This window comes from Gastrolobium bilobum, unplaced genomic scaffold, assembly GCF_033153095.1.
Source record: "Gastrolobium bilobum isolate Gb01-03AN ecotype WA unplaced genomic scaffold, APGP_CSIRO_Gbil_v1 utg34743, whole genome shotgun sequence".
Taxonomy (NCBI): Eukaryota; Viridiplantae; Streptophyta; class Magnoliopsida; order Fabales; family Fabaceae; genus Gastrolobium; species Gastrolobium bilobum.
In genome coordinates this window covers 116505-188593 of record NW_026897180.1, presented here as the reverse complement: position 1 = coordinate 188593, position 72089 = coordinate 116505, and the positions used below count along the sequence as shown (strand labels likewise).

Here is a 72089-nt window from a genome sequence, read left to right as displayed (position 1 = left end):
TAGGTTTTGTAAAAACCAGTACAAACCCCAAAATTGAGTCTGAATTGGTACGGATCATTGGGTTGAACTAGTCTTTTTATAATATATATATATATATATATATATATATATATATATATATATATATATATATGGGGTAAGATATTGTAACAATTAAGTAAGGTTCGTATCCTTGTAATTGGGAGACAAAAATCAGAAGTTGTAATTGGGACCGGAGACGCAGTAGGTATGATAAATATGGAAAATCCAAACTGTGTGGGTTCGCAAGATTATTGAAATTGTCCGGTGGTAGAAAGAGCGGCGCACAACTCAGAGATTAATGGCGGCAGCGGCGATAGGGAGAAGGGAAGAGAGAGAAGGGAAGAGAAAGGGATTATATAAGGATCAAATCTGGACCGTCGGATCAAAATAACCAATCTAACGGTGGAATTGATTGGTAGTAGCCTTATTTTTTTTTTTGATAACCCATTTAGCCTAAATCTCACATTTATGGTTTCTACCTATCCGAACATGGTTCGGTATTCTGGATACTGCAGAAAATCCACATGTCATGCACCTCTCATCTTTTAGTATGTTATTCTACACTTAATTATCTTTCTAACGAACTATCACACGCTCCAAAAAATTCTCGTTTGCACCGGATATCACCGTTTGAAGATGAACAAGCAAATCTGCCAGCCAACCTCAAACAGGGCTCCAAACAGCCCTTACTCTTTGCAAAATTCCGGACAAACAACTCCACCAATAATTATAAAATTTTTATATAGGAAACTAGACACCTCAAGCTTAAATTTGACATATCATGAACCTAATTTGACCAAGAAACGAAGCGAGAATAAGTTTTCCAAAAACCGACAGTGACAGCCCCATGTGCAGGGGAGTTTTGGGTAGTCTGTGTTCACTGGCTTCTACAGGGCAGCGTGAAACTCCTATGGTTCTCAAATTTTGACACAAGGTAGTTGACATCTCAAGCTTTACAATGGTGTATGGAACTTCCCTATTGGACTTTTGTGGAGGGAGATATGTTCTCCCAAAGCTCACTTAAAATCTGTAAATTTATAGAAATTTCGTCAGAGTCTCCTTTATTTTTCCAACATATCCCACTTTTAAAAGTGTGTTATCTATCCTCAATTTGTACCTAATAAAAATGGGTGGCATTCAAGGACCAGAAATGCCTAGGTGCTCTTACAACCTTTCACAATTTATATCAAAAGCTTACTTTACAACTCATTGCTTTACATTATCAAATCTTAAACCATTTCAATCACAATAATTCCTTTGCATGCATTCTTTTGACATAAAACATAAATCATATCCTAGAATAGGCCTATTGTCCTTTCATCATATAGCATGCTTCAATATTACACAAGGTCTCAATAAAATAAATTACAATGCTTCTTTACAACAAATACAAAATCCTTCAAATATACATAATAAGTCCTCAAAATAAATCATAAGAAGCAATGACTAAACTTAGACAAAATGTGACATGAACAAAGATGAAAGTAAATAATTCCTAAATCACATGCAATGCTCATGTCCTAAGTCTACCCTAGGCCCAATGACCACAAAATGCAAAATAAACTCCAGCTACCATGCTCATCCTACGGGCCTCTTGCCCGCCGCTCCCGTACCACTGCCACTACTTGAAATAAAATCCCCAAAACGGGGTGAGATATACGAATATATCTTAGTAACCCTTAGGTTCTGGAGATTACTCCGCCCAATGGCTTACTCAGATGTATACCAATAATATAATATATAACACCTCACAATTTTAAATTAAGTATTTAAGCCATTAAGTGTGTAATCAAGTGATGGATTAGTGAAAATCCTAAAGATTAGGCCAAAATACAAAGAAAGGGCAAAACGGTAATTAGCCAACACGCAACCCTAGGCAGATAAAAATTGAGTAGAATGTCTCATATGGTAAAAACAACCCTGGAAATGGGTTCAGAACGAAAAATTGAGTGGATAGGCAAGTTTCAGAAAAATCAGTGAATAGTGTTTTTCACGGGTAAAAATACCGCGTTACGATTGCACCGTAAAACGTGCCAGTTGAATTTTGAGCTCTAGGTTTCAAATATGAGTTAAAAATGGTCTAATGAGTTAGGAAATATGATTGTTGATGAAATTTGATGAAAGTAAGTCATTTTGGGGAAACGTGCCAACGGCGCGCGCGATAACTTAAAACAGTGTTTTCTCCGAACGGATGGAGGACTCTGAATTCATCTGATCAAGCCTAATTAAAGTGGAATAGTTAATGTTAAAAATTAGAGTTTCTAAATAGGCTTTGAATTTACGGACGTTTAGTGGGAGTTTTGACGCGTTTTGAATCGCGTGAGATGGCGTGGGACCCACCCCACTTGAAAGTCACTTAAACATCTCATCACTCCACTATTCATCATCACTCTCACTCTCTTGTCTCTCCCCAAACCCGCGCCCCCCTCTCTTTCCCTTCATCTTTATGCAAAAATTTCTTTGGACCATTAATCACTCATTTCTCCACCAAATCCCTTGATTCTTGTGTTGAAATTTGTTGGGAAGAACCTCTAAACCCATTGGTACCCTTCTTGAGCCTTGAAATCGCGTGTGGGAGGAGATCCTGCCCATTTTCAGCCGCGACTTGGAGGGGAATTTTGGTGTTCATAGAGCTTTGGAATGCTCCAATGGTGGAGTATGTGTAGGAGGAGTCATTTGCCTTTTCATTGGTTGATTCATGAGATTGGATATTTAAACCCTAAACTTTGATTTGATGAATTGTGATGTTAGAGAGCTCAATTTGAAAATGTGTATTAGATGATAATGTGTTAGAATGATGTCTTAAAGCTAGAAATGCAATGAAATTTATTGGTGAAAAGTGATGAATTTAACTTAGAAAAATTTGATGATCATGATTTTGGACTTGTGAATTTTGGTGTTGAGACTTGTTGGATGAATTGTGGCATGATGGTATGATGATATAATAGGTTGTGTGAAGGTTGGAATGATTAGAATTGAATGGAAATCCTTTGGAATGCCTTAGGGTAAAACTCGAACCTTTGAGGAAAAATTGAGGAAATTGATGTGAAAAATGATTTGGATGATAATTTGTATAGTTATATGATGCTTAGATGGGTTGTGTTGTGATTGGCAAGTGTTTGAATCAATGGGAAAAGTGAATTGTGTTTAGGGACCTAAATGAGCCCAAAGTGAAATATTTCGCAAAACGATGCGTAAATGTCGTAAAACGGAAAAACGACGATTGAACTAGCCTCTAAACAACCTAAGGGAGTGTTATAAAATGAGAAAGAAAATTTAGAAAAATAAATCCCCAATTAACACATGCTTGGCTGAACCTCCAAGGGAAAAATGAGGGATTTTGCGGTTTTCGCGTTCTGATGTAATCCGACGCGAAAAGGACGAACCGGAACTTGAACTGGCCTGTTGACAACCTTATTAGACGTAACAAAATGAGAAAGAAAATTTAGAAAAATAAATCTCAAAATTACACTTCATTGGCCGAACCATCAAGGGAGGATGGGGAGGATTTTTGTGATTTTGCGTTTTGTTGATATTTGACGCGTACTGATGGATGTACGTAATTGTATAGGTTGCCGTACGTTGATTTGAATCCCGAAACTTGAATCTGAGAGTTACCCTTGGTCTTGGACCAAGTGGATTGAAGTATGTATTTAGTTCAATGCATATATAATTGTAAATTAGCATGTATTGTTTGAATTATAAGAGATTGGGAATGTCCTCTGTGTAGGCATTCCGCTGTGTACCAAGTTGAGGGATAAGCTGCTGCGGAGCTAGTGAGGAAATTACTTAAGGTAACCTCTTGGTACTGGGGCTTGTTCCCCTTTTCTGTTCCACCTTGCCAGTTGATGGCAACGGTAGGAAGTGTGTATGAATAATATAGAACACATGAGCATGCATGCATTATTGCTATGGGTACTGCGGTACCGAGTCTCTGGCCAGTAGACAGTTTTATTAGCCTTCGGGCATTTTCGGACTTCCGCTGGATAGGTCTCTAGGAGGGAGTTCCAGTTGACTGCGTGTCATGGTGTGTGATCCGGGTAGGAGCACACTAGGAATGATTTTGGCGTTTTGGTTGGTTTGGGCATCATGGTTGTGGTTTCTGTGAACACACCTTGGATGATACCTAAGGCTTATATATGCCCAGAGCGTACGTGGAATTGGGGTTACCATCGCGTATCGTCGTAGTTTGTTTCTTTATATTCCCCATTTCTCTAAATCCCTTGCTATATCCCGTTTTCAAAGTGGTTGTTTTATTCTATTGATAAGCATCGAAGTGAACCATTGGGTGGAGTTTTCTCCAGAACCTCTTGGTTACTGAGATATATTCGTATATCTCACCCCGTCTCGGGGCATTTATTTCAGAAGGTAGCAGTGGAGCAGGAGCAGCGGGCAAGAGGCCCGCAGAGTGAGCAGAGGAGTGCTTCATATTTTGCATTTTGTTGGCCGTGTGGCCTAGGCTAGACTTAGGGCATGAATATCTCATATGTATGTACTATGAGCTTCATTAGCATATATGTTCATGCCATTTTGCCTAAGTCTAGTAGTTATGTATTTGGTTATGTTGTCATTTGAATTTAAGTTGTAATATTGGAAGAATGTAAGTTTAAGTTTAAGTTTTAATTTGTAAAGTGTAAAGCAATATTGTAATCATATTTGATGCATGACTATTTATGATGGAAGGGCCTTAGGCCTATTTTAGGGTATGATTACATGTATGATAAAAATATGCATGAAAAAGGTGTTAGTGATTGCAACTACTTAAGAATGATTAATATGAACTATATGCCTAATGACTATAAACTGGATTGGGTTGTAAGTGCTCCAAGGCGTTGTTGGTCCTTGTTTGTGCCACCCATTGGATTATTACTATATTATCATCTGTTTATTAGGTACATTTGAGGTTTAAATGATTTTTACAAATTTGGGTTTATTGGAAAAACAAAGGAAACTCTGGCGAAATTTCTGTAGAATTGGCAGATTTTAGGCGAACTTCGGGAGAGCATATCTCCCTCCATAGAGGTCCAATAGGGACGTTCCATACGCCATTTTGAAGGTTGAGATGTCCTCTACCTTGTGTCAAAATTTGAGGAAATTCTGGGTTGATCTCCGGCCTGAAAAAAATAGAGAAACACGGACTGCTCATGTGCCCCTGCACCTGAGGCAGATTCTGGACCGGTTTTGGAAAATTAATTCCCGCTTCGTTTCTCAGTCAAATTAAGCGTGTGATATATCAAAATGAATTTTGAGATGTCTAGTTTGTAGGATAAAAATTTGAGAGCAAATGGTTGAATGGACTGAGTGCAGTAATTCGAGTAATGTGAGTGGTTTGGAGTCATTTTTGGGGTTGTTTGGCTATTGGCTGATCCAACTTCAAACGGCGATAACCGGAGCAAATGAGCTCCGAATCGAGCGTATGATAGCTTGTTTAAAAGGGAATTAAGTAAGACAAAGATCTAATATGAGAAGAAAGTTTGATTGCGAACGGTTTGGTCGCAGAAAATTTAGAGTGAAACATGTCTGAATTGGTAAAAACGTAAAGTTTGGAAATTGGCTAAGTGAGTTTATGGGAACTCCTTAGTAACTTATAATAAGTAAGGAGTTATAAAAATAGTTTAAATAAGTCTTCCGCAAGAGTTTACAGTTACGGTCACAACTTTTAATTATTACGCCTTTTTATGTTTTAAATGCTCGCGTAATAATCGGAAAAAGTTTATTCGCATTTTTATAATGAACTGCTGTGATTGTAACTACGCTTAATATCATAATTAATGTTAACAATACCGGTGTACAACGAGCTGTTACATTTACAACATTCAAAATGGGATAAAGCAAGGGATTTAGTGAAGTAGGGGGTCAAATGGAAATAAAATACGATGAAGCTGGAATGGTCAATGTCAAAGCCATGCAACATCCGGCCTATTGGCCTCGGCATGTAGCCTACGGGTTCTCATCCAAGGAATTGTTCCCAGAACATCAACCAAGGCACCCTTCATCCATATACACCCGAGACTTCCTAGTGTGCTCCTCTACGGATGACACACCACGACCCTAGGTCAACTGGAACTCCTTCATGGAGACCTATCCAGTGGAAGTCTGTAACGCCCGAAGGCAAACTGTCTACTGGCCATAGACACGATACATCCTATGTACCACTATACATACAAATATGCATAATCATGTTATACTATACTACCAACACACAGCTCCAACTACTACCTTCCAGAGGCATGGTGGAGCACACACGGGGATTAAACCCCAGTACCAAGGGATTACTTGATTAATCCTTCTTGCTTGATAGCTCCAATTCAATACGTCCCCGAGCTTGGTACTTCAAGAAATGCCTACACATAGGCCATTTCCGATACAATTATAATGAACCAAAAGCATACACACGCTCATTAAATATTCATGCATATAATCATGATCACTTACCAAAATCCCTTTGGTCAAGGACCAAAGGCAACCCACCAAGCTCAAAGCTTCGAATTTCCGACTGTGGGAGGCAACTTACAGTGATCACACAAGGATCATCAATACAAGGTGCAGTCATCAAGATTACAAAGCACCAAATTCCCACCTCCCCACAAGCATAGGTTCGGCCATGTAGGCCTAAGTTACCTAACAATTTTCTTAATTATTATTCAAGGTTCCCATGGTTTCCTAAGGTTACAACAACACCACTTTAAGTCCTTAATTTAATTTAAACCATGATAGCACCAATTTTCATTAATTTCCTTCTAATGTCCGAAGCACACTCACACACATCACCTAATAATTTTCTTTCCAATCAATGCATCAACTCAACACACCACCCATCTAAATACCATTTCCAATCACACTGAAAGAAAATGGCCTTGAAGGCCGATGGCATCTGAGGATGAAACCAAATTTTTTTCAAAGCGGAATCACACATGCTAATCAAGATACATGGTTTAAGCCAGTATGATGTACATTGTTCGTGATTCAAAACTCCAAGATGATCAGTGTTAGGTTTAAAGGTTCAAACCCTGTAACGTTGATCCACACCACCCTACGTCAAGATGCAAGAACCCTTCTTGAAAAGCCACCAAGCGAACACCACAAGGAAGGCACTTTAGGCATCCCAATAGGAGAAGAAGGAGGCAAGGTTAATGTATTTAGATGAGTGAATTTTTCAGCATGAAAAACTCACAAACTGGCGCATGGATTCTATGAGAAAAGGCTAGGTAATTTTCGAAAAACCCTAAAGAGAACCTCACAAAAGGAAGCACACTTGGAGATGAGAGAATGATTGAATTGAATCAGATTTTTCTCCCAAAAATTTGACCTATGTAGCGCCCAATGGTGGAGGAATAAGTGGAGTTGTTGTAATTCAAATCTAGCCAACAACCTCCTATCATATCCTCATGAGACTTGGGATTTGTTCCAACAAGATCTTATCTTATCCTTTTGTTATGAAACAACTTTTCATAGCCAATTCAAATTCGAATTCATACATTTAAATTCAAAATTCAAATTCAAAATTTAAATTCTAAATTTAAATATTTGATAATTAATTTAACTAATGAAATTAATTAATAATTTCTTGGACCTTCCAAGCCCATTACATGTACCATGCGCCCTTTCCCACTTAGGTGGGCTTCCAAACTTCTTCTTGGGCTAACAACCTTTATTAGGCCCAATACCTTTAATGCTATATTCATCAAGACAATAAGGTGTTAGTGTGTGACCCATTAGGCCCAACATAGCCACTGACATAAATGGGCTTGGGCCCAACAAGCCCACAACCCATTTAATGACAACACAGAGCAATAGCAATGCTTTGTTGCCCCAGAGCTAGTTAGGTTAATGACATGATCATCCTATTACATATATTTGGTTATCGTATGTATTTCCTTTCGTCTCGGTTACCTTCCCTTTAAACCTAGGGTGAGGAAATGTATCAACCCTTGCGGTTTAGGGTAAGCTTTAATTCGAAATAGGGAATCTTCAATTTACTGACTCTAAAGGCAGATCATCTCATGATCTCTTTTACTATGCATAGATTCCCGAGTCCTGTAAATGTCATCCCAATTTCTCCGGTTTACAGATAACCTAATCCCTTACAGAGATTTGACGAATTCCTTCAGCTTATCACCCTAGGCCTGTGCTTTTTCAGGACATGCCCAAAAGTATACCTATGAGTCTCAATGTTTCAGGAAGACGAGGTATACAATCAAAACATGCCTTCTAGAACACAGTCTAGGTGACAACTTATGGTCTAGGAAAGACATACCCAAATATTAAGAGACTGCTCTAATGATACTTTTGTAAGATTTTCTCATAGAGTCTCTTTGTGGGTCTATTCAGTGCGAGCTATACCCTTATAGGTCCACCCACGACTTTAGCTAAAACATCTCCATATCTGTAGCTCATGAGGTCTTTACCTTGTATCAGAACACAAGTAGATAAGCCGTGCTAGTCTTACCCGAGATTACTGATCCCCATTCTCAGTGTCTCTAGACTAGGAACATAAAATTAGGAATAAACATCCGGTATCCTTGAATCCTCATGATCGTGATCTCATCACAGATACTCAAGAGATACATATTCTATTCCAAGGGATTTATCCAGTTACTCATATAATATTAATAATATCGAGACAAAATATGAAACAGGATAAATAGTGCTTATATTTATTTGTGACAAAATAAAAGGTCCACATATTTCCTAATCTAATCAAAAGATTGTCTCTAGGACATCCATATACTAACACACACAACATCAATTAAACAATTTTTGCATCATCAAGCCCTATATACCCTATAATGACCGAATTCTAGGGGCAAGCATACCAAGGGGTTTCCAATCCAATTCAACACTTCCACACACCTTACAATCCTATAATTAACTCATACAAACACTCAACAACTCAATTACACAATCGTACCACCAAGTCATTTCACAAAGTCATGAAATCCCAACTCAAAATTGCCTAAGTTATCAACCAAATTCATCAATAATTTTTATGGTTTTTATCACTCTAAAACATCATTCTAAGCCACTTTTATCTAATACACAATTTCAATTTGAGCTATCTAACTTCTTCAATCCATGCAATTTAGCTCTACGTCATAAAAATATAAATTCATGATTCAACCAATGAAATGTGTTGAAACTTACTCACAAGCTAGGCCAAGGACTCCTCCAAGTGATACCCAATCAAAAGCTTGAACCTACAACTCAAAAACTCCAAAATCCCAATCTTGGCCGCGGCTTAGATGTGTTTTTTCTCCCAATTTACTGAGTTTCAAGCTTCAATACTACCATGGTTGTGTTTGGAAGGTCCTCTACTTACAGTTTACTGACAAACTTTGTTGGATTTGAGTTAGTATTAAGTGAGTTTGGAGGAGAAAAATTAAAGAAACTTGGCCATGGAGGGGGTAGCCGCGGGTTTGAGAGAGAGAAGAGGGAGGAAGATGAGTGAATAGTGAAATGGAGGTGTTGCATATTGTCACTTAAGCGGGGTGGGTCCCACCGCCACCTCACGCGATTCAAATTAATTCAAATCTCCCGCATATTCCACTAAACGTCTATAATTTCCCAAACTATTTAGAAACTCTAATTTTTAACATTAATCATTGCCTTTTAATTGCCCTTGATCAGATGAATCCGGAGTTTTCTGGTCGTTCAGAGAAATCGCAGTTTTAAGCTGTTACGCGCTGTGTAGGGGTGAAACTAGGCCGGGCCGGCCTACAGAGGCCTACGGCTCGGCCTACGTTAGGCCAGACTTGACTTAGTATATTTCGTAAAATAGGTCGGGCTTGGGCCTTGAAAAAGCTTGTTTCATAAAAAGGCCGTAGGCTCACTTTCACAAGGCCTGCCCTATAAGCTTACAGGTCAGCCTATATTGTACTATTTATTTTGAATAAAATAAAATATAATAAGTATGCCTTGAAGAAAAAATAAAAGTTATAAATTTAATCAATTGTAATTATTTATAACTTAATTATATTTGATTATATTTTAATAGAAATCTGACTTTATTTCTTATGTAGGAGGAACCAACATCTCATCATGTTAGTTTGTATATATAAATATATTAAAAGGTTTTTGGGAGAGATTATACTTACTACAAGTATCATGATGTGTTTGTTGGATTCATGTAGTTAGTTTAATTTACAGAGTATGGATTTATTTGTTGGATCTGATGAAATATATGTTATTTAATTTGAGCATTTTGCTATTGAAAGTGACTTAAATATAGATTGTATGAGTTTTGTTGTGATTCATGATTCTGTTTGGACGTTGAAATTATGATTTTTGGTTTAACAACAAAATTTGAGTATTTTGTAAAGTTACTTCATGGTCCTGCTTGGAAGTTAAAAATTAACAGGCTAACGGGCTAGGCCAGGCCATTTGTTTTTTTAAAAATGGGCCAAGTCAGGCTAACAGTTAGACTCGTCCTAGGCTTGAGCCATGCCAAATTGAAATTTTTTAGCGTAGGCTTGGACTTTTCGGGGCAAAGCTTGTGCCAGCCCAGCCCCACTTTCACCCCTAACGTTGTGGGCACGCTTCCCCAAACACTCTAATTTCCATCAATTTTCATCATAAATCATATTTTCTAGTCCTATGTATCATTTATAACTTATATGCACATCTAGAGCTCAAAATTTATTCGACACGCTTTACGGTGCAACTGTACCGGAGTATTTTTACCCGGTCAAAACACTATTCACCAATTTTCCAGAAACTTGCCTAACCGCTCAATTTTTCGTTCTGAATCCATTTCTAGGTTTAGTTTTCCCATTTGAGACCTCCTACTCAATTTCACTTTCCTAGGGTTACGTGTTTGGCTAATTACCATTTTACCCTTCGTTTGTATTTTAACCCTAATTTCAAGATTTTCACTAATCCTACCCTTTAATCCATATTTAATATATAAATATATGTTTTAGAAATACGAGGTGTTATATTTATCCCATATATATAGGGGTTTGATTTTCTCATGTTGCATGAGAATTGAATTCTCATGTTGTGACTCAACTAGTAGTGGATTCCACATTTATTAAAAAGAGAAAAGAAAAGCTTTGCACACAAATCGAAGGGTCACAACATGAGAATTGAACTGTCATACAACATGAGAAAATGTTTTTCCATAAATTGGAGATAAAATTATCTCCTACAACCGTAAAAATACGCTGTTACGAGTGTTAGAGGAATTAATAAAGGTTATTTTAGTAAAATTTATATAATAAAGAAACAAACAAAATTACTGAAACACCCTTAATTGATTCCCTTAACCCCAAAACAACGTATTTTTGGGGTTGCATGAGATAATTTTATCTCATGTGACAGAATAAACAATAAACTTATATATGGCGAGGGATATTTTGACCCGAGAGTATGACTTACAAATTTTACTTTTCATCTTAACTGTTAATTTTTGTCCATCTAACGATTATAGTTTAGGAAGTCATACTAATTAATTAATTATTAATTACATTATAAATGACAACCGTTGACTTCTGTCCATCGAAGTCTTACTCTGGATTCAAAAGAACCCCCTACACACACACACACACACACACACACACACACACACACACACACACACATACATATGAGAAAAACGTTTCTCCTATCATAAGAGATAAAATTATCTCCTGCAGTATCAAAATGACGTCATTTTGGGGTTAAAGATTAAAAGTAAAAGTTATTTTGGAAATTTTATATTTCTATTTGAATAATGAATCTTACTAAAATACCCATTATTTTTTAATTTTAACTCCAAAATAACTTTATGTCTTGTGACAGGAGAAACATTTATCCCTATATATATGGGCAAGATCAATTTACACCGGTGTAAAATTAATAAGTCTTATTCTAAGAACCTGCACCGTTAATTAAGGAAGTTAATTAGTTAATTATGTGAAATTAAGAAATAATTCCATAATTGACCTTAATAATTATTATGAGCTCTAATAATTATAGTAAGCGATTAAGAATGCTGAAAGTCGCTTTTCGGAAGAAAAGTGCAGATACCGGTTCTGCTAGTCGGTATAAATGTGTACCGATAAAGTATCCCAGAAAATTATGAAAAGTAAGTATATATTACTAGAATAATATATAGGACTTGTAAAACGAGTTTCAAGTTAAAATAATGAGAACTGGTGCCAGAACTAATACTGTCAGCGTGAAAAATGCGTACCGGAAAAGTGTTGCGAAAAATAAAATAAATATATGAAAATTCCTAGAAAAATACCTAGGTTAAGAATCTAAAATTTTAGAGTTAAATGAAGAGCGGAACTAATTAAACTAATATTGCTAGTTTAACTTAAGTGTGACTATATAAATAGAAAAGGGGAGCAAAACCCTAAGTTTTTTTAAAGACTCAGCAGCTGAGTAGTGTGGCAGCATTTGGGAGTTTTCTTGGAGTCTTAGCTTTCTCCTCCAAAGTTTCCATCTTTTCTTCCTCTCTTCCATTGAAACACCACCCATCCATTAAAGCTTTAGTTGTGTTGAAGGAGAACCTATTGTTGAAGATTTGGGTGCTTTCTAAACCTCTCAAGCTTTCATTTTTCTGTTCTAAAAGGAACCAAGGTAAACTTAACTATCCCTTTGTAAATCCATAAATTGATTATACCCCTTGTTATGTGTTACTGTTATATTAGCATGTTTGAAATTTCCTCTGTGTTTCTTGTCTTCAGTTTGTTATATTTTCTATGTTTTCCTTTCTTCGATTAGCGTGATTTAAAATGAAAGTGCAGAATTTCTAAAGCATTTCGGTCATGGGTTATCTATGAGTTCGGTCACTGTCTATCAATTCTATTTACGGTATTTGGTTTAAGTTGATATATATGTATATCAACGTTATTATAACCATGAAGACCGAATTGTTAAAAAGAAACGAATTTTAAAAAGAAAAGCATGCTTACCTTACTGTTAGAATTGGAGACCGAATTGTTAAAATGAAAAGCATGCGTACCTTATTGTTATAATTGTCAACGTATTCAAATATATATATATATATATATATATATATATATATATATATATATATATATATATATATATAGGCAAAATGATTTCTGCAGCTGCTGTACCTACAGCAAGCAAGGATCCGCGTCCGAATCCTAGGATACTGCAAAGGATCCTGAGTTGTTTTTTTTTAAGTCGTGGGGCCCACTTTATCTACAACTTTTTTTTTAAAGTTGTAGATAACACTACCTACGGCTGCTGCAGAAATATTAAGCCCATATATATATTTTGTTACAGGAAGTCGGTAGTTGGAAATTGGAATTTTGATATATATAGTTAACGTAGTTGGAAGTTGACATATATATATATAGATATATATTATATAATTATATATAATATGTATATTCATAATTATATATATTTATAAGATAATAATTATCTTAAATTAAATAAGTTAAAAGGTATGTCTTAAAAAGGATCTCCGGTTCGAAATGAAAAAGAAAATAATATCTGATTGCCTAGGAATTTTAGAATATGTATATTGATACTATGATGGTCATTGAACCAGATCTGTGAGTGCATTGGATTCTATTTGTGGTGTGGACCATTGTGATACCGAGTTCGAGTCGGAGGGGCATACGGGTACAGGTAAGCTTCGTGTCCTCGGGTTAGCCATGTTGTGGTTCCACATGTCCCATGGGGGTATGGTTATATGCATGTTGTGTTACATGCTTTTGATGTTTTAGAAATGCTATTGAGCTGTTATATGCTAGTGCCTTGTTGATATGCATGTGGTGTTCCACCTATACGGTAAGCCTGAGTATGTGGTACATACAATATGGTGAGGCTGTGGGTGAGGTGCAAACTGTATTCCTTGTACTACATGTAGGTGATAGACGTATTCCTACATTTCTCTGGCTAGTAGAATAGTCAAACACACATGGCATGAATATTTGTTGCACTGCATTGAGTTTTGGAACTTGTATTGTATTACTGCTTTTGGAACTTATATTGCACATGTAAGTGAGCTTGGGGTTGAAGATCCTTGAGGACCCCTTGTCTTACTGAGATTTCTGTTTAGAGATCTCACCCCACGTTTGGGGCACCATTTCAGGTTCAGGTAATGTCGGGGTTGAGACCCCAGGCGGCAGGAGGCCGAAGCTGAGTTAGATATTGTTGGTTTTATTTGCTAACTTGTTGGATGCTGGATATGCTTGCTGCTATTATGCTTTTAGCTTCATTTATGTTATGGATTATCTTGTTGAGACGATGTTGGTTATGTTGTTGATTTGGTGAGCATGGGGATTGTCTATGCCACATAAACTTGTTTTATTTGGAGTGGTATTAATGTATCAGGATATTGTCCGGACTACGTGTAGTAGATCCGTGACATAGATACTCACTTTATCTTTATTATGAGGTATTTCAGTTAGATGTCCTTTTGCAATTTACATACATGCGATATTTTTATGAAATTGATTAAGTAATCAACTTGGCTAAGTATAATGACGTCATAAATGAAAAGAAAAAGATATTTCACATTTTTTTAATTAAGCGCAGCTTAATACGATGATATGTTAACAAACCGGGTATACACGGGGTGTTACACTTACACTCAATCTTAACCACTAATTTTCGTCCATCAAACGATTGTAATTAATTGGATTATTCTTATTAATTAATGATTAATTCCTAATTAATTATAACTATCCGATATCAAAAATCAACGGTTTAGATTGAATGTACGATTTATTATCTTTACACCAGTGTAAGAAGATTCTCCCTATATATTGAAAGGTTCGAAAAATCAGCACCATAGTCATACTATGGAGCGCATACATGGGTGGAAAAAACAAAAAATTTTGGGGTGCGTAAGCAAAGACCATCTTTGCACCCCATGTATGAATGCTGTAGGAATCTTTGCGTTGAAACGAGATGGGGTTTCAGAATTACCTTTTCACTTGTAGGCGCAAAATGATCACGCCCTCCAACAGTGATCCACACGGTTATCTGTTTTTTGCAAGCGAGAAATCTTTCTCCTTGATCCCTCCTTATCCTCGGTGGCTGGCTAGGCGCATGCAAGGAAGAGGATATCAAGTGTTTGGATTATTTTACACAAGACTTTAATGGTGTCTTGAGGTTAGGTGATGATGCATGTAAAGGGAGAGAAGAAGAAAGGATGGAAATTTCCCTAAAACCCTAAGAGGAGAGAGGGAGCATCAGTTTTTCTGATTGTGATTGATGGGACGAAAATTTGTTTCCATCTAAGCCCATTTCGATGGAAAAATACCATCTGTTCCCTCATCTGATGAGCAACTTTTGCATTAAAAACACGTGTTTATATCCTTGCAACAAAAACACAGTGGCGAACGGATGATGATGTAATCATTTGAGAAATATAGAAAAAGGGGAACGGAATGAGAACATTAAATACACCTGCTCCACTAACTCAATCTCTCTGTACACTTTGCAGGTAACGTTGAAAATAAGCTTCCATAAAGCATAAGAGGTACAACAATCAAGCAAAAAGAAACGTGTGCAGCAGAGAATAAAGAGTTCCCATTGGCTAAGAGGAAAACAATGCATGGGGCGTGCAAAAGAAAAGGCAAATCTCAACAATAAGTGTCTCATCCAGCAACTTGCGTCCCTCTGGGCACTGTTCACACCGCCCCTTTCATGTAGTCAAGAAAACAACTCAATGGAAATTACAAGTTTTTCCACCCACTCTTCTGCCTATAAATAGGACGTTCCAACACGAAGAAACCATCGAATTCCTTAAGAAGATATCAATTAATTTCATTTGTAGTTTTTACTTTTTAGTTGTATAGTTTTAGCAATCGTTAAGTGACAACACTCTTCCTCTATTCTGTATCACCATTTGAGACTCCTCACGAGCAGTAACTATACTTCTCCACTTTATTTTGTTGTAACCTAACTTGTTTTTATCAATATAAGTTGTTAATTCTTTTCTCTTCCATTCGTTATCTCTGAACTGAATCTCGGGTCTATGGGACTTTCAGTTTGGAATAATTATGTTTATTGTTATAGCTATGGGCAAAGTTATTTGTGGAACGGAAAAGCTGTGAAGTTCTTAAAGAACTATTTTCAAACTTTTGCACTGAAGCTTTTGTATTTCTGTGATTAAGTGCGCTATATTCATTGCGTATAACTGGAAATTAAACTTATACTGAGAAAAGAACTTCCATAAGGAAGAGATTTCAGATAGCTTAATCAGATGAGGAATGTAGTGTTCTGAAAACACCGCTACTGGTTGCCTTAGGAATAAGGAACCACCTCGTTCGCTGAAGTTTCTAAATTTAGTAACTATTGGAGTCAAGTGAGCCATAGGAATATGAAAACTTGTGAGCAATTAAAGTCCATGAGCTGAGGAATCAGAGTTGGCAGTGAAAAGACTTGAACAAATTCAGAAGGGTTAAGTCTTGAGTTGAGAATATAACTATTTAAGAATGGAACAGTGGATCCGTTTCTTGTGTTAAAAACTGTTTTTATCCACCCATATTGTTGTCTCTTAATTATTGTTATGCTATTGTTATTTTCTTTATTAAATCTTGTGACAACAACATCTAATCTCCAATGAATATTGTCGTTCCTTCTCTCATCAAGAAGGATTTCATATATAACGACGTGAGGAGTTGTTTGAAGTCAGACGGAACCTACTATCCTTGAGGAACGTTGTCAAGATTGTAGGGAACGTTCGACCAAACAGTTCAAATATTGTCGTTTCTTTTCATTTTTAATTCTTTATAAAAAAAGTTTAAGTATAATTTAGAGTTTTATCCTCGTGGGAACGATAATCTGGGCCTTAATAGTCCCATTTATTACTTGATGTGTGCACTTGCGTGCTTGGGTTGAAGTCAAGAGAATGAATGTGTTTTCTCTTGATGAACTGAATTAAGGGAACATCCTTTCAAAGAATATATTAAGCAACCAACAAGTTCACACCCAACAGTGATCAACTGATTTTGCTCCCCTATGTGAGGCGCACATATGGAGTGATAAGAGGATCTATCTTTGCTTGATCCTCTCACTCCATAATAGACTAGACTGTTGGGAGCCTTTGGAAACTTCATGACTTGAATTCAAAATTCAAGCATGGATCATTCAAATGCAACAGTATTCATTTGAATTCTGAATTCAAATGAAAGAGCAATTGAGAGAATCTTCATCCAATCTCTATTGGATAATTCTTTCAAATAATTTAAATTATCCTAAGATTATTTAAATTATCTTCAACAACCTAACCTCATAGAATTTAAATTTCAAATTCCAATTTGAAATTTAAACTCAAATATAAATTCAATCTTATCCCAGTTTGTAATTCAAATTCAAAATTTAAAATTTAAAATTTCAAAATTCAAAATTCAAATTTGCCCAAACCTTGTTTTGGTCTAGTCAAATCTTTGACTTACTAGGATTCATGCCTCAAGGCCTCTTTGGCCTACCATCATATTTGGACCCATTAGTTGAGAAATTTTTTTTACTACTAACGACCCAAAAGGGCGCATGCATCAAGTGGGCTTGGAACCCCTACTCCAACCCAACTTGACTCATAGTCTTGACAAAGCCCAATAACTCATTATTGGCCCAAACTTGCTATAACTTGCAATAAGGAATAACCTTTGTGTGTGACCCATTAGGCCCAATTAGTTACTGACATAAATAAACTTGGACCAGTTAAACTCCTTTAAAAGATCCAATCCATTTAATGACTACATGATACACTAGCAATGCTCTGTAGCCCCAGAACTAATTGAGTTGATCAAATGATCTACCTTTCTGATTTGGATACTGTGCCAACATTATCCCTCACATCATCATTCATATTTAGTCGAGAGCAAGGATAGCGTATCATCTCTCTTTATTGACTAAATATAATATTTCACAAGAACTAGGAATCTTCTTCTATTGACTCTAAGACAGATCATGACTCTTCATGATCTCGTACTATGCATAGATTCCCGAGTCAACTAGAAGTCATCCAAACCCTACCGGTCTTTGTGAATGACTAATCCCTTATAGGGGATTGTGAGTCCTTTCGGCATGTCCATCTATACTCATGTATTCGAGTTATACCCAAGAGTACACTGTTCTCCCCATTTTCAGGCGGATAGAGTTGTACAGTCAAAGTATAACTCTAGGACATAGTATTCGATCCGCACTACCAAATGGTGAGACACTTTACAAATCCAATGATACTCTCCATAATGAATCCTTGTGGAGTCTCTAGGCGGGTCAGTTCAGTGCTATCTTTTCTCCAACAGATCCACCCACGACATCAGCTAAGGCATCACCATGCCTGCATTCCATGAGGTACCTACCTTGTATCTCCATACAAGTAGATGATGTCGTACTAGTCTTGTTGAGATCACCAATACCCTTTCTTGGTGATTCAAGACCAGGAATAGATTTTAGGTAATAGACATTCAGCGTCCTCGAGTCCTCATGATCATGATCCCTATCATAGATCCCCGAGTGAACACTCGTTCTATTCCTATGGTCTTTATCTTTAAACGCATATTAACAATAAAATATTGGCGAGACATAAATATGATAAAGATAAAGTTTGCTCAAATTTATTAATCATGAAATACTAAATAGAAAAAGGTGTTTATCTGATAAAACAGATTGTCTCTAGGACACCTATATACTAACAATCTCCCACTTGGCCTAGAGCCAATCAGATTGACGTGTCAAACCTAAAGACTCATAATGACTATCATATTTTCTCTGATAGAGACCCTTCGTCAACGAATCGACCAAATTATCATCAGTGGGGACGTAGTCCATCTTTACCTCCAGTCTTTCAATAATCTCTCGGATGAGGTGATACTTACGGAGCACATGCTTGGACCTTTGATGAGACCGGGGTTCCTTGCCCTGGGCTATAGCACCAGTGTTGTCACAATACAAAGGTATTGGATCAACAATGGTCGGAACCACTCCAAGTTCTACAACGAACTTCTTGATCCAGACTGCCTCCTTAGCCGTTTCTGAAGCCGCTATGTATTCTGCCTACGTAGTAAAGTCTGTCGTGGTCTCTTGCTTGGAACTCTTTCAAGAAATTGCTCCACCATTTAAGGTGTAGATAAAGCCTGACTGAGATTTATAGTCGTCTTTATCACTCTGGAAGCTAGCATCAGTTAACCCCTTCACTTTCAGCTCATTACTGCCACCATAAACCATAAACAAATCCTTAGTCCTTCTCAAGTACTTAAGGATTGTCTTCACGGCTGTCCAATGACTTTCTCCAGGGTCAGACTGGTATCGGCTCGTAATGCTTAAAGCATAAGAGACGTCTGGTCTAGTACATAGCATAGCGTACATGATGGGTCCAATTGCTGATGCATATGGAATCCTCTCCATGCGTTCCCTTTCGGCAGGTGTCTTAGGACACATAGCCTTAGAGAGATGAATGCCATGACCGACAGGAAGAAAACCCTTTTTTGACCCATCCATGCTAAACCTCTTTAGCATCTTGTCTATGTACGTGGATTGAGATAATCCCAGCAACCTCTTGGATCTATCTCTATAGATCTTAATACCTAGTATATAGGTTTCTTCTTCCATATCCTTCATGGTGAAGTTCTCAGACAACCAAACCTTTGTGGACTGTAACATGGGAATGTCATTTCCAATGAGCAATATGTCATCTACATATAGCACAAGGAAAACAACAACACTCTCACTAACCTTCTTATAGACACATGGTTCATTCTCATTCTTGATAAAACTATTATCCTTAACGACTTCATCAAAACAAAGATTCCAGCTCCTGGAAGCTTGCTTATGCCCATATATTGACTTTTTAAGTTTGCATACCATATGCTCTTGGCTCTTGGATTCAAAACCTTCAGGTTGTGTCATATACACTTCCTCCTTCAAGAACCCATTCAAGAAGGCGGTTTTGATATCCATTTGTCAAACTTTATAATCATAATATGCGGCTATCGCTAGCATGATCCTAATAGATTTGATCATGGCAACATGTGAGAAGGTTTCCTCAAAGTCAATTCCTTGTCTTTGACGGTAACCCTTCGCAACCAACCTAGCTTTATAGGTTTGGATGTTGCCATCAGCATCAGTCTTCCTTTTGAAAACCCACTTGCACCTAATAGGAACTATTCCCTCAGGTGGTGGAACCAAGGTCCATACCTTGTTCTGATGCATCAAATCTATTTCGGATTCCATGGCTTCTTGCCATTTTGAGGAGTCAACATCCTTGACTGCCTCAGTGTAGGAAGCAGGGTCGTCATCCTCAACGGTCTGCTGATTCTCAATCAAAAAATTGTACCTCTCAGGTGGATGACTAACCCTACTGCTGGGTGTCTACTGCCTCTAGTTGAGGCATCGCCTGATCAATAGACTCGGGTTCCCCTATCTATTCTTGTAGGTCTTGAATTTCTTCAAGTTCTACCTTACTCCCACTATCTTCTTGAGAAAAAAGGTCTTCCTTAAGAAAAGTAGCATTCTTGGACACAATGAATCTTTGGTCCTCAGGGTAGTAAAAGTAGTATCCCTTAGTTTCTTTGGGATATCCTACAAAGTAGCATAAGGTGCTCCTAGCTTCTAACTTTTCAGGTGCTAGGGTCTTGACATAAGCTGGACAACCCCATACCTTGAGATAACTCAAGTTGGGTTTCCGGCCCCTCTATATCTGATACGAAGTAGTCAGAACAGATTTCGACTGAACCCTATTAAGAAGGTGTAGCGCTTTATGCAGAGCGAGAGCTTCGTACCACTCATCATAGACCGTACCATGTCTAATAAGGTTTGGTTCTTCCTCTCTGACACACCATTCTGATGTGGTGTATAAAGAGTCGTCAACTGTGAGAGAATCTCATTCTCTCTTAGATAATCCTGAAACTCCTGACTCAGATATTCGCCACCCCGATCAGATCGAAGTGTCTTAATCATCTTGCCAAGTTGTTTCTCCACTTCATTCCTAAACTCTTTGAACTTTTCAAAGGCCTCAGATTTGTGTCTCATAAGATACATATATCCGTATCTAGACTTATCATCAGTAAAGGTAATGAAGTAGCAGTATCCTCGTCTAGCCTGAGTAGATAAGGGCCCACAAACATCAGAATGAATGAGTTCTAGTAACTCATTGGCTCTATGACTCGCAAGTTTCTCGACCTTGGTCCTTATCATTTTACCAGCCAAACAAGACTCACAAGGCCTATAGGATTCAAAATCCATGGAATCCAGATAACCATCATGATTGAGTCTAGACAGTCTTGTCTCATTAATGTGTCCCAATCTACAATGCCAAAGATAGGATCGATTACCTAATTCAAGCTTCTTAGTTTGAATACTAAGAATGTCACTATCTGTATTTAAATCCAAAACATACAATACATTCACTCTAGATGCGCAAGCATAAACAAGATCATTCATAATGATGGAAAACTTGTCATCTTTTATTACAAAGTGAAAACCAGATTGTTCCAAACTAGAAATAGAAATAATGTTTCGAAAAATAGACGGACTATAGAAACAATTATTCAAATGTAAAGAAAGGACCGTAGGCAACATAAGATCCACATCCCCAATGGCTAGTGTAGCAACTCTTGCTCCATTCCTGACGCGGAGATTGACCCCATTCTTCTCCAGTTTCCTAGGACTATTTAGTACCTGTAACAAATTACAGATGTGAGATCCACAGCCAGTATCCAATACCCATGAAGCTGAATCAACACTTGAAAAATTAATTTCTATAGTGAACATACCAGAGGCTGAAGCATCATCATGCTTCTTTCTTTTGAGGCTCGCAAGGAATAATGGGTAGTTCCTCTTCCAATGTCCTTCCTTCTGACATTGGAAGCATACATCTTTAGCCTTGTCCTTGGATTTCTCCTTTCCTTTCCCCTTGCCCTTGCCCTTCTTCTTCTTGGGCTGACCTCTGTGCTTGAGCTTGTCTGAGTCTACAGACTTGCCCTTACCCTTGGTCTTGTTAGGCCCGCCAATCAGAAGAGCTTGGGTCCTGTTCCTTTTAACAGCAACCTCAGTAGTGGTCAAGAGGTTCAACAACTCTGGGAGTGTTGTCTCCACCTTATGCATATGGTAGTTGACCACAAAGCCATTATATGAAGGTGGTAAGGATTGCAAGACTAAATCAACACTTAGCTCATGGTCCATGATAAAGCCCAGAGAAGCAAGCTTCTCTATCAGCCCAATCATCTTGAGGATGTGCGGTCCAACCGCCATACCAATCCGTGAAGTTTGGTCCAATTAACTTGTTAGCATCCAAAATAGAGCGTAAATTCAAATTTCTGGCCATAACTCAATTTCTGAAAACAAAGATAAACTTACATAAGTATTTCATGATAATAACCAAATACAGAGACTTTTAAACGTATATGGCCCTCCCACTATTTTATCTAAAATCAATGACCCTCGGTGATTGATTTAGGGTTATCTTTCACAAGGACATCCTTAGTGGGCTAAGAGAACGACTAGGTCCATTAGTCTCCGGCTGAGCCTGCAAAACTAACTTATCTAGTGGGTTGATCTTATCAACAATATCTCTATATCTTCTCTTAGATCATCGGGTTGATAACTCTTTGTCACTTAGTGTTACATCACTATATAACAACCTGGCCCATTGCCCTAGATGCATAGACCTGGCTGAGCTTACAATTTATGTATCTAGTTTAGCACAAACCATCATCCTAAGTGTCATACACTTCAAATGCCACCTTACCCGACTAAATGATAGGTCTTAGCTGAGCTAGAGAGCACTATTATGTAGAAGGGATTTGAATGTCATCGATGATGGAAGGCAATCAAAACATGCTAGATAATTTTACTTGAGGGTTCATTTTAGTCTCATCATTAGTTATTCCTTTTCCTTTATCTTGCATGCATATTATAATAACTATCATATAGTTTTTCTTTTAAACGGTTTGTTTAAACATGCATACTAGTCGAGGAATGATCGCGTTTACTATAAACATGCATACTAGTCGCAAATTCAAAAATTCAAAATTTAAAATTCAAATTTCAATTTTCAAAATTCAAAAAGTAAACAGAATTCATAATTCCGAATAACAACTTTGAACCTTTGAAATTCAAATTTTAAATTTTAAGTTTTTTTTTTAAATTCGAATTTCTATAACAAACTGCATGCATAATTTCAAAAATCATAAATTTGAAATTTAAACGCAAGTGGGTCTCTTTTCTATACCCAAGACTCTTTTGGCCGCCACTTTATCTCCAGAAAGTGATGTCTCTTTTCACATATTCACAAAATTTATTCCTTTCATAAAGAATAAATTTTTAAAGAATCTTGTTCAGAAAGATGAAGATTTCAAAAACAGTTTTTGAAAATTCGATATCAGATTTCTAACCCCATTCGTTTGCAGCAACGAACTAGGCTTTGATACCACAGTTAGGCGGGTTCAGGGAGGAGCCCGTGGCGGGGACCACTACCAATGAGCTAAGCTACATCAACCGTAGCAAGTGGGTCCGACACCACATCTCAACCTATTAGAGTATAAAAGTAACACTTGTTGTAGTAGGGATACTTTAGTAAATAGACTTTTATTATTCAGTAAGGATAGTCTTGTAAATAGGTTATTGCCTTTCAGCTTACGTGTACTTCCATATAAAGCAATATGTTGTACAGTAACTGATTCATTAAAATACAATGACAAAAGCACATTAGTTTCTCTCTCTTCCTTTTCTCTGAACCTCTCTCTCTCTTTTACATTTGTCTTCTTTGATTGTATCAAGAGCCTTCTCTCTCTCTGAGAGCCTGATACAAATCGATTAGCCATGTCTTCCGCTTCAGCATCTATGTCTCCAACTGAGAACGCAACTTCAGCTGAAAACGCGACAATGGAGAAACGTTCTGCTTCGTCTTCTTCTTCTCCGTCGCTGTTCAATCATCGAGTTTCTGTTAAACTAACAGAAAGAAATTTTCTCCTCTGGAATCAGGTTGTAGAACCTGTAATCATCTCTCATCAACTTCATCACTTTCTAGTTAACCCTAAAACTCCGTCTCAGTACAGATCTGAGCAAGATCGTGTTGATGAAGCTGTTAATCCTTTGTATATTGAATGGTTACAACAAGATCAGATGCTTCTCTCGTGGATTCTCTCTACTATTTCAGAAGAAATATTGAATGAAATACTTGGTGTTAGTCATGCACATGAAGCATGGGAGCAGATCCATAGATTTTTTAAAGGAATGATGAAATCCAAGGCTCACCAGCTCAGATCTGAACTTCGCACCATCAAAAAAGGTGGAAGACTTGTTGCAGAATACCTTAGACGTCTCAAATCACTTTGTGATGAACTGAAGGCCATCAAAAGTCCTATTTCAGCTGAAGAACAAACTGAGATCACACTGGATGGTCTTCCTTCAGAGTTCAATGCCTTCGTGACCTCAGTCAGAGCGCGTGAAAATCCTTATTCTCTCACTGACTTGAGAGTTGAACTCATGTCACACGAAATGATGCTTTCAAGACAAAACGAAACTCTCCTTTCAGATTCAATGACTATAAATGTTGTCCAGAAAATGTCTGTTGAGCAGACTACTGGATATGGAGGATCTAGATCTAACAGACCTCCTTTTGATGTCCTACAGCAGAATCAAGAGCTGAATACAAACAATCAAAAGCCTTACGGTTCTCAGAGTAGTGTTGGAAGAGGCAGGGGGAGATCATATGGTCGAAACAATAGAGGAGGAAGAGCTCGTGGTCACAGCAAGATCCAATGCCAACTCTGTTATAAGTTTGGACATAGAGTTCAAACTTGTTGGCGTAGATTTGATGAGAATTTTGTGCCGGAACTTCCTCAACCTGAAGCTCCTCAATACTTCACACCAGTTCAACCTTCCTTTCAAAGATCATATCAGTATATCAGATCTCCAGCAAATGTTATAGGACCACAAGCCCTGCTCACCACAAATCAACCTCACACTGCTGCTCAATAGCACTGCAATGTTGCTTTACAGACTCCAAGACGAGGAATTCTTCCTACTCCATCAAACGTTCAAGCCATTGAGTTGTATCCAGATTCAAGAGCTTCTCATCATGTCACTGCCAATCCCCAGAATCTATTGCAGAGCACACAATTGTCTGGTGTTGATCAGGTTTACATAGGGAATGGACAAGGTCTGCAAGTTAAAGCCACTGGTTATTCTTCCTTTGCCTCTCCACTTCACACACACACACACGTTTACATCTTCACAACTTACTTCTTGTTCCCTCCATCACCAAAAATTTAATCAGTGTGAGTCAGTTTGCCAGAGATAATGGTGTATATTTTGAATTTCATCCTCTCACTTGTGTGAAATCACAGGGATCTCATGAAGTGCTATTGGAGGGCACCTTGGGCTCAGATGGTCTATATAGTTTTCATGGAGTCAACCTTACTCACCACTCAAGTCAGAAATGTGTTCCCAATTCTGTTTCTTGTAACTCAATTTCTCTGAGTACTAGTTCTAGTAATACCTGTTCTGATGTAACCACAAAATGTAGTACAAATTCTGTTTTTAGTTATGAGAAAGTTGTAGGATCCAAATACATGTACTCTCTTTGGCATTATCGCTTAGGACATCCTCATACTGAGGCTATTGCTTCTATTCTAAAGTCTTGTAATATTCCCATTCCTAATAAAACTGATATTGAGTTATGTTCAGCTTGGTGCCTGGGTAAAATTCACAGATTACATTCAACTCCTTCAACCAAAATTCATAAAAATCCTTTTGACTTGGTGTTTAGTGACCTCTGGGGTCCTGCCCCTGTTAAATCCACCATGGGATTTACCTATTATATATCCTTTGTAGATGCTCATTCTCGATACACATGGATTTATCCTTTAAAACAGAAGTCAGAAGCTTTAACAATTTTCACTCAATTTCAAGCTCTGGTTTCAAATCAGTTTCAGTCCTCTATTAAAGCCCTTCAAACTGACTGGGGAGGAGAGTTTCGTCCCTTTCATCAACACCTAAAACAACTTGGTATAACTCATAGAATATCCTGTCCTCACACCCATCACCAAAATGGAGTGGTTGAATGAAAACATAGGCACATTGTAGAGACAAGTCTCACATTACTGGCAAATGCATCTTTACCCATAAAATTTTGGGATCATGCCTTTATTGCTGCAGTTTATCTCGTCGACTACCTTCCTACTGCTGCCTTAAAGTTTGAGGTTCCTTTTACCAATCTTCACAAAACCGTACCACAATATAATTCCTTCAAGGTGTTTGGTTGTGCATGCTTCCTTTTTCTAAGACCCTATAACAGTCACAAATTGGATTTTAGAAGCAGCGAATGCATCTTTTTGGGTTATTCACCTAATCATAGGGGATACAAATGCCTTAATTCTTCTGGGAGACTTTTTATTTCAAAAGATGTTCTTTTCAATGAGTCTAAATTCCCATATCCTTCCTTGTTTAATTTGAGTCCCACAACCACTCCAAACACTACTTACCCACCATTTTCCAATTTAATCCCCTTAGTGTCACCAACATCTCTTATTCCTTGTCCTGCACTTTCTCAATTGTCAAGCTCAGCTGATGCCTCATCTAGTTCAGCAACAATCTCATCAGGCTCTGGTAGTGACTCACCTATACCACAACACAACTCTCCTCTTCCAGTATCCAGCTCATCCTCTTCCAGTGCTACTGCACCTTCAAGTCCCTCCACCAGTCCTGCACTTTCTCAATTGTCAAGCTCAGGTTCTTCCTTTGTCTCTCCCAACAATATTTCTCTTAGTCCTACATCCTTATCTTCTTCTCCCTCTGATTCTGGTTCTGAATATATCCCTTCTGGTCCTTTCATTCTTCTCCAACCTATTCTATCACTACCCGCTCCAAAACTTCTCATTTACCTCAAATACTGCACAATTCCCTTGAACCCACCACCATTAAACAGGCATTAACCAATCCTGCTTGGTTCTCTGCTATGCAATATGAGTTCAATGCCCTCCAAGTTAATGGCACTTGGACCTTAGTTTCCCTTCCTCCACATAGAAAAGCAATTGGGTGTAAGTGGGTCTTTCGGGTAAAGGAGAATGCAGATGGCTCCATTAATATATACAAGGCCAGATTGGTGGCCAAAGGCTTTTTCATCAACAAGCTGGCTTTGATTACACTGAAACATTCTCACCAGTTGTGAAACCCATCACTATTCGAACAATCCTCACCATTGCTATTTCTTTTGGTTAGAAACTCAAACAGCTGGATGTTAATAATGCCTTCCTCAATGGCACTCTTGAGGAAGAGGTATACATGAAGCAACCTCCTAGTTTTGAGGTATCTAACAAATCTCTTGTTTGCAGGCTTCACAAGGCACTTTATGGTTTAAAACAGGCCCCAAGGGCTTGGTTTGACAAGCTTAAAAGCTCATTACTGCAGTTTGGGTTCACAGCTAGCAGATGTGATCCGTCACTGTTCATATACCGAAGATCTGCTCATTGTGTATTTCTTTTGGTCTACGTAGATGATATAATCATCTCTGGTAGTGATTCAACTATCATTCAGTCCTTGGTATAGCAGCTGCATACAATATTTGCACTCAAAGATCTTGGAGATTTGGATTTTTTCCTTGGCATTCAAGTATAGAAAACCTCTTCTAGAGCTCTCATCTTGTCTCAATCAAAGTACATCAGGGATCTACTTATTAGAGCTAACACGGCAGAAGCTAAAGGAATCTCTACTCCTCTTCCATCTGGTTGCAAACTCTCAAAATATGGATCTCATTATTATTCAGACCCTTCATTCTATCGTTCCATAGTTGAAGCTTTGCAATATACCACCCTTACTCGTCCAGAAATCAGCTATGCTGTGAATAAAGCATGTCAATTCATGGCTGAACCTCTTGATGAACATTGGAGTGCTGTTAAGCACATTTTAAGGTATCTTAGAGGGACTCTTCATCATGGAATGCTTCTTCAACCATGCCATCCCAGTCACCTCTTCTCTGTCACAGCATTCTGTGATGCTGACTGGGCTGAAGATCCAGATGATCACCGATCTACTTCAGGAGCTTGTGTATTTTTTGGCTCTAACGTGGTCTCTTGGTGGTCCAAGAAACAAACTCTGATTTCTCGTTCTAGTACTGAGGCAGAATATCGTAGCCTGGCTCTGGCTACTGCTGAGGTTCTTTGGCTTAAATCCTTGCTTCAGGAACTACATGTTCAATTTACTACTCCCCTCATTTTCTGTGACAACTTGAGTACAGTTTCTGTATCACACAATCCTGTCCTTCATGCCAGAACCAAGCACATGGAATTAGACATCTTCTTTGTCAGAGAGCGTGTCCCAGCTCATGAAATCCGTGTCTGTCATGTCCCTGCCATGGATAAGATAGCTGACACTCTCACAAAGAGCCTCTCTGCCTCTCGTTTTTCTTTTTTGAGGGACAAACTCACGGTGGTTGACTCACAGCTTCTGCTTCATCCACCCTGAGTTTGAGGGGGCCTATTAGAGTATAAAAGTAACACTCGTTGTAGTAGGGATACTTTAGTAAATAGACTTTTATTATTCAGTAAGGATAGTCTTGTAAATAGGTTATTGCCTTTCAGCTTACGTGTACTTCCATATAAAGCAATATGTTGTACAATAACTGATTCATTAAAATACAATGACAAAAGCACATTCAGTTTCTCTCTCTTCCTTTTCTCTGAACCTCTCTCTCTCTTTTACGTTTGTCTTCTTTGACAACCCAAAAACTTAAGGCAATGGGTTCATGGGTCCTTCCACTCATATGTTCTTCACTTAGCCCATTACCAACCAATGTGGGATTCATCACACTTGAATATCTCAACACTAATTTCATCATCATTGATATATAAACACATCATTATCATACACTTAGTATGCATAGCCAAAATTATAACTTGAAACATCAACACTTTGCATGCATTTTCCATAACATATAAACCATTTATTAAACATATAATCATCAATTAATCATCACACCATATCAACCAACATGTACACTTAATCAAACCATATCAAACTCTAATTTACTATTCATGGCCGAATTTGAAAGGTTAGGGTTAGGTTTGAGTCTTGCAATTTTTCAAGAATTCTAGATGTTATCTTTGATTTGCAAGACTAAACAACCAATTTCCAAAACAAAACGACTTCAAAATTCATCATCAACATACATAGAAATTCATGTTGAACACAAAAACACAAATGTTCATAAATCATCATCCAATCAACAAAGTTGTTAGCAATTACCTTGTATAGCTTTTTTTAGGTAACCTTAAGCTTTTCCAACATAAAAACCAAGCAAAAACTCATCCAAACACCAAGAGGACAGCAGCTATATCAAGGCTTTAGGAGAAGATATCTCACTCAAAACAAGGCTAGAGGTTGTATGATTTTAGGGGTTTTGCTCACAAGCTCACAAGGAATCTTTTTCAAGTTGAAACTTTCTTGAAATAATAGCTAGAAATAAAAGTTCTCTCAAGCATATGCCACAACCAAGAAGGAGAAGAAGAAGATGATATTTTGTGTGTCTTGAAGAAAGAAAGAAAAGATGACAAGTGGTTTGAAATTTAAAGGCTTAATGGTTAAATTTTCATTACTTTTTCACTTTTTAACTTTAGATAATTTTATCCAGCTTTAACCAAGCTTCAAAGACAAGACTCCTACTTGCTCCATCAGATTTTTGTGCATGGAAATACATCCAAGAAGAGTGAAAACCGAATTGGTCTTGCACGGATAGGATAACACACTATTTTTGACTTTTTACATGTATAAAGTAACTTAATTCTCATTGGTTTTCACTTTACACATCATACACTTGAATTTTGACCAACCAATCATACAATAACATAATTACATATCACAAATAGCAAACAAAGCAAGATATTCATCTTTGATCAAAGATTAAGCCTAGGTGTAAAGTTAAAGCTTACTTTGTAACCTAGTTCACTTTTTAATTAATCAATCTTTGACCTAATTATTTAAATTATTCTACGCATCATTTAATTTAATTAAACACATATATAACCCTTAGAATTTATCAGAGAATTTAACTAGACTGTCAGAACTCAGTTCAGAGCTAGTTTAGAAAATTACCAAAATACCTCTATTACACAATTTTTGTATTTTGTCTCTAAACACAACTTATCTTCTTTTTAGGTCCTAATTGACTTGTTAAGCATGAATTGTGTCTTCACATCCATTATCATGGTAGTTTCATGATTTAATTATTAGAATTTCCTTAACAATCATAAAATTCACACACTGTCTCACTTAATTCTCAATTTCACAGTTTGAGAATTAGGATTGTTATATAGTAGGTCCAGATCAGTATGTTCGATATAATTTGGCAAGCTTGCAATTCATATGATGTGATAAATTGAAGTTATTTTGAATCATGCATTATATACATGAATTAGTTCGATTCCATATCATCCATACAAATTTCACGATGTAACAACTCATTAATTTTATTTTTTTTATGTTATTGCTTTTATTTTATCAATTATGGTAAAAGGAATTGGAAAGTCACGTAAGCTTAAATTTTTAAATGAAAAAGAACTAAAAAAAGCAACTGAATACATTCTATTTGATTATTTAATTGCCTTGTTTCATTTCTTGTAAAAGAGGGGTTTTACAATGTCATTCACTCCCTCCATACATTCTATTTGCCTATTCCATATATGAAATACTGTATCCTAACATTTACTTGACACTATTGGCTATATTATTACTCTATTTTAATTTTTTTAAACATAAGTTTCATGTAATCATTTTATATTATGACTTATGAACCATGATTTTTTTTTTTTGTGAGATTTATGATTAAGTTATTTTTATCTATTCATAGTTTAAAATAATAACATTGACCATTGTACGTAACTTGAATAATATATTTGAGGTTATTGAACAATATATATATATATATATATATATATATATATATATATATATATGAAAAAATATTTATTCTGTCACATGAGATAAAAATTATCTCAAATAACCTCAAAACTATATCATTTTAGGGATTACGAGAATTAATAAAGGATATTTTAAGAATTTTGGTTATTTCTTTGTTATATAAATTTTACCAAATTACCTTTTATTAGTTCCTCCAACCCTCAAAATGACACAATTTTGGAATTGCTGAAGAAAATTTTACCTTATGCGACAGGAAAAACAATAAACTCAATATATTTATATATACATGAGGTTATTTTTCATTGTATCTCTCAATCTTATGATTTGATACAATTTATGGTTGAAGATTAAAAAATTAGCTTAGTTATTCATGATTTCAATCGTGATTTGATAAACTTCTCCCTTGTTACTTGTTGACATGAATAGTTGAGCATTGATCCCATGTGCCCGAAACCATCTTTCTTTCATGTTTAAGTTGAAATGTCATGTCAGGTCTAAATTTCATACAGCTGAAATGTTCTAAGGTAAAATTCTAGAAGAGAAAAAAGTTAGAAATGCTGGTTGATTCTAATCTACATGTTACATAGAAGCTGAGGTAAAACAGTTAATCAAGGCACAGCTCTGAGCTATCCTACATACATACCTAAGATGTCAGAAAGTGGTGAAAATGCTTCTAGGTGATGGCTTTGTAGAAATATGGGATTAGTGGCTAAAGGTGACTCAACTAAAAATCTGTAGGCAAATAGTTATCTAGTATAAGAAGATGATTAAGTAGAACGGAAAGCTTAGAGTTATAAAACAAACACCTGAATAATATAACCATATTTTATATTGAAATAAGATAAAAATCCTAATCATAAATAATCGCAAATTAAATATTTTAAGTTTAAGTTTTAAATCATAAAACAAATTGCCTAAATTACATAAGTGACCTTGATAGAACTAATCCTATAAAGAAATTATCAACCTTATAATTGATAGAAATTAGACTAGGCCCAAAAAATTAGTTGGCCCAAATGGATTCAAGCCCAACTTAGTTAACCCATGACAAAAAAGTTATAAATTAAGTTCATCATTATAAATTATAATATGACAAACATAAAAATGTAACAGTCATCATACCATTCATGTCCAAATCAAACAAAACATATGAATAAGTTTCTACTTTCACTTTCACTCCCACTCCCATTCCTTTTTCAATCCTATTCGGGTATGGGTTAGTGTCGAACAACAATACGTTAAGATTTTAAAGAATCAAGTTTCCTTGGCAAGTTTGTTAGCCCCTTGCCTGCAATATTTTGAACCCACTAACTAACCAGGTACTCAAAATTTTGGTTCACAAAGATAAGGGGCTTGGAAAGGCATGAATAATTTCTCGTCGAAGGATGCATATCTAATAGGTCTAACGCAGTTGATATGAACAAGAAGCTTAAAGATGTGGTACCATCTAAATGTACTCAAAGAAGAAAAATACTAAAACAGTAAAGTGATAATATTCCACACTAACATGCAACAATATTACAATAATTACATATGTAGTTTTGAATGCATTTACATGAATGCATTACATGTCTAGTATCCTCTCGTGACCTAACTTACCAAGCATGGGATTTCTACATGGCACTACAAATAAAAAGAAAAATGAAGTTGAAAGCATTTATTCCAACACTATTTAATTTATACATTCATTGCAGCCTCAGCCACAAACAGGAAGGCTCCTGAACTAAAGCAATTAATTACTTGCAGTGCCCGTTCATTCTGAAAAGCCAGCCATACTATGTAGACAATAAAGCCGGAAATTTAATGCTCTTCGAAAATAAAGCAAAACAAATAAAAATAAATAATAGATTCAATTATACAGCAGCATAAAACACACTTGCAAGACAGCATAGTCATATGAGGAAATGTGTGGTTGAATGATAATTCCCTGTCACAGATCATGATTGGAACGGCTATTTATCTGAGTGAGTCTGATATGCAACATTTGAGTTTTGTGAGGTAAATAGGTTGGGGTAGGAGAAATATGAATCATCATCCATTGAAGGTAATCTCTTTGGCTGGTGACTAGAGGATTTGTCATCCAAAACATGATCATTGGGTAGGGAAGAATAAAAATCTTCCTTCAGTGTACCAAATGAAGGAAAACTTGATGAATGAGAGCCTGGGGAAGCATAATGATCATGGTGAAGTTCAAGATCATTTCTACCACTGTCATCAGAGTTACCTGCAGTATTGTGCTCAGTGAAATCTCCCCTTTCTGTAGTAGATTTATTATCACCACCTGTATAAAATGGGTTCTCAGAGCTGCTGTCTGGTACTTGTTCACTATTTTTTTTCTTAGTAAGCTCGTTAATACGGACTTGAGCAAGGCTAGCTGCTGACCGAGCTGCAGCGGCAGCACGTTCGGCAGTTTCAGCAGCATTATGGGCAGCAGCCAAAACATCCTGCAAGTCCACATTGGCTTCAGATTTTGTGCTTGATAAGTAGGGAGGTGAGTCACTATGTCTTGCAGAAAATGATCCAGATGATACTGTTGGAGGGGATATGAATGGCACAAACTGTTTACTTCCCATTTCACCAAATGAAGTATGGGGTTCATCTTTGTGAACAGTTGATATTTCTTCAACTTGCTCCTGCTTTAGATCTGAAAAGTCTCCAGAATGGCTTGATGAATGAAGATCAACTTCAGGGGGTGGCATAGGTGGAGGTGTAACCATTTCTGGAGCTGTGGCAACATTTGCATTAGACCGGACTGATACCGCAGGAACTTCAGGAAATTCTAATGTGTCAGAGCCAGAATCAGAATCAGGTTGTTCATTATTGGGTGTATCATCAGCAGAGTACAATTCTTCATTGTGTTTTTCTTCAGGAAGCGGCAACTTTGATCCACTAAAAAATTGGGTGGGGCCACTCTGACAAAGGAGGGAATACAAGGTAATGGTGCGAGAAAGAAAGAATTTAACATACCATGGCCAGTTTTTTTCCCTTCTAGCTAGTCACTACAGTCTAATACTTACCAGTAAGTCTTCGTGTTTTTTAAAGAACTCAGTTTCTGAAGCAGCTGGATCCCAATCTAACTCATGCTCAACAGCAATTTCTTTTAGAATGTTGAGTTTCTTTTCCGGTGAAGGAGCACGAACTGACAGCAGCTCTATTAACTGCAATTGAGAATACCACACAAGAAAATATCTTTTTATATGAGATGTTTTACCCACAAAAGAAAAGAAAAAGTCTGTATAGCATGAAAAATTCATGAAACCTGGCGATTAACACCACAGTCTGGCCTGAGCTCAGTTGCAGCAGATAAAAACTCCTTCCCATATTTCGTAGCAAATAGTAACTGGACCTGTAACAACTCTGGCAGATCGGCACATCTTGGTGCAGCAAAACATACACTAGATATGGCTTCCTTCAAGTCTAGGGGACATTCCCTGAACACATTTGAGAATTTTGATACATAATTAAAGAATAATGGTTGACCTTTTATACGTTGGATACAAAAATGATTGGGTCTCCATCATAACATACTTTTGAAAAATAATTTGACGACCTGAACAGCTTTAAAAATCCATTAAACACTATCTTCAAACTAGTCATGTTCTCAAAGATATAAAATTGAGCAAAGTTCTTAGCCTTCCCAACAATGCTGATAGTAGACAATACAAGCTCTAAGAAGATTACAACAGCATTGACAACCATTCAGGAGTGGGAACTGTAACAGTTTAACCCAATATTACTTGGTTGATTGAATATTTAAACAAAGTAGTCTAAGGCAAGCTTCTTTATTTTGCAACAACCTGGTAACGCATATCAATACAGACACAATCCAATATTAGATTACTTTGTGCAAAATAACATAAGTATTTCCCTCAAAATGAAGTGATGAGAGGGTCAAACACGGAAAGAAATTAAACATTGTAAAGAAAATGTATATGCTTCAGCATTAATAATGTGGGAAATAGATTAACGTACGGTTTCTCTTAGGATGAAGTGGAGAAAAACTATTAATATTGTGGAGGGGTAGATTTTCTCTATTTTTTTATTATTTATTTACTTATTTTTTACAATATATATGTGTGTGTGTGTGTGTCTATATATATTATTTTTCTTATTTATTATTTATTTTCCCTCAAGCTGTACTTACTTATATTTGGATTCATCAATCACCAACCCAATTAATTTTGTGGGCATGCATGCCATGGAATCAAGGGTGCTAATTTTCAAATAAAGCAACAAAATAATAGAATATTAAAACAATCCTTACTATCAAGTTATGTTAAGCAAGTGTTTAAGGAATTAAGTGTGTATTCAAGGAAATTCTGACAAATAAATCATATAATTGACATGATAATAAGTATGAGGATACAGTTCATGCCAAACAAATTAATTAGGACCCAAATAGTATTATTTGAAAAGTTTGTGGGGCAACGTATAAATATGTAAAAGTTTAGGGACCATTTTGCAAATAGGCAAAACTTAGCCAAAACTTGATTTTGATAGTTTAATTAAAGAGAAAAACTATTCTCATGTTACATGAGATAAGTTTTTCCTCCTACACACCCTTCGATAACTGTGCCACCTTTTTCTTTTCTTTTCTTTTCTTTTTTGAGGTGGTGGAACCCACAAATTTATCTCTATGACATGAGATAACTATCTCCTTTAACATGAGATTAATAAAACCCTTAATTAAATAGTTTGGCAAATTTTGTAGGCTTGAAGTGATCTTAAATTGATCAAATTATGATTAGAGAAATTTATAAAAAATGGGTCAAAGATGCATAAAATGGTAACCAATGGTAATTATTTTAAAGTAGAAAAGTCAAACAAGCATAAAACTTAAGCAACTTAGTGAATTTTCATACATAAGGTCGGTTGCTCTCTATTCTTAGCTTCCACGCCACCTTCTTTTCTTCTTCCTCTCTATGTTGGTCGAACTCCATAGAACAAAAAGGGCAAGCCTTGAAAATGCATGATGGATTGTTGAAAAATTCAAATAGGATTTTGGCTATGAGCATGAAAAATGATGTAGACTAAATACTTGATTACAAGTCTATGTGAAAATATGATTAATGGATGACATATTGATGAAAGGTTTGATTGATAATTAGTTAAAGTTTGAAGAAAATTTATGACTCCTAGATAAGTGCAATTTGGCCATAATGTTTTAAGTGGCATTAGAATTGTGGTTCATGATGTTTAAATGTTGTGTAAAGTTTCTAGTGTATGAACAAGTTAAGTGGAGTATGAATTAGCTATGTTAATGTATGTAAAATCTATGAAATTTGATATGTTCCAATTCGGCCAAGCAAGAAAAATTATGATTTGAGTTGATATAATTTGGTATCAATGATGATTAGTGGTCATGATCTTATGAATGATGAAATTGACTATGAAGTTTATATGGAAAAGGTTAGGAAATGAGATAACCAAATATGTTATGTTTAGGTTAAAACATGAAAATTATGTTGGAAGTTGATTCAATGTAATTTTCAATGGTGATTGTTACCATTGCTTGTTGTATAGTCAATTTGAGTAATTAATTGTTAAAAGATGACTTTTGAAGTCATGGAACCCTATAGTTCATGGTTTGGCCATGTTAGGGTTAAGTATAATTGAAATGAGTTTTATGTTAAATGGTGCTTTGTAGTTTTAAAACTAATCTAAATATTATTGATACAAGTAAGCATGGTTTGTAGAACTTTTACAATGACTTCATAGTATGTTGGTTTCGGCCATATTAAGAAAATAACCTAGGAGGTTATTTAAATTCAAGTATGATTGTGGGAATTAACATGTAAAGTGTTAGTTTCTTGAATTTCAAGTAATAGATGTTTGGTGATTGATAGTGCTTTTATTTATGAAAATAGTGTGGAGTAGAGAAGTAATCTTGGAAGATCAAGCTATTTACAAGGAAAACTTTATAGGTAAGCTCTTGGTTTAAGAGTATTTTTCTAACTTGATGTTCCATCACAGTCCAGTGGGACTTTGGTTTTATGTTTGTATGACTGATGTTTGTTAGACACTAGTATAGTTGCATTCATATAGGATGAAATTATGTGACTATATAATATGTGTTTCTGATGATCTGATGGTGAATAAGATATGTATTTCTGATGATTTGATTGATAAGTGATAAGTGAGATGATGTGATGATTTCGGTATTGATGAATGATGTAATGGTGGATAAGTTATGGATTTTGTTATGAGACAAATATATATATATATATGCCACCCTTATTATTGTAAGGGACACCTTACGTGTGAGAAAACACACATTTGGCTGTTATATACGGATATGTATATATGTATTTCTGGTTCTTGGCCAATGAACATATTTGATATTTGCCATGAGTGCATCCGATGCTCGGTTGACTCTGGTTTACTCTGGAGGGACGTATGTTCTCAAACATATTTGTGGACTATCTATATAAGGATATTAACTACAGAATGTCGTATTCCTAGTTATGCTTATATGATATATCTATCTGGACTCTCTGATTAGAGATTTTAACTATTGGATGTTGTATTATTAGTTGTTATATGATTTCAGTTATACTATGTATCGTTATGTACGGATATGTTATATGGAATTGAATATGAAATATATTGTATATTCAAGTGTGTAAGTCTGTACAAGGAGGCTCTCTATTTATAGAGACTAAAAGACCTAATGGGATGACCTAATGGGCCAAGCCCACAATCTAGACTATTCTAGACTATTCTAATAATAATAAATTAATATTATTTCTAACACTCCCCCTCAAGCTGGTGCATATATATCAAAAGCTCCCAGCTTGTTACGAATATGATCTATTCGGGGACCTCTAAGAGCTTTAGTGAATACATCCGCAAGTTGATCATTGGAATTGACAAATGCTGTATCGATCTCCCTTGACTGGATCTTTTCTCTAACAAAATGACAATCAATTTCTATATGCTTGGTCCTCTCATGAAAGACTGGGTTAGAGGATATATGCAAAGCGGCTTGGTTGTCACAAATGAGCTTCATAGGCCTTTGTTCACAGAGATGGAGTTCCTTCAGCAATTGACTCAGCCAGATGAGCTCGCAGGTTGCATTTGCCATTGCCCGATATTCTGCCTCCGCACTGGATCTGGTGACCACAGTTTGCTTCTTACTCTTCCAAGAGATCAAATTTCCTCCGAAGAGAACACAATACCCTGAGGTGGATCGTCTATCTGAAGGAGAACTTGCCCAGTCAGCATCTGAATAACTAGAGATCTCTGAACTCCCTTTATTTGTATATAATAAACCTCTTCCTGGCGCCCTTTTAATATATCGGAGAATTCTAATAACTGCATCCCAATGGGAGTCACAGGGAGAATCAAGAAATTGACTTGCAACACTCACTGCGAAGGAGATATCTGGTCTTGTCACAGTAAGATAATTCAATTTTCCAACTAGTCGGCGGTAGCGACTAGGATCTGGCAGTGGCTCCCCCTGTCCTGGTAATAACTTAACATTGGGGTCCATAGGTGTATCAATGGGTTTACAGCCTAACATGCCAGTCTCATCTAGGATATCCAGTGCATACTTCCTCTGGCAGATGGAAATGCCCAGCCTAAACTGTGCAACTTCGATCCCCAAGAAATATCGAAGTCTGCCAAGATCTTTGGTCTGAAATTGATTGAATAAATGCTCTTTCAACTGATCAATCCCGGTCTGATCACTGCCTGTAATGATAATGTCATCAACATAGACCAGGAGATAAACGCACTGGCCAGAAGAGCTATGCCGGTAAAAGACAGAATGATCGGCTTTGCTTCTGATTAATCCAAAGGATTCAACAACTGAACTAAAGCGGCTAAACCAGGCCCGAGGAGATTGCTTCATGCCATATAAAGATTTCCGAAGTTTACATATCATTCCAGAATTCTCCCCCTGAGCAACAAAACCTGGTGGTTGCTCCATATAAACTTCCTCCTGCAAGTCACCATGTAGAAAAGCATTTTTAATATCAAGTTGGAGAAGGGGCCAGTGATGAATGGCGGCAAGGGCAAGAAACAGGCGAACAGAAGCCATCTTAGCAACAGGAGAAAAGGTATCCCCATAATCAAGACCAAAGATCTGTGTGTATCCCTTGGCCACTAAGCGAGCTTTAAGGCGATCAACAGTGCCATCAGGACCAACTTTAACTGTGAACACCCATCGACAACCAACAACAGACTTCCCGGGAGGAGCACGAACAAGATCCCAAGTGCCATTGGAGTGAAGTGCCTGCATTTCATCAAGCATCGCCTGGCGCCACCCTGGATGAGATAGTGCTTCACCTGTGGTTTTAGGGATGGAAACAGAAGAGAGACTAGAAACAAAAGTAAAATGTTGTGAAGAAAGTCTGTCATAACTCAAGAAAGAATAAAGGGGATGAGGATTTCGAGTGGATCGAATACCTTTTCGAAGGGCAATGGGAGGAGTCTCTGATGGAGGATCCGGAGGAGAAGAGCCGACGGGAAAGGGCGATGAGTCATCAAGAGGCAAAGTCGGAGGAGGTGCAGGCTGACGACGCTGGTATGTGAGGAGAGGACGATCTGCAGGTATGGAGGTAATTGGTTGCTCCTCTGGAATAGGGTCACCTGCAGCTGGTAAAGACAAGTCAAGAAAAGGAACAGGAAGGACCTGATCAACTTGGGACACTGGAGACGGAGTAGAGTGAAAAGGCTGCTGATCAAGGAAAGTGACATCAGCAAAAACGATATAACGCTTGAGATAAGGAGAATAGCAACGATACCCTTTTTGAAAACGTGTATACCCAAGGAAAATACATTTGAAGGCTTTGGATGTCAACTTGTCTTTACCTGGAGTAAGATCATGAACAAAACAAGTACAACCAAAAATATGTAAAGGCAGAGGATAAGAAGGTGCTCCGGAAAACAAAATATTGTGGGGAACATCATTATTTAGCACAGAAGAGGGCATGCGGTTGATAAGGAAACATGAGGTGATAATAGCATCTGCCCAAAAACGGAGTGGGACGTTCATATGAATGAGAAGGGTACGTGCAGTTTCAACTAGATGTCTATTTTTACGTTCAACAACTCCATTTTGTTGTGGAGTGTGGGGACAGGTAGTCTGGTGTATCGTCCCTTGTGTATCCAGAAATTTAGAAAATTAAAGAGACACATACTCTTTTGCATTATCACTGCGCAAGATTTGAATAGAAGAACCAAATTGAGTTTTTATTTCTGCACAAAACTTTTGATAAATTGAAAATAACTCAGAACGATTTTTCATTAAATAAACCCAAGTGCAACGGGAGAAATCATCAATAAAGGTGACAAAATACTGAAAACCCAAAACAGACGTTGTTCGACTTGGACCCCAAATATCAGAATGAACAATAGAAAAAGGAGCATCAGCTCTTTTATTGACTCTATTAGCAAAGGAGGAGCGAGTGTGTTTTCCTTGCTGACAAGAATGACAGTTTAAAGACTTAAGATTGGATAAAAAAGGAACTATATGCTGAAGCTTGGAGAGGTTTGGATGACCCAGACGGCTGTGAATTAGCTCAGGAGACTCTGTGAGAGAACAGGCTACTGGAGAAGGTGGTGCAATCAGATAGTAGAGACCTCGTGACTCAACGCTTGCTCCAATCGTCTTCCCCGTACCCGAATCCTGCATAGAAAAGGATTGTTTAGAGAAGGTAATAGTACATGAAAAAGAATGAATCAACTGACTAACAGAGATTAAATTAAAAGGAATGTCAGGTATATAATAAACAGAACTCAAAGTTAAAAGGGGAGTTGGGTTGGCTTCTCCAATTCCACGAGCAGGAGCCTTAGTGCCATCAGCAAGAGTGACAGGGGGTAGGTTATTAGAATAAGAAAGTGAAGTGAAGAAATCTTTATTACCACAAAAATAATGAGTAGCACCTGAGTCTATTATCAAGGGTCCAAGAGATGATTGATAAAAACAAGCAACATGATTACCAGTGTCTTGAGTAGGATGCTGAGAAGAAACCTTCTTGAGAAGTGCCTCATAGTCGGCACTTGAAAGAGTTACTAATCCAGTTGAAGGTGGCGTAACATCAGTTTAAGCAAATTTGGCAGACGGTGGCTTCAAATGAGGGTACTTCCTATAGCAGCGTTCTTCAAAATGCCCAAGATTCTGGCAATAATTGCAACGAGGCCTCTGTCTGCGGCCACGTCTGCGACCACGTCCACTGTTCCAATTGGCCCGAGAAAAGAATGGAGATGGGGTAGTACCGGAGATGATGCCAGTCGTGTTTTTGGACGCATTATTTGAGCCCTCCATCACAAAATAAAAGGAGATAACTAGAAAATAGCAAAGAACTACAAGAAAGCAAGAAATCGCGCAAAAAACGTTGCATAAAAGTGTCCAAACAACAGGTTTTTCACTGATATCTTTCAAACGGATGGGACCCACAACGAACGGAGACCAGATCTGGAAAGAGAGTGAGGAGGCGAGCAAGATGGTGGTGGTCCGGCCTGGAACGGTGGCCGGACGGTGGCTCACGCGCTGGAACAGTGGTTCGGCCGCCGGAGACTTCCACCGGCGCGTGGCGGCGCGTGGATGCTCCGATCAACACGCGGCTTGGACAGACAGGGTCGCCTCCCTGAGCCGCTACTGATCGCGTGGTGGTTGGTCGGAAAAGTCGCCGGAAAAGCAGTCTGACGGCGGTGAACAGTGGCGGACGGTGGTTTTGTGGCGGTTTCCGGCAATGAACGGAGGCTGACGATCTTTTTCCTGATGATACGAGGTTGATGACAAGAAATTTGTGACTAAATAAGGGTTAGGTGTGAAAGGATGGTTGCCGGTATGATGCACGACAGTAAAAAGAAAGGAAAAGATATATATGCGGAAGCAGAGCCCTCAGATCGAGAGCTTTGATACCATGTAAAGTACCATGGGATACACCACCCCAAAAGCTAGCTCAAAGGGTGGGAGTGCCCAAAGCCTTGTTAGAAATAATATTAATTTATTATTATTAGAATAGTCTAGATTGTGGGCTTGGCCCATTAGGTCATCCCATTAGGTCTTTTAGTCTCTATAAATAGAGAGCCTCCTTGTACAGACTTACACACTTGAATATACAATATATTTCAGATTCAATATGGTATCAGAGCCTCGGCGTTCCCCACTTTCTCTTGTGGCGTTTCTTAGCACAGGTAGGCTGGGCCTGTTGCATTGTCCACTCTTCAAGCCCAATGGGCTCTTGTGTGAGGGGGCGTGTTGAGATAGTCCCACATTGGTTGTATGTGCAACTAATGTGAAGTTTATAAGGCTTTGGGCACTCCCACCCTTTGAGCTAGCTTTTGGGGTGGTGTATCCCATGGTTCTTTACATATGGATTTTCATTTTTGGTAAATACCTTTCTACCATTGTATACGGATTTGACATGTTTTGCCATGTATTTGACCGGTATCAGTATTTGATATGATGATTGATATTTGACCGATATCAGTATTTGATGATGTGATGATTAGATATTTGACCGGTATTAATATTTGATATAATTATTGGATACTTGATCAGTATTAGTATTTGATGTGATGACTGGATATTTGACCGGTATCAGTATTTGATGTGATGATTAGATATTTAACCAGATATCATGATTTGATATTGTGACTGGATATTTAACCAGGAAGTACGATTTGATTATGTGATTTGATATGACGACAGATTATGTGATGAATTCTCCAAGGATTGTCTATGATTCAGTATTTGGAAGTAATGTGATATCAAGGTTTAGTTTCAGGTTATTATCCTATAGGATAACCGGTAAGAGATTCAGTTATGTATAAGTTAAGTTATATGATGAGCAAATGAATTAGAAGTTTTGTTAAGTTTTATTGGATGTTTGGAATAGTTGTTTTGATAATTGTGTATGTGAGATTATGATAGGATTCATACGAAGGTGTATGCTAGGAGGCGATACAGGGGATTATTGGAGAATGATAATTCTGTTAATCAGGATATTCTAGAAGAATAGGTTGTTGGAAGAGAGAACGGGAATTGTGCTGACGTGGCTAGTCAGTTAGAAGGAATAAATGATGGTGAGGGGTGTGGGCATGGGGCAGAAAAGGACTAAGGACTTGGGATTGGGAGAGAATCAGTACCTCTTCCATTGTACTGAACATGTATCTCAGGGTACAGGGTAGCTGGTCTTCTGTTCTTAGTAGTAGTCATTTAGCTTTGTGCATTTTTTAATTGTAATAGTTGAGACTGTAGTTGTTTACTTTTTTTTCCATATTAATACAGAAAATCCAGTTATCTAGGCCAGAAAAGTGTGTATCTTGTTGATTTCTTAACTTCTCTGATCCAATCTCATCAACTAGTATCAGAGCACTCCGATCCTAAGGGTGCTTTGAATGGTGCTCACCCGTCAAATGGACGCTAGAATGGAAACGCTCGAGGAACGGTGTCGCAAGAGTGAGGAGATCGTGGAAGAATGATTTCAAAGGACTGACCAACGGTTGAACAAGATAATGGAGCTTCTGCAGCAGAGTTCCCATAGTAGAAGAGAAAGTCCACGCAGTCGAGAAAGGGGTACTCACAACGGGAATCGATGACGAGGACGTTCTTGACGTGAAAGCCATGAATCTCAGGGATCTGAAGTGCGGAACGAACATGGGGTTCGTGCAACAGGTTGGCCACCAACAAGGCTCGAGATGCCCAGATTCTTAGGGGAAGATGTATACTCTTGGCTCACGAAGGTTGAACGTTATTTTTTGGTCAATCGAATAGCAGACAGAGACAAGGTGAACGCTGTCATGGTGGTGTTGGATAGACCTGCGCTCAACTGGTTTCAGGTGTGGGAACGACACAACCTTAACGCTTCTTGGGCTGATTTCAGAACGGATGCTCTTGACAGGTTTCAACTCGAGGCCATTGGCAGCCTGTATCAAGAACTCATGAGTTTGAAGTAAACGGGGAGCGCGACGAAATATAGAACTGAATTCGAACGAATTATTAGCCCCCTCCAGGATGCCGACGAGCAAATTCTGAAGGAGATTTGGCAACATGGACTTTGCAAGAGTTTACGCACTGAACTGTTACAATGGAATCTGGATTCGTTGGGGGAGATGATGAGGGAGACGGTGTTGTTGGAGAAGAGGAATTGGGCTTGGATGTCAGACGGGTTTGGAATTGGATCTAAGTTGAGAGGAATTGGGCCAACTCATAACTTCCAGCCCAAACCTTCATTTAACTCATCAGGGACCAGGCACGTGAGCTTTGCAATCAATGGAGCTGCAGGGGCCACGCGGACAGCTACAAATGCATCCGTCAATGACACACGTCTACCCACAGCAACGCGTGGAAATATCATGGCATCTTCTGGACAAAACAACACAGTGGAAGGTGCTAGAACCTATGGATATAGGGATGATGACCGTCAATTGACCCAAACTAAGCTTCGAGAGATGCGAAAAAGTGGGGGGTGTTTCAAGTGCGAAGAAAACTGGAACCTGAGTCACAGATGCAAGGTTGCTCAATTGAATTTACTCATGATCGACGACGAAGGAGAAGAGTTCCTCGAAGAGCACAGCCATCCACGGAGCTGCCAACCGAAGAAACCAAGAACGAACAAGGAGAGGTGTTGCAACTGTCAATGTATAGTGTTTTGGGGCTCTCTTCAAACCAAACACTGCAGCTGTGGGGGTCAATCTGTGGCGAAAGGGTTACTATGTTGGTGGATAGTGGAGCCACACATAATTTCATCAGTCGTACTGTGGCTGAACGATTGAAGTTACAAGTTGAAGAGACTCTGAAACAAAGCATTGTAGTTGGAGATGGTTATAAGGTGGGAACTCAAGGAGTTTGCAAACTGGTTCCTATTCAGATCCAAGGTACTGTTACCCAACAAGATCTTTTTATTTTTGATTTGAGTAGTGCTGAAGTGATTTTGGGGATGGAATGGTTACGAAGTTTGGGGGAAATCAAGGCTGATTTTAATCAGCTAACATTAAAATTTTTGGCTGACGATAAGGAAGTGATACTAAGAGGAGACCTGTCTTTGACTTGCAAGAAGACCAATGCCTCTTTTCGTTCAACCATAAAGGCTCTGTCTGAGGGGGGTCAAGGGTACCTTGTGAATCGACATTGGGTATTGGAGAAGGAGCAGGTGCTAGAACCGTCTTAGCCAGAGTTGAAGTCCTTATTGCAAGAATTTGAGGATATTTTTCGTATACCCCAAGGGCTGCCACCTAGTAGACGTCAGGATCATGCCATCATTTTGAAGCCAAGAAGTGAAGTCCCCAACATCAGGCCCTACAGATATCCCCACTACCAAAAAGATTTTAATTGAAAATTTAGTTTCTGAGTTGCTCAATTCTGGTATGATTCAGCCAAGTGTTAGTCCTTACTCGAACCCAGTAATTTTGGTGAGAAAGAAGGATGGGAGCTGGCGAGTCTGTGTGGATTATCAAGCCCTAAACAAGCTAACCATTCGTGATAAGTTCTCCTTGCCTGTAATTGACGAACTCCTTGATGAATTAAGGGGTCCCGCATTTATTCCAAACTGGATCTGAAGTCGAGATACCATCAAATTAGGATGCAGGAGCAGGATATAGCCAAAACTGCTTTTAAGACCCATGAGGGTCACTATGAGTACTTGGTGATGCCCTTTGGGCTCACAAATGCTCCATCCTCCTTCCAATCTCTCATGAAGGAGATCCTCAAACCATTTTTGCGGAAGTTTGTTCTTTTTTTTTTTATGATATATTAATTTATAGCAAAGGTGACCGTGAACATTTGGAGCATCTAAGGGTGGTGTTTGAGATTTTAAGGCAGCACAGTCTGTTTAAAAATAAAAAGAAATGTGAATTTGCTCAACGACAGATTGAGTATCTTGGTCATATTATTGCCTCTGATGGTGTGAGAGCTGACCCAAAGAAAATTGCAGCTATGTCAAAGTGGCATGTTCCAAAGGATGTTAAAAGTCTAAGGGGTAATCTGGGCCTTACAGGTTACTATAGGAAGTTTGTGCAAGGCTATGAAAAAATAGCCAGCCCTTAACTAACCTTTTAAAGAAAGACAGCTTTAAGTGGAATGTAGAAGCTCAGAAGGCATTTGATCAACTTAAAATGGCCATGTGTTCTGTTCCAGTTTTGACACTCCCAGATTTTTCTAAATAGTTTGTGGTGGTGACTGATGCTTCTGGGTGCGGAATTGGTGTTGTTCTTATGCAGGAGGGCAGACCAATTAGTTATCTTAGCCAAGCTTTTTCTCCAAGAGCACAAGAAAAATCAATATACGAGAAAGAGCTCATTGTGATTGTATATGCAGTTCAGAAGTGGCGTCCCTATCTTCTTGGCAATCATTTTGTAATTAAAACCGATCAAAAAAGTCTCAAGTTTCTTACAGACCAAACCATATTGGGGGAGGAACAACAAAAATGGATCTCAAAGCTTCTAGGCTATGATTTTGAGATTCACTATCAGCCGGGTAAAGAAAATGTTGTGGCTGGAACTTTATCTAGAAATCTGCAATTTTTCTCTCTGTCTTGTGTGGACTCTAACAGGTTTGAAGAGGTTGAAGCAGAATTACATCAAGATAATCAGAAGCAGCGCATTATACAAGATTTGATTGCGGATCCACTATCTCATTCAGAATTCAGTTTGCAAAGGGGGCATCACTTTTACAAAGGCAAGATGGCTTTGGCTAAACATTCACGATTCATTCCATTGGTGCTAACCGAGTTTCATTATTCGTGTATTGCGGGTCATTCCAGATTCTTGCGAACGTTCAAAAGGATAGCCGGTGTAATTTATTGGGAAGGCATGCGCAAAAAAATTCAACAATATGTGGCTGCTTGTTCCGTCTGCCAGCAAAGTAAGGCTCAAACTCTGTCTCCAGCTGGTCTTTTACAGCCCCTACGAATTCCCTCCCAAGTCTGGACTGACATTTCTATGGACTTTGTGGGAGGGCTTCCTAAGGCTCATGCGGTGGACACTATATTTGTGGTGGTAGATAGGCTGTCCAAGTATGCACATTTCATTGCTCTAGCTCATCCATTCACAGAAAAGGAGGTAGCTTTACTTTTTATTAAGGAGGTTGTTCGCTTACACGGTTTTAGAGCATGACATTATAGTCATGCATATATGTACAGTATGATATGTATTTAGAGAGGTAGGTGTAGTTTTTTTACATCTGTATATATTTGGTATGAGGATATCTGTGTATGTTTATGATGGACATGCTATATATGTTTTGGGAGATATATCTGCACATGAGGTTATGCAATTATATGTTTGGCCTAAACCAAAATCACTCAAGAGTTTACGAGGATTTCTAGGACTCACTGGTTACTATCGAAGGTTTATTCGTGATTATGGTAAGATTGCTAAACCATCGACTAATATGTTAAAAAATGGAAATTTTATATGGACAGCAGAGTCTTCTTTTGCCTTTGAGGCCTTAAAGCATGCTACGATTACTGCTTCTGTACTTGTATTACCTGATTTTACTAAACCTTTTGACATTGACTGTAATGCAAGTGGAAAAGGTATTGGGGCTGTTTTATCTCAAAACAAACGTCCTATTGCATTTTTTAGTAAGGCTCTTGGACCAACTTCTCTTACTAAATTAGTTTATGAAAAGGAGTTAATGGCATTGGTGTTAGCTATTCAAAATTGGAGACCATATCTCTTGGGCAGGAGGTTTATAGTGTATACTGATCAAAGAAGTCTCAAATTCTTGCTTGAACAACGCATCACAACTCAAAATCAACAGAATTGGCTTGCTAAGCTTTTGGGTTATGAGTTTGATATAGTTTGTAAATTGGGTTCTAGCAACAAAGTCGCCAATGCTCTCTCTAGAAAGGATGCAGATAAAGAACTCCAAGCTATTTCCAAACCTTTTTGGTTGGAGGTAACAGCCATTGATGAGGAAGTTCAAAAAGATCCAATGTTGGCTAAAATCATTGAGGATCTCAAATCTGATCCAAATTCTCATTCTGCTTACACATTGGAGAATGGGCGGCTTTATTATAAATCCAGATTGGTACTTTCAGCTTCATCCACTTGGATTCCAAAGTTATTACAAGAGTTTCATGCTACTCCTACTGGTGGAAATGCCGATGTATTCAGAACTTATAGAAGAGTGGCATATTCTTTGTTTTGGGTTGGCATGAAGGGCACAATTACCAAATTTGTGGCTGAATGTCGTTTGTCAGCATAATAAATATTTAGCTACTTCTCTTGCTGGTCTTCTTCAACCACTTCCTATTCCTAAATGCCATTTGGGAGGAAATCAACTTAGATTTTATTACGGGGCTACCTAAATATAAAAGTTTTGATACAATTCTGGTTGTGGTGGACAGGTTGAGTAAACATGGTCACTTCATATTGAATCATTGATCAAGCATCCCTATTCTGCTAAAAGCATTGCTGAAATCTTCATTAAAGAAATTGTTCATCTTCATGGAGTTCCAATTTCCATTGTAAGTGATCATGATCCCACTTTCATGAGTAGCTTTTGGAAAGAGTTATTTCGATTGTAGGGGACTCACTTCGGTTTAGCACTACTTATCATCCACAAACAGATGGTCAAACAGAAGTTCTGAATAGGACTTTAGAAACTTATCTATGGTGTTTTAGTTCTGAACAACCTAAGGTGTGGGGAGATTATTTACCTTGGGCAGAATATTGGTATAACACTAGCTTTCACACTGCTGCTCAATCTACACCTTTTGAAGTGGTTTATGGTAGACCTCCCCCTTCTTTAATTAAGTATATTCCAGGGGAAACTTTGATTGAGGCTGTAGCAAAAGATTTAATTGATCGCGATGAAGCTTTAAGACAATTGAAGTATCACTTGGAGAGAGCATAGGCTCGGATGGTCAAATATGCTAATTTACATCGCACTCCTTCTCTTATTCAGGTTGGTGACTGGATGTATTTGAAAATAAGACCTCATAAAAGTGACTGCTCAAGGCCGATTACCACCTAAATTGGCTGCTTGCTGTTATGGTCCATTTCTTGCACTCAAACAAATTGGAGTTGTGGCTTTTCAATTACAAATTCTGTTACATGTTCTATTGATCCGGTTTTCCATGTATCTCAATTAAAGAAGGCTATTGGCAATCATTCCATTGAAGAACAATTACCGGAGGACTTTCAAGAAATGACTCCAATTTTTATTCCGGAGAAGATTTTGGCTTCTCGCACTATTCAAGACCATGATTTTCATACTAAGCAGGTTTTGATTAATGGTTTGATCATCCTCCAGAGGAAGCTTCTTGGGAAGATATTCTTGCAATTCAGCATCAATTTCCAGATTTTAACCTTGGGGACAAGGTTGTTTTTCAACCGGGAGGTATTGATACATACAAGGAAATTCAAGGTCCTAAACCCTTCAAGGTTTATACTAGAAGACATAAATAAATAACTGCTACAGCAGTTTATTAGAATATGTTGACAGTTTCATATACAGGCAGATTGTAATAGAAGACCAATAAAATAACTGCAATAGCAGTTGGTTAGGATATTATGTAGACAGTTCCTATTAGGCAGTTTCTTACTAGTTAGTTATGGTCAGTTATTGGATTGTAATAAGAGGATAAATTAATCCTCAGTTAGAAAGGAAGTCAGTTATTGGTTTATGTAAGGGTAGCTAGCAAAGGAGAGTGCTCCTTGGAGAGGTCTAACCTCTTGTATGTATTGGAAGTGAACTTCTTCTGTTAAATGCATGGATGTGTTGCAGTATTTATTTTCTGTTATCTGTTAATTGAAGGGAAAGAAACTAGGAACACAACACTACCTTTGATAATCTACCAATTTTCTTACTAGAGTCCTTACTGATCTTTTTCTCACATGACCAAACCAACTTACAAAAGAGTCCATCATCTGCTCCTCAGTAGGTGCTATTCTATCTTTCTTTCATAAATTTACGTATGTATTTTATATTTTCTTATATGTCCACCAATCCACTCAATTACCTCAGTATTCTCATCCCCGTTACAACTACTTTTTGTTCATGTTGGCACTTCACTGCCAAAACACCAAAGAGCATCACTCATTTTATAGTTTCCAGTAGAATTTCCTTTAAATTTTATAGGCACTCTGTAATCACAAAATTTTGCTTGAAGCATTTACCGATTTAATCAAATCACCACCAACTAAATCATATTGTATGAGTTAAATGTAAAAGAATACGTTGTGTATTGATCTGTGTCAGGGAGTTACAATATATAGAGACCCTAATGGGCTTAAGTGTAAGGCCCAAACCTAATCCTAATACAGTCAGAATACAGTCAGAATATTTACGGATAAGACAGAATCCAATCATATCTAATCATATCATATCTAATATTCTAGCACTCCCCCTCAAGCTGGTGCGTATATATTATGAGCACCAAGCTTGTTACAAATGTATTCAACTCGAGGACCTCTAAGAGCTTTAGTGAAAACATCTGCTAGTTGATTAGACGAGTTGACAAAAGCTGTCTTGATTTCTCCTGACTGAATCTTTTCCCGAATGAAGTGACAATCAATCTCTATATGTTTGGTCCTCTCATGAAAAACAGGATTAGAGGATATATGTAGCGCAGCTTGATTATCACAGATGAGTGTCATGGGTTGTTTCTGTTCACAAAGATGAAGCTCCTGAATCAACTGCTTTAACCAGATCAACTCACAGGTAGTATTTGCCATTGCACGATACTCAGCTTCTGCACTAGATCGGGAAACAACAGGTTGTTTCTTGCTTTTCCATGAGATTAAGTTTCCTCCGAAGAAGACACAATAACCAGAAGTAGAGCGTCTGTCCGAGGGTGATCCTGCCCAATCGGCATCTGAGTAACCACAAATTTCTGTATTTCCCTGATCCGAATACAACAAACCTTTTCCTGGTGCTCCTTTGATGTATCGGAGGATCCTCACAGCAGCATCCCAATGTGAATCACAAGGGGAATCAAGGAACTGACTAGCCGTACTGACAGCGAAAGAAATATCTGGCCTAGTCACAGTAAGATAATTGAGCTTCCCAATCAGCCTTCGATAACGTCCAGGATCAAATAACGGCTCCCCTTGTCTGGGCAATAACTTAACATTAGGATCCATGAGTGTATCAACTGGTTTACACCCCAACATACCAGTCTCTTCTAGGATATCCAAGACATACTTCCTTTGACAGATAGAAATGCCCTGTCTAGATTGCGTCACCTCAATTCCCAAGAAGTAACGCAGCTTCCCAAGGTCCTTTGTTTGAAATGCACTGAATAAATGTTGTTTTAACTGACGGATTCCGTCTTGATCACTTCCGGTGATGATGATGTCATCAACATAGACTAACAAATAGATGCACTTGTTAGGAGATGTAATCCTATAGAATACATAATGGTCAACTTTACTGCGAATTAGGCCAAACGCCTGTACAGCAGAACTAAAGCGACTGAACCATGCTCGAGGGGACTGCTTGAGACCATATAAGGATTTTCGAAGACGACATACCTTCCCAGACTCCCCCTGAGCAACAAAACCAGGTGGTTGCTCCATGTAAACTTCTTCTTGTAAATCACCATGAAGAAAGGCATTTTTGATGTCAAGTTGAAAGAGTGGCCAGTGACGAACAGCAGCAAGGGCAAGAAATAGGCGGACGGACGCCATCTTAGCGACTGGAGAGAATGTATCGCTATAATCAAGACCAAATATTTGAGCAAAACCCTTGGCAACTAGGCGTGCCTTGAGACGATCAACATGGCCATCAGGTCCAACTTTCACAGTAAACACCCAGCGACAACCAACTATAGACTTCTCTGGAGGAGCAGAAACAAGGTCCCAAGTGCCATTGGTATGAAGTGCGGTCATCTCATCAAGCATCGCTTGGCGCCATCCTGGATGGCAAAGTGCTTCACCTGTGGTCTTAGGAATAGAAACAGAAGAAAGACTAGAAACAAAGGTGAAATGAGGAGGAGAAAGACGATCATAGCTCAAGAAGGTATAAAGAGGATAAGGGTTACGAGTAGTACGTGTACCTTTTCTTTGAGCAATGGGAAGAGCCTCTGGTGAAGGATCCGGAGGGGAAGAATCAACTGCAGGGGGCAATGAGTCAGCAGGGGTCGAGTCGACTGGAGGTACTGTGTTACGACGCTGATAAGTGAGAAGTGGACGGTTCTCAGGTACTGGAGCAATAGGTGATTGCTTATCTGGAGTAGAAGCACCTGCATCTGGCAAAGACAAGTCAAGAAAAGGAACAGGAAGAACATGATCAACCTGTGACAATGGAGATGGGATAGAATTAAAGGGTTGTTGATCAAGAAAGGTGATATCAGCGGAAACTAAGTAACGCTTGAGATCAGGAGAGTAACAGCGATAACCCTTTTGAAGACGAGAATAACCCAGAAAAATGCATTTAAAGGCTTTGGATGTTAACTTATCCTTACCAGGAGTGAGATCATGAACAAAACAGGTACAACCAAAAACATGTGGGGATAGAGGAAAGAAAGGAACATCCGGAAACAATAAGTTATGAGGAATATCATTATTAAGCACAGATGAAGGCATGCGGTTGATGAGAAAGCAAGAAGCAAGGACTACATCAGCCCAGAAGTGAAGAGGAACATGCATGTGAATAAGAAGAGTCCTGGCAATCTCAATGAGATGTCTATTCTTACGTTCAGCTACTCCATTTTGTTGTGGAGTGTGAGGACAAGTGGTTTGGTGTAAAGTACCCTATGTGGCTAAGAAATGAGAAAAGTCAACAGAAACATATTCCTTAGCATTATCACTACGTAAAATACAAATAGAAGCACCAAATTGAGTATGAATTCCAGCAGAAAACCTTTGATAAATAGAAAACAACTCAGAACGGTTTTTCATTAAATAAATCCAAGTACAACGGGAGAAATCATCAATAAAGGTAACAAAATACCGAAACCCTAAAACAGACACACTTCGACTAGGACCCCAAACATCTGAATGAATAATTGAAAAAGGAGCATCAGCTCGCTTATTGACACGATTAGCAAAGGAGGAGCGGATGTGCTTTCCTTGCTGACATGACTGACAATCTAAAGTTTGAAGACCGGATAAAAGAGGAACCATCTTCTGCAATTTCGCAAGACTAGGATGCCCAAGACGACTGTGGATGAGTTGTGGAGATTCTGTGAGAGAACAAGCAACTAAAGGACTCGGCACATCAAGGTAGAACAGACCCCGTGACTCACGACCCACTCCAATCATTTTCCCCGTACCCGGGTCCTGCACAGAAACAGATTGGTTTGAGAATGTGACAATACAATTAAGAGAATTGATCAATTTACTAACAGATATTAAGTTATAAGGGATGTGAGGAATGTAATAGACAGATGTCAAGGTCAATGAGGAGGTTGGATAGATTTGTCCAATCCCATGAACGGGGGCCTTAGTTCCATCAGCAAGAGTAAAAGAGGGTAAATTTTCAGAATATGTAAGGGAAGAAAAGAGTTCCTTATTACCACAGAGGTGATCAGTAGCACCTGAGTCAAATATCCAAGGACCAAGTGATGCAGAATGAGAAACACAAGCAACAGGATTACCATTTTCTGAAGCGGAGGCCTGAGATTGAGGAGAGGACTTCCTGAGAAGGGCCTGGAATGCTACATATTCTTCAGAGGAGAGAGAGACTGTACCATTTGAAGCAGTATCCGATTGAGCTATATTAGCAGCAAAAGAAGGTCGCATGTGAGGATACTTTGTGTAGTAGCGTTCCTCATAATGACCAAGTTGCTGACAGTAATGACAACGAGGTCGCTGAACACGTCCGACTGGACCTCCTGGGCCTCCTGGGCCACGGCCTCCTAGGCCACGGCCTTCTGGGCCTCTACCACGACCACGTCCACCTCCAATATTCCCGCGATGCAGGAGCAGATTTCTTATTCAAATTCAGAAGACGCTGATACGTCATGGATAGATCAGGCTCCCCACTAGTCAAGATAGTATCACGGACATTATCATATTCTTCGGGAAGGCCAGAAAGTGTGGCAACCATAAAGAGACGTTCCACCTGTTTCCGATATGCAGTAGCATCAGTAGGGTAAGGCAGCATATCCAAATATGCCTGCATCAAAGAGCGACTCTTGCCAATATATGTCTCCATCTGAATGTCTGATGATTTGCTCAATTCCATAAACTGGGAGATGATGAAATAGAGTTGCTGAACATCATTAGTGTAGAGGTTTTTTGCTTCCTCCCATACTTCAGTGCAAGTTTGAAAGGAATAAAAGATATCCAAGACGATCAGATCAATGGATTGCCAGAGGATACTCAGAAGCTGGTTGTCAATCTTTTCCCAATCAGACTTGTCCTCCTTAGGGACATCAGTAGACTTAGTCGTGAGATGGTTCCCATATCCTTGTCCAAAGAACCAAACTCGAACAGAGGTGGCCCAGTTCTTGTAATTAACAGATCCCTTCAATTTTGAAGAGGTAATGGACCCAATATTGGTAGAGATGATATTGGGAGAATTTCTCACAGGAGGAGATGGAGACTTGACCTCCGAATGAATTGGAGGGTTTGCTGCCATAGTATTAAATCACAAAGATATAAACCGAATAAAGAGAAACGAACCTGATCACCAATCAAGAAGAGGTGCGCACAAAAAGTCAGACCCACAAAGAACCAACCACAGATCCAGAAAAAGGAGGAGAAGACGAGCTTCTCTGTCCAAGACCGGCCGGAAAAAGCCGCCGGAATAGTGCTCACGCGCCGGCAGAAGGTGGCGCATGAAGCCCACGCGCAGAGAAGACTGGAGGCTCGTGAGAGCGCGTGACAACTCCGATGGTGGCCGGACTTCCACAGATCAGGTCGCCGGGAGGAGAGGGTGCTGTTCGCGTTCGTTCCAGACTGAAAACTCGCCGGAAAAGTACTCCGGCAGCCTGAACAGTGGCTGACGGTGGCTGATGGTGGCTCCGGTGACTGTTTGGGGATGTGGACACGTGCAGAAGATGCCTGGAGAGGACTTACAGTCCTTGATGTCTTGCCGGAAGGACGCACGGCAAAGAAAAGATGACTCCTAAGCAGTGGGCTTAGGTTTTAAAGCGAAGAACAAGATTTCTAAGCGGAAGCGAGGGTTCCCAGAACGAAATAGCTCTGGTACCAAGTTAAATGTAAAAGAATACATTGTGTATTGATCTGTGTCAGGGAGTTACAATATATAGAGACCCTAATGGGCTTAAGTGTAAGGCCCAAACCTAATCCTAATACAGTCAGAATACAGTCAGAATATTTACGGATAAGACAGAATCCAATCATATCTAATCATATCATATCTAATATTCTAACAGTATGAATTAATGTTCAAGAACACATTGGCAAACACCAATCTAGTAAAAATTCTCACTAAATCAATAGTCAACTTTCAAGCTAGATGAATGAAGACTTTGTGCAATGGCATTGAAATAGAGTTCAGACCAATTGAAATAATATGATGAAAATATTCATCATCACTTCTTCGCTTATAACCAAACACTGCCTCAAACAAAGTGGCTTTTATGTTGTTTAATATGGATTACGGGTCCTGTCCACAAGCCAAATTGATTCTACCCTGTTGCTAGTTAGTCAGTTCTGTAGGACATGGAAACAGTTCTGCGAATTCCATTGAATAATTTTCCTACAGTTTTATCAATGAATGTTCTACAAATGGCTAACTTGAATGTAAATCGTATTGGCAAATCATACAAATTCAAACAAGAAGCTAAGCTAGTCAACCAGATTTCTGTTTCATCTCTAACATATACCTTTGAGATTCAATTATTGGAAGGCGAACAGCGATAAGTTCACAAAAGAGTTCAATGATCTCTTGAGCAGCCATCATGTTCTCCTCTCTGATAATATGCTCTACCTGCATGGATAACCACATCAAGAACGGCACTACAAAAAGAAAAAATACCAAAAAGGATTTTCCTTCTGCCCTGAGCCACAGGTTTAAAATTCTGAAACTGGAAAAATGCAAAACTAAACATCCTATGAAAATCGGGTTTACCCTAATACGCGCAGTGGCTTCTTGGCCAGTCTCAAGTAGCTTGGCAATTTCACGTCTCATATTCTTCAACAGAATCTCTCTTCTGTTTCTTAGCAACTTTATACGTGGAATTGTCAGTTTCAGCAGAGTTTTACTGAAAGTGTAAACATTGATCAACATCAAATCACATACAGATAAATTAAACACGAAAGAAATTACAAAATAAAACAAAAGAAACACCAATACAGAACTCTAGTCCAGATGCACTATTGCAATAAAAATAATTGTTTAAATCAAACTGGAACACTGAATCCTCATAATTAATATCTAAACAATTAAACCATAAAAAAGAGAGAGAAAAGAAATACCAAGTAATTGAGAAAATAAAGAAAAGCAATAATTCAGGATAAAACATCTCAAATAGTTCATCAAGGCTAATTGATGCACTGTACAGAACAATTTTCTGGTAGGAAAAAAACTATTACAATTAAATTCATTCCAGTGTAGAAAAAAGCATACAATTACAAGATGAGAAATCAAACCCCAGATTATATATGTAAATGATCAAACAAAATAATCATATAGTACCATTTGGCAGCCTTAAAACCCTTGCTGAAGAAGGAATCGAGCATCGACATGGTGCGAGTTTCGAACAGAATCAATTCCTAAACCACAGGAATAAAAAAAAAAAAAACCAGAAACCAAAAATGGAAGATTGCAGTGAGTTTACGATATTGAACAGGGTTTGGCAATTAAAAGTTTCGATTATTAGGGGAAACAAATGAGCAAGGAAAACAGAGAAAGGTGGGGTGAGTGTATATCAAAGATAATGAATGGAAAAGAGAAAAACAGAGGGAATTATAGGTGTACCCTGTTTGGGTCTTCCTTAACGAGCAAGGATTCTGATTTCTGAAGAAGGATCTATGAAACCCAGCTCAGATTTTTATTTGTTTTTTACTCGGTCTTTAAAAGTTTCACACGTTTCTAGTTTTGATGATGATAATAAATAAGGAAAGCATACAACTATCTCTTTAGTTTTTTAATTATTGTTGATAAGGATTATAAAAAATCAACAAAATTGTCAATCGAATCGTGTGAATATTGAAGCAAGATAGCACTTTCGATTTGATATAATAAGTGGATCATGTAAATCTTGACTATGCTTAGCTATATTTATCGGCTTTTTTTTTATTATTATAGTTTTTTTTTAATAATTAATTATCAAATTGACCTTATTTATAAATTATTTTAAAAATTTAACTTCTTCAAAAAAATATAACATCAATCTGCCCATGTTTGACCATTGACCATGAAGCTTATCCGGATACACCCCTACCTACCCAGGTATATTTTGAAATTTTTTACCTACCCGGATATATTTCTTGAATCTGAAAAAATATTTGAATTATTTACCCAGGTACATAGGGGTGTACCCGGGTAAATAACAAAATCTCAGAACTTCGTTGCTCAATCCATATAAGTTCGCTATGAGAACACCTTTAGAATTGTTTTGACATGTAGACGGTTGCTTTTACTGAAGTTGTGCTTAATTTTCCTTTTTGTGCAGGTACTCTATCACAAAGGCATTTTGCATTGCATTTGTGATGACTTTCTTTAGTGCGTTTGATGTTCCAGTGTTCTGGCCAATACTTCTCTTCTACTGGGTAGTACTATTCACGCTTACTACGAGGATACAGATATCACACATGATCAAATACAAATATGTACCATTCATGACTAGCTTTTGTTATTTACCCAGGTACATCCCTATGTACCCGGGTAAATAATTCAAACATTTTTTCAGATTCAAGAAATATACACGGGTAGGAAGGAGTGTATTTATCTTAACGAGGGTTTAGTACAGGAAAAAATTTTATTTGTCCGAAAATCTCGATTTTTAAAAATATGATTTTTGCATTCAGTTTATGATAATATCCAAAAATTAAAAATTTAGAAAAATTCAGTTTGTCGGGAATCTCGAAGAATCCCGCATACCAAACACCCCCTAGGGTTTTAAAAATTAAGGAAACAGGTTAGAAATTTTTTTAATTAATCTAATTTTTTTTAAAGTACTGTTTTTATCTTGGGTTGGTGTTTGTTATTTTAAATGACATGAGTTATGTCATTTTAGGAGAGAGATAGACATAGAAAGATGGAAATCAAGGGAGAGAGAAAGTGAGTGGTTTTTTTTAATTTAAAATTTAAATAATTTTTTTCTATGTCTGTCTCTCTCTTATAAGGAAAGAGTGTTATATCATTTAAAATCAACGTAAGACAACCTACAACAACCATGTACGAATCATCAGTACACTCCAATTCTATCCGAATACGAAAAATGTCAAAAACCTCCCCCACACCCTTGTAGGTTCGGCCAACGTAGTGTAATTTTGATATTTATTTTTCTAAATTTTCTTTCTCATTTTCTTAGGCATCACTAGGTTGCCAAAAGGCCATATCAAGTGCCACTTTTTATTTTACGTCATTTAAACATCGTTTTGCTTAATATTTCGCTCTAGGATCCTTTATGACTCTCAACACCATCAATTATTTTTCATTGATTCACCAATCTTCCAACCATCACACAACCCATCTAATTACCATTCAACACATGATACATCATCCAAGCAATGTCAACAACATCAAATCCCTAAATTTTCCTAAATGGCCGAATTGTAACATAGGCAATTCCAAAGGATCTTCACTCAATTTTAACCACTCCCCACCTCAATCAATACCATTATATCAACATACAACAACTCACTAATCCAATCCTAACACATTTTCAAAACTCAAAGTCATGACAACCTCACAAATTTCTAAGTTAAAAATTCACATTTTTCATCCATAATTTTTATTGCATTTATGGCTACTACACATCATTCTAAGACACATTCATGTACAAACATTTTCCAATTGAGATCTCTAAACACATCAATCAACCAAGCCCTCTTTAGGGTTCATAAATTCAATCACAAGATTAAACCATAGGAATACAAGGAAACTTACTCAAAAGCTTGGCACAAGGCTCCTTCAAGCTATCCTAAACCATTGGAGCTCCAAACAACTCCATGAACAGCGATTGAAAAGTATTTTGGAAGGGTATATCCAGAAATATGTCGAGGGATATGCATATACGGATATGCATATTGTAAGAACCTGCATCGTTAATTAAGGAAGTTAATTAATTAATTATGTGAAATTAGGAAATAATTCCATAATTGACCCTAATAATTATTATGAGGCTCTAATAATTATAGTAAGTGAGTAATAATGTTGAAAGTCGCTTTTCTGACAAAAAGTACAGATACCGGTTATGCTAGTCGAAAAAAATGCATACAGATAAAGTATCCCGAAAAATTATAATAAGTGCATCAAAATTCCTAGAATAATATATAGGACTTGTAAAACAAGTTTGAAGTCAAAATAATGAGATTTGATGCCAGAACTAATACTGTCAGTGTTAAAACGCGTACCAAAAAAGTGTTGCGAAAAATTAATATAAAAATATGAAAAATCTTAGAAAAATGGCTAGGTTCAGAATATGAAGTTTGAGATTAAAATGATAAGCGTAACTATTTTTGCTAAAATATAAAGAGTCCACCAACGACTCATCATACGGGCTTCTTGCTCGCCGCTCGTATGCCACTGCTACCTCCTGAAATAAAGCCCCCAAGACGAGGTGAGATATACGAATATATCTCACTAACCCAGATGTTCTGGAGAAAACTTCGCTCAATGGCTCACTTCGATGCATATAAATAATATACAATAACATCTTGAAAAACGGGATATAGCAAGGGATTTAGAGAAACTAGGGGAATATAGGGATACAAAATACGACGAAGCTGGAATGGTAGCTACCAATACCACGCAACGTCCTGCCTAATGGCTCGGCATATAAGCCTACAAGTCTCATCCAAGGCGTGTTCAAAGAACATCCAACCAAGGTACCCCTCCCATCCACATACACCCGAGACTTCCTAGTGTGCTCCTATCCGGATCACACACCACGACTCTAGGTGAACTGGAACTCCCTCTCGGAGACCGATCCAGTGGAAGTCCGAAACGCCCGAAGGAAAAACTGTTTACTGGCCAGAGACTCGGTACCTACGTACCAACATACACATTACATGCATGATCATGTTATTCTACACTACTCATATACATTTCCTACCATCACCCTCAACGGGTATGGTGGAACACACAAGGGGATCAAGCCCCAGTACCAAGAGGTTACCTTAATAAGCCTCTCCACTTAGCTTCAAAGCAGTATATTTTCCAAGCTCGTTACTCAACAGAAATGCCTACACAGAGGACATTCCCAATTACTTAAAACTCATACGAATACATGCAAGTTATTAGTTATACAAGCATGATTCTAATCACTTATCTCAATCCCACTTGGTCCAAGTCCAAGGGAAATCCACCGACTCACGGTTCGGGGTTCAAATCAACGTACGACAACCTATAACAACCATGTACGAATCATCAGTACACGACAATTCTATCAGAATACGAAAAATGTCAAAAACCTCCCCTACACCCTTGTAGGTTCGGCCAAGGTAGTGTAATTTTGATATTTATTTTTCAAAATTTTCTTTCTCATTTTCTTAGGCATCACTAGGTTTCCAAAAGGCCATATCAAGTGCCACTTTTTATTTTACGTCATTTAAACATCGTTTTGCCTAATATTTCGCTTTAGGATCCTTTATGACACTCAACACCATCAATTATTTTTCATTGATTCACCAACCTTCCAACCATCACACAACCCATCTAATTACCATTCAACACATGATACATCATCGAAGCAATGTCAACAACATCAAATCCCTAAATTTCCCTAAATGGCCGAATTGCAACATAGGCAATTCCAAAGGATTTTCACTCAATTTTAACCACTCCACACCTCATTCAATACCATTATATCAACATACAATTATACAACAACTCACCAATCCAATCCTAACACATTTTCAAAACTCAAAGTCATCACAACCTCACAAATTTCTAAGTTAAAAATTCACATTTTTCATCAATAATTTTTATTGCATTTATGGCTACTACACATCATTCTAAGACACATTCATGTACAAACATTTTTCAATTGAGATCTCTAAACACATCAATCAACCAAGCCCTCTTTAGGGTTCATAAATTCAATCACAAGATTAAACCATTGGAATACAAGGAAACTTACTCAAAAGCTTGGCACAAGGCTCCTCCAAGCTATCCTAAACCATTGGAGCTCCGAACAACTCCATGAACAGCGATTGAAAAGTATTTTGGAAGGGTATATCCAGAAATATGTCGAGGGATATGCATATACGGATATGCATATTGTAAGAACCCGCACCGTTAATTAAGGAAGTTAATTAATTAATTATCTGAAATTAGGAAATAATTCCATAATTGACCCTAATAATTATTATGAGGCTCTAATAATTATAGTAAGTGAGTAATAATATTGAAAGTCGTTTTTTCTGACGAAAAGTACAGATACCGGTTACGCTAGTCGGTATAAATGCGTACCGATAAAGTATCCCGAAAAATTATAATAAGTGCATGAACATTCCTAGAATAATATATAGGACTTGTAAAACAAGTCTGAAGTCAAAATAAAGAGATTTGATGCCAGAACTAATACTGTCAGTGTTAAAACGCGTACCCAAAAAGTGTTGCGAAAAATTAATATAAAAATATGAAAATCCTATAAAAATGGCTAGGTTCAGAATATGAAGTTTGAGATTAAAATCATAAGCGTAGCTATTTTTGCTAAAATATAAAGAGTCCTCCAACGACTCATCCTACGAGCTTCTTGCCCACCGCTCCTATGCCACTGCTACCTCCTGAAATAAAGCCCCCCAGACGGGGTGAGATATACGAATATATCTCAGTAGCCCAGAGGTTCTGGAGAAAACTCCGCCCAATGACTCACTTCGAATGCATATAAATAATATACAATAACATCTTGAAAAACGGGATATAGCAAGGGATTTAGAGAAACTGGGGGAATATAGGGATACAAAATACGACGAAGCTGGAATGGTAGCTACCAATACCACGCAACGTCCTGCCTAATGGCTCGGCATATAAGCCTACAAGTCTCATCCAAGGCATGTTCCAAGAACATCCAACCAAGGTACCCCTCCCATCCACATACACCCGAGACTTCCTAGTGTGCTCCTATCCGGATCACACACCACGACTCTAGGTCAACTGGAACTCCCTCTCGAAGACCTATCCAGTAGAAGTCCGTAACGCCCGAAGGAAAAACTGTCTACTGGCCAGAGACTCGGTACCTACGTACCAACATACATACTACATGCATGATCATGTTATTCTACACTACTCATATACATTTCCTACCATCACCCTCAACGGGTATGGTGGAACACACAAGGGGATCAAGCCCCAGTACCAAGAGGTTACCTTAATAAGCCTCTCCACTTAGCTTCAAAGCAGTATATTTTCCAAGCTCGTTACTCAACAGAAATGCCTACACAGAGGACATTCCCAGTTACTTAAAACTCATACGAATACATGCAAGTTATTAGTTATACAAGCATGATTCTAATCACTTATCTCAATCCCACTTGGTCCAAGACCAAGGGCAATCCACCGACTCACGGTTCGGGGTTCAAATCAACGTACGACAACCTGTAACAACCATGTACGAATCATCAGTACACGACAATTCTATCAGAATACGAAAAATGTCAAAAACCTCCCTTACACCCTTGTAGGTTCAGCCAAGGTAGTGTAATTTTGATATTTATTTTTCTAAATTTTCTTTCTCATTTTCTTAGGCATCACTAGGTTTCCAAAAGGCCATATCAAGTGCCACTTTTTATTTTACGTCATTTAAACATCGTTTTGCCTAATATTTCGCTTTAGGATCCTTTATGACTCTCAACACCATCAATTATTTTTCATTGATTCACCAACCTTCCAACCATCACACAACCCATCTAATTACCATTCAACACATGATACATCATCGAAGCAATGTCAACAACATCAAATCCCTAAATTTCCCTAAATGGCCGAATTGCAACATAGGCAATTCCAAAGGATTTTCACTCAATTTTAACCACTCCACACCTCATTCAATACCATTATATCAACATACAATTATACAACAACTCACCAATCCAATCCTAACACATTTTCAAAACTCAAAGTCATCACAACCTCACAAATTTCTAAGTTAAAAATTCACATTTTTCATCAATAATTTTTATTGCATTTATGGCTACTACACATCATTCTAAGACACATTCATGTACAAACATTTTCCAATTGAGATCTCTAAACACATCAATCAACCAAGCCCTCTTTAGGGTTCATAAATTCAATCACAAGATTAAACCATTGGAATACAAGGAAACTTACTCAAAAGCTTGGCACAAGGCTCCTCCAAGCTATCCTAAACCATTGGAGCTCCGAACAACTCCATGAACAGCGATTGAAAAGTATTTTGGAAGGGTATATCCAGAAATATGTCGAGGGATATGCATATACGGATATGCATATTGTAAGAACCCGCACCGTTAATTAAAGAAGTTAATTAATTAATTATCTGAAATTAGGAAATAATTCCATAATTGACCCTAATAATTATTATGAGGCTCTAATAATTATAGTAAGTGAGTAATAATATTAAAGTCATTTTTCTGACAAAAAGTACAGATACCGGTTACGCTAGTCGGTATAAATGCGTACCGATAAAGTATCCCGAAAAATTATAATAAGTGCATGAACATTCCTAGAATAATATATAGGATTTGTAAAACAAGTCTGAAGTCAAAATAAAGAGATTTGATGCCAGAACTAATACTGTCAGTGTTAAAACGCGTACCCAAAAAGTGTTGCGAAAAATTAATATAAAAATATGAAAATCCTATAAAAATGGCTAGGTTCAGAATATGAAGTTTGAGATTAAAATCATAAGCGTAGCTATTTTTGCTAAAACATAAAGAGTCCTCCAACGACTCATCCTACGAGCTTCTTGCCCGCCGCTCCTATGCCACTGCTACCTCCTGAAATAAAGCCCCCCAGACGGGGTGAGATATACGAATATATCTCAGTAGCCCAGAGGTTCTGGAGAAAACTCCGCCCAATGACTCACTTCGATGCATATAAATAATATACAATAACATCTTGAAAAACGGGATATAGCAAGAGATTTAGAGAAACTGGGGGAATATAGGGATACAAAATACGACGAAGCTGGAATGGTAGCTACCAATACCACGCAACGTCCTTCCTAATGGCTCGGCATATAAGCCTACAAGTCTCATCCAAGGCGTGTTCCAAGAACATCCAACCAAGGTACCCCTCCCATCCACATACACCCGAGACTTCCTAGTGTGCTCCTATCCGGATCACACACCACGACTCTAGGTCAACTGGAACTCCCTCTCGAAGACCTATCCAGTAGAAGTCTGTAACGCCCGAAGGAAAAACTGTCTACTGGCCAGAGACTCGGTACCTACGTACCAACATACATACTACATGCATGATCATGTTATTCTACACTACTCATATACATTTCCTACCATCACCCTCAACGGGTATGGTGGAACACACAAGGGGATCAAGCCCCAGTACCAAGAGGTTACCTTAATAAGCCTCTCCACTTAGCTTCAAAGCAGTATATTTTCCAAGCTCGTTACTCAACAGAAATGCCTACACAGAGGACATTCCCAATTACTTAAAACTCATACGAATACATGCAAGTTATTAGTTATACAAGCATGATTCTAATCACTTATCTCAATCCCACTTGGTCCAAGACCAAGGGCAATCCACCGACTCACGGTTCGGGGTTCAAATCAACGTACGACAACCTATAACAACCATGTACGAATCATTAGTACACGACAATTCTATCAGAATACGAAAAATGTCAAAAACCTCCCCTACACCCTTGTAGGTTCGGGCAAGGTAGTGTAATTTTGAGATTTATGTTTCTAAATTTTCTTTCTCATTTTCTTAGGCATCACTAGGTTGCGCAAAGGCCATATCAAGTGCCACTTTTTATTTTACGTCATTTAAACATCGTTTTGCCTAATATTTCGCTCTAGGATCCTTTATGACTCTCAACACCATCAATTAGTTTTCATTGATTCACCAACCTTCCAACCATCACACAACCCATCTAATTACCATTCAACACATGATACATCATCCAAGCAATGTCAACAACATCAAATCCCTAAATTTCCCTAAATGGCCGAATTGCAACATAGGCAATTCCAAAGGATTTTCACTCAATTTTAACCACTCCACACCTCATTCAATACCATTATATCAACATACAATTATACAACAACTCACCAATCCAATCCTAACACATTTTCAAAACTCAAAGTCATCACAACCTCACAAATTTCTAAGTTAAAAATTCCCATTTTTCATCAATAATTTTTATTGCATTTATGGCTACTACACATCATTCTAAGACACATTCATGTACAAACATTTTCCAATTGAGATCTCTAAACACATCAATCAACCAAGCCCTCTTTAGGGTTCATAAATTCAATCACAAGATTAAACCATTGGAATACAAGGAAACTTACTCAAAAGCTTGGCACAAGGCTCCTCCAAGCTATCCTAAACCATTGGAGCTCCGAACAACTCCATGAACAACGATTGAAAAGTATTTTGGAAGGGTATATCCAGAAATATGTCGAGGGATATGCATATACGGATATGCATATTGTAAGAACCTGCATCGTTAATTAAGGAAGTTAATTAATTAATTATGTGAAATTAGGAAATAATTCCATAATTGACCCTAATAATTATTATGAGGCTCTAATAATTATAGTAAGTGAGTAATAATATTGAAAGTCATTTTTCTGACAAAAAGTACATATACCGGTTACGCTAGTCGGTATAAATGCGTACCGATAAAGTATCCCGAAAAATTATAATAAGTGCATGAACATTCCTAGAATAATATATAGGATTTGTAAAACAAGTCTGAAGTCAAAATAAAGAGATTTGATGCCAGAACTAATACTGTCAGTGTTAAAACGCGTACCCAAAAAGTGTTGCGAAAAATTAATATAAAAATATGAAAATCCTATAAAAATGGCTAGGTTCAGAATATGAAGTTTGAGATTAAAATCATAAGCGTAGCTATTTTTGCTAAAATATAAAGAGTCCTCCAACGACTCATCCTACGAGCTTCTTGCCCGCCGCTCCTATGCCACTGCTACCTCCTGAAATAAAGCCCCCCAGACGGGGTGAGATATACGAATATATCTCAGTAACCCAGAGGTTCTGGAGAAAACTCCGCCCAATGAATCACTTTGATGCATATAAATAATATACAATAACATCTTGAAAAACGGGATATAGCAAGAGATTTAGAGAAACTGGGGGAATATAGGGATACAAAATACGACGAAGCTGGAATGGTAGCTACCAATACCACGCAACGTCCTGCCTAATGGCTCGGCATATAAGCCTACAAGTCTCATCCAAGGCGTGTTCCAAGAACATCCAACCAAGGTACCCCTCCCATCCACATACACCCGAGACTTCCTAATGTGCTCCTATCCGGATCACACACCACGACTCTAGGTCAACTAGAACTCCCTCTCGAAGACCTATCCAGTAGAATTCCGTAACGCCCGAAGGAAAAACTGTCTACTGGCCAGAGACTCGGTACCTACGTACCAACATACATACTACATGCATGATCATGTTATTCTACACTACTCATATACATTTCCTACCATCACCCTCAACGGGTATGGTGGAACACACAAGGGGATCAAGCCCCAGTACCAAGAGGTTACCTTAATAAGCCTCTCCACTTAGCTTCAAAGCAGTATATTTTCCAAGCTCGTTACTCAACAGAAATGCCTACACAGAGGACATTCCCAATTACTTAAAACTCATACGAATACATGCAAGTTATTAGTTATACAAGCATGATTCTAATCACTTATCTCAATCCCACTTGGTCCAAGACCAAGGGCAATCCACCGACTCACGGTTCGGGGTTCAAATCAACGTACGACAACCTATAACAACCATGTACTAATCATTAGTACACGGCAATTCTATCAGAATACGAAAAATGTCAAAAACCTCCCCTACACCCTTGTAGGTTCGGGCAAGGTAGTGTAATTTTGAGATTTATGTTTCTAAATTTTCTTTCTCATTTTCTTAGGCATCACTAGGTTGCCAAAAGGCCATATCAAGTGCCACTTTTTATTTTACGTCATTTAAACATCGTTTTGCCTAATATTTCGCTCTAGGATCCTTTATGACTCTCAACACCATCAATTAGTTTTCATTGATTCACCAACCTTCCAACCATCACACAACCCATCTAATTACCATTCAACACATGATACATCATCCAAGCAATGTCAACAACATCAAATCCCTAAATTTCCCTAAATGGCCGAATTGTAACATAGGCAATTCCAAAGGATTTTCACTCAATTTTAACGACTCCACACCTCATACAATACCATTATATCAACATACAATCATACAACAACTCACCAATCCAATCCTAACACATTTTCAAAACTCAAAGTCATGACAACCTCACAAATTTCTAAGTTAAAAATTCACATTTTTCATCAATAACTTTTATTGCATTTATGGCTACTACACATCATTCTAAGACACATTCATGTACAAACATTTTCCAATTGAGATCTCTAACCACATCAATCAACCAAGCCCTCTTTAGTGTACATAAATTCAATCACAAGATTAAACCATTGGAATACAAGGAAACTTACTCAAAAGCTTGGCACAAGGCTCCTCCAAGCTATCCTAAACCATTGGAGCTCCAAACAACTCCATGAACATCAAAATTCCCACCAATATCGTGACTGAATTTTGCCTATAACTCACCAATGGGAAGGTTTCAAGGTTAATGGATACCACCAATGTGTTTGGAAGGTTGTTTTCAACAAATTTCAACACAAAAATCACTTGAATTGGTCAAGTATTGATGGATTTAGGAGGAATTGAAATTTGAAACCTAAGATGCTTACGGGAGGGGGCTCATAGTTTATTGGAGAGAGAAAGGGAGATTAGAGTGATAATGAATAGTGACCAGCTTATGTGTTTAAGTGACTTTGAGTGGGGTGGGTCTCACCGCCACCTCACGCGATTTAAAATTTATTTGAATTTCTCTCCGATTCCACTAAACTTTCATAAATTCACAACCTATTTAGAAACTCTAATTTTTAACATTAACCATTGTCTTTTACTTATCCTTGATTAGATGAATCCGGAGTTTTCCGGTCGTTCGGAGAAAATGCTGTTTTAAGCTGTTGCGCGCGCGCCGTTGGCACGCTTCCCCAAACTTACTAATTTCCATCAAATTTTATCAGAAATCATATTTCCTAATTCTATAAACCATTTATAACTCATATTTAAAACCTAGAGCTCAAAACTCAATCGGCACGCTTTACGATGCAATTATACCGCAGTATTTTGACCCGGTAAAACACTTTTTACTGAATTTTCTGAAACTTGCCTAAACACTCAATTTTTTGTTCTGAATCCATTTCTAGGGTTATTTTTATCATTTGAGACCTCCTACTCAATTTCCTTCCTAGGGTTGTGTGCATGGCTAATTTACCGTTTTGCCCTTTCTTTGTATTTTGGCCTAATTTTTAGGATTTTCACCAATCCTTCTCTTTAATTCTCATTTAATATATTAGTATTTAAACTTAGAAATGCGAGGTGTTATATGAATACTCTATTGATCTTGATATTGATTGACCTTTATGTCACATTTATGTTCATGCACTTTTTGATGTTGTCAAAAGGGTGAGAAATATGTTGAGATTGAGAAATTTTATGTTTCCTTTATTGTATTTCAAATGGGGAGAAAATTGACTTTTAATGAGAATTGTTAATTTTTTACCAAATATTTTACTAAGGGGGAGCATATAGTTAGGGGGAGCTTAATTTTGATTTCATTTGCTACTAATCCAATTTCTCAATGAAGTGTTTGTCATCATCAAAAAAAGGGAGATTATCGAACCATAGGTTTTGAAGACTATTATATTGAAATTTTGATGATTATAAAGCACCAACTACCTCAACATAGAAGCATAATATAGAAGGCAGTGATATAAGTCGAAATGAAGTTATAAGATCAAGGCAACATGCAAAATTGAAGAAGTAATTTAAATGTGCAAAGACAATATCAAAGTCAAAGTTTCGAAGTTAAGAAAGACTCAAGAGTATATTGTTTGTAATGTTAATTAGAGTCTTAAGAATGTTGAGCATTGAGTTTATTGAGCTATATATCTCAAGGTTGCATTTAGAAGCCATAAACTCATGCATTGAGAAAATCACATGCTTGATCCATACATACAAGTCTCACACACATGGAAACTAAGGAAAGAAGATTTAAAAAATTTATTTTGAGTAAATACCATTTTGGATCCCTAACAAAAAACACGATCCCCACATTAGTCCCTTACAAAAAAAATTAGTCTCGAAGTCCCTAAAATATTCAAAGTGGACCCATTTTAGTCCTTTTGAGGGACTAATATGGGTCTTTTTTGAATTTGTGAGGGATCACAATTTTAACTAAATGGGTCCACTTTGAATTTCTTAGGAATCTCGAGACTATTTTTCCTAATAAGGGACTAAAATGGGGACCGCATTTTTTGTTATGGACCAAAAAGGCTATTTACTCTTTTATTTTTAATCCAAATAGATTTTTGAATGATTAGATTTGATTTGACAAAGAAATTTTTTGATTTGAGATTAACTTCCTTTTTGAAAGATTTGATTTGATTTTATCTAATTTTGGAAAATTAATTTGGAGATTTTGATTTTATTTTCAAAAAAAGATATTTTGGAAAGTTTTCTTAAAAATCATGATACAATATCTAGTGCATAAATCTAGATATTTTTTTACGTAGGATTTGATTTTGAGAAAAAGTCTATAAATACCACACCTTGAGTCCTTATTCATAGTTTTTTTAAGAATTGAGGAGAGAAAAATGATGAAACACTTAGAAACCAAGAATCATACTTATCTAGGCTTATTTTGCATAATTTGAGAGAAAAGCTCAATACACTTCTATTCTTCATCTTTTTCTTTGATTTCTTTTGTAATTGTGAATATAGAGAGATGACTCTACATCTATTTTGAAAGATTTGATTGTTGTGTATATGTTAGAGACAATTGGAGTGATCCTAAGGGGGTTTAGGTTAAGAATGATTAAAGTTTGGTCATAGTTCTTGTAAAATTCCAATTGTTGATTAGTTTGTGGTACAAGTGGAGTGATACTTCAGGTGTTCGGGTTGAGCGTGGTTTAGGGACATCACAGGTCTTGTAAAATTGTCTTGTGATTGGTTTTTGTATGAGTGGAGTGATCCTAAAGGTATTCGGGTTAAGCGTGATTTAGGGAGATCGCAAGTATTGTAAAATTCCTCTTGTAAATCATTTTTCAAGAACTGGTTGGAAGCTTGATGATAATGTAATGATCGACAGCAGTCTGGATATAGCTTTCAAGTGATTGGAGAGTGAATCAGGATAAATCCTAATATTTTCTTCTCTTTTTCCTATCCTTTTATTTTTCGTTGCATATAACTTGATTTTTGAATCTTGTTATATGATGTTTTGAATATGTTTAAGGGTTGGGGAATGTTTGTTAATTGATCAAATTCGTTCTTGCATGTTTTCTTGAAAAATGTTTCAAGATTTCATTGTTTTGTCTTGTTTTTTCTCATCAATCTCATTACTGTTGCTATATATCTGATCTTGCATGATATTTGATATGTTTTAAATCTATTTTTATGATCAGAAAGGTTTAAAATCTTGTTCTATCATGTTCTTGGTAGATTACTTATAAAAGGGGTTTTTGTTGTTGATTGTTTCTTGCGTTGAAAGTAACACACAATTCATCCCCCTCTTGTGTGATTGTTTAGCCATTCTTTCTTTACAACCAATTGTTGATTTCTTTACATTTCCTTTATCAAGAACACTTTCCTAGCTTCTTTTACAAAGAAATTCATGCTCAATATCACAACTACTCATCCAACCCCAAAAATCATCTTTGAAATAACCTAAATCATGGAAACTTCATAAAATCTTAAAATGAGTTAGGATTTCTTACCATAAGAGTCCTTAAAATGCTTCTAAGAGTAATTCTGAAGCTTTAAATGAGATCAAACACTTCTCTTAGCTTCATGAACACAAAACTAGCACCACTTTTGGAGAGCATTTTCTATCCACTCAAAGCTTTATCAAGGGTTTTGGATAGTTTATTTTGTTCACAATGTAATTTGTAACACCCCATTGTAACCGGTTTGTTAATATTATGTATGGCATTAAGCGTAGTTATAATCACAACAATTGAATTAAAATCCGGATAAACTTTTTCTTTTCTGTTAATAATTGCTTTTCTTCTTAAAATTCTTTCCTTAATTAAAATAATTCAAAAAGTTGTAATCATAACTCATACATAATGCGAAAGACTTAAACTTCATTTAAATGTATCATACATTGCTTACTAATTATTACCATGAGATTCCCATAAACCAACATGGCCTAAAACTCTTTATTCTTAAACCTGGGTAGCATGCTTTAGCGCCCTAAAGCATGTTTTAGAGCTCTCAACCCGAAGGTTTTGGCATTTCTAGAGCACTTCTTTAACTTTTGTGCTCTTAACAGGTATTTTCTTGCATTTTAGCGCACTTAAGCGCTCTCCTTACACGTTTTAACGAGCAAGATGCATGAGCTACTGCCTCAGTATTTAATTAGAGTGCTTTAGTGCTCTCTTTGAATTCATTTTCTAAAATGGGAGTGCACTAGTGCGCTCCCTTGAACCTTAAATTGTTCATTCGGTTCTTGCACTAAATTTGGGGATTTTTATCCCACTTCTTGTACCTAATGAACAAGTTATAACACCTATGCTACAATAATCATTAGTACACTCCATATAACCCTTCTTCTTGTGTATTCTCATATCACTTATATTGTTTGAGTCTCAAGCTATCTTTTATGAATTTCTTGCATTACAAGTCATATAAATGTTGCATAACTTGAAGCTCAAACCATCTCATCTCATCAACATTCGTCTCTTTACATCTGTAGCTTAACTTGCATTAACATCGCAGTTTCATCTAGATACCTAGCCTCATTGGCATAACATTTCATACATATGACTTGCACATCAAGCAAGCACTAAAATTTATATCTCATATACGTATTACAAAACTCAAGTAAATGTACATAATGTACATACTATGTTTCATTATTTCGTTACACATTTACATACTCAAATTCTAAGCCCTA

The 72089-nt window shown here is 37.5% G+C and overlaps 1 protein-coding gene across 2 annotated transcripts; it reads right to left on the bottom strand.

Annotated features, from left to right (window-relative positions):
• Nucleotides 1-32360: 32360 nt before the first annotated feature.
• Nucleotides 32361-56761, bottom strand: LOC133304710 (uncharacterized). Of its 2 annotated transcripts, XM_061504760.1 has the most exons (7): nt 56648-56761; nt 56366-56442; nt 55799-55931; nt 55554-55657; nt 34115-34286; nt 33873-34013; nt 32361-33767 (listed from the first exon to the last, which is right to left on the bottom strand). In XM_061504760.1, exons 2-7 carry the CDS (start codon nt 56413-56415, stop codon nt 32808-32810), a joined length of 1560 nt encoding a protein of 519 aa, XP_061360744.1. In that variant the 5' UTR covers nt 56416-56442; nt 56648-56761; the 3' UTR covers nt 32361-32807. The 2 variants fall into 2 exon arrangements, with proteins under 2 accessions (XP_061360744.1, XP_061360746.1); XM_061504762.1 differs by lacking the exons at nt 55554-55657; nt 55799-55931; nt 56366-56442; nt 56648-56761 and adding an exon at nt 35718-35798 and having other exon boundaries at nt 32362-33767.
• Between the last annotated feature and the right edge of the window lie 15328 nt (nt 56762-72089).

Bases quoted from the DNA above. Each gene is read 5' to 3' on its own strand.
- LOC133304710 (XM_061504760.1), bottom strand. From the start codon at position 56,415: ATGTCGATGCTCGATTCCTTCTTCAGCAAGGGTTTTAAGGCTGCCAAA. The intron at 34,287-55,553 runs GTATATGTTAGA...AAATGTGTTCAG, and splicing joins CCAATAATTGAATCTCAAAG to GGAATGTCCCCTAGACTTGA. The intron at 34,014-34,114 runs GTTTCATGAATT...TCTCAATTGCAG, and splicing joins ACTGTGGTGTTAATCGCCAG to TTAATAGAGCTGCTGTCAGT.